Raw genomic sequence first — 72,089 nt, 5'->3', positions numbered from 1 at the left:
CTTGCAAAAACTTGCTACAATTCCTAATGCTAGTGCTATAAACTTGGCTTTTACAAAAGATATTACAAATGCTCTCATTAAAGCTAGAGAAGAGGAATTAAAACTTGAAGCTTCTATTCCTAGGAAGTTAGAAGATGGTTGGGAGCCCATCATTAAAATGAAGGTCAATGATTTTGATTGTAATGCTTTATGTGATCTTGGTGCAAGTATTTCTGTTATGCCTAAGAAACTCTATGATATGCTTGACTTGCCACCTTTGAAATATTGTTATTTGGATGTTAATCTTGATGATAATTCTATAAAAAAACCTTTGGGGAGAATTGACAACGTTCACATTACGGTTAGCAATAACATTGTTCCCGTTGATTTTGTTGTTTTGGATATTGAATGCAATGCATCTTGTCTTATTATTTTGGGAAGACCCTTTCTTCGAACCGTTGGTGCTATTATTGATATGAAAGAAGGAAATATTAAATATCAATTCCCTCTTAAGAAAGGTATGGAACACTTCCCTAGAAAGAGAATGAAGTTGCCTTTTGATTCTATTATTAGAACAAATTATGATGTTGATGCTTCTTCTCTTGATGTTATTTGATTTACACTTTCTGCGCCTAGCTGAAAGGCGTAAAGAAAAGCGCTTATGGAAGACAACCCATTATTTTATTTTCTGCAATTTTTGTTTTATATTTGAGTCAAGGTGCTTGTTACTACTGTAGCAATACCTTTGTATCTTTACTTTATTGCATTGTTGTGCCAAGTAAAGTCTTTGATAGAAGGTTGATACTAGATTTGGATTTTCTGCGCAGAAACAGATTTTTAGCTGTCACGAATTTCAGTTGTTCTCTCTGTAGGAGAATCTAAAATTCTGTAAACATTTATGAGTAATCCTCAGATATGTACGCAACTTTCATTCAATTTGAGCTTCTTCATCTGAGCATGTTAAGTGCCTCGAAAAAATTCGTCTTTACGGACTGTTCTGTTTTGACAGATTCTGCTTTTTATTTCACATTGCCTCCTTTACTGTGTTTGAGTGGATTTCTTTGCTCCATTAAATTTTAGTAGCCTTGGGTAATGTCCAGAAGTGTTGGGAATGATTGTGTCCTCGCTGAACATGTGAATTTTTGATTATGCACTAACCCTCTAATGAGATTGTTTTGAGTTTGGTGTGAAGGAAGTTTTCAAGGATCAAGAGAGGAGAATGATATAATATGATCAAGAAGAGTGAAAAGTCTAAGCTTAGGGATGCCCCCGTGGTTCATCCCTGCATATTTCAAGAAGACTAAAGCATCTAAGCTTGGGGATGCCCAAGGCATCCCCTTCTTCATCAACCACTTATCAGGTCACCTCTAGTGAAACTATATTTTTATTCCGTCACATCTTATGTACTTTATTTGGAGCGTCTGTGTGCTTTTTTTTTGTGTTTGAATAAATTCGGATCCTAGCATTCCTTGTGTGGGAGAAAGACACGCTCCGCTTTTTCATATTGAACACTGGTGTTCTTAGTTTTACTTTTAATGTTCATGGCGAAAGTTGAAAGCCGCTTCATTTATTGCTATTTGGTTGGAAATAGAAAATGCTTCATGTGGTAATTGGTATGTTGTCTTGAATAATTTGATACTTGGCAATTGTTTTGAGCTCTCAAGTAGATCACGTTTAAGCTCTTGCATCATGTGGTTTAAACCTATTAGTGGAGAACTACCGTAGAGCTTGTTGAAATTTGGTTTGCATGATTGGTCTCTCTAAAGTCTAGATATTTTCTGGTAAAAGTGTTTGAGCAACAAGGAAGACAGTGTAGAGTCTTATAATGCTTGCAATATGTTCTTATGTAAGTTTTGTTGTACCGGTTTATACTTGTGTTTGCTTCAAACAACCTTGCTAGCCAAAGCCTTGTACTGAGAGGGAATGCTTCTCGTGCATCCAAAACCTTGAGCCAAAACCTATGCCATTTGTGTCCACCATAACTACCTACTATGTGGTATTTTTCTGCCATTCCAAGTAAATTTCTTGCGTGCTACCTTTAAAAAATTCATTCCTTGTCTTTGCAATACATAGCTCATGGGAAAGTAGCCTAAAAAAATTATTGTTGTAAAGAATATGTCGCTTATGTATCTTAGTTCTTATAAGTTGCTTGTTGAGCGGTAACCATGTTATCTGGGGACGCCATCAACCTGTCACACCTTTGTTGAATATCATGTGAGTTGCTATGCATGTTCGTTTTGTCTGAAGTAAGGGAGATTTGCCATGAGTTAAATGGTTTGAGTATGCATATTGTTAGAGAAGAACATTGGGCCGCCAACCAAAGCCATGTATCATGGTGGAAGTTTCAGCTTGGACATTAATCCTCAAATCTCTTATGAGAATATTATATGTTGTTGAATGCTTTAAGCATAAAAGAGGAGTCCATTATCTGTTTTCTATGTTGTCCCGGTATGGATGTCCTCAAGTTGAGATCTATCAAAATTGAGAGATCAAATGCGATCTATCTCCTTGGACCTTTGTACAGGTGGCATAGAGGTACCCCTTTGTGACACTTGGTTGAAACATATGTAATGCAATGATAATCCATGGAAATCCGAGCTAATTAGGACAAGGAGCGGGAACTATTAGTATTCGATGCATGAGGCTTGCAACTTATAGGAGGCTTTATGCATAACACATATGAATTATTACTACCATTGACAAAATTGTTTCCATGTTTTCAAAATAAAAAGCTCTAGCACATGAGTAATCCATGCTTCCCTCTGCGAAGGGCCTTTCTTTTACTTTATGTTGAGTCAGTTTACCTACTTGTTTCTATCTTAGAGGCAAACACTTGTGTCAACTGTGTGCATTGATTCTTACATACTTGCTTATTTGCACTCATCATATTAGTTTGTGTTGACAATTATCCATGAGATATACATGTTGAAAGTTGAAAGCAACTTCTGAAACTTAAATCTTCCTTTGTGTTGCTTCAAAACCTTCTATTAAGAATCTATTGCTTTATGAGTTAACTCTTATGCAAGACTTGTTGATGCTCGTCTTGAAAGTACTATTCATGAAAAGTCTTTGCTATATGATTCAGTTGTTTAGTCATTATCTATTTGTTAACAAACTATAGACCATTGCTTTGAATCACTTCATTCATCTCATATGCTTTACAATAGTATTGATCAAGATTATGATAGTAGCATGTCACTTCAGAAATTATCCTTTTTATCGTTTACCTACTCGAGGGCGAGTAGGAACTAAGCTTGGGGATGCTTGATACGTCTCAAATGTATCTATAATTTCTTATGTTCCATGCTAGTTTTATGACAATACTCACATGTTTTATATACACTTTATATCATTTTTATGCATTTTCCAGCACTAACCTATTAACAAGATGCCGAAGCGCCAGTTCCTGTTTTTTGCTGTTTTTGGTTTTAGAAATCCTACACAGGAAATATTCTCGGAATTGGACGAAACAAAAGCCCATGGTCTTATTTTCCACGGAGTCTTCCAGAACACCGAAGAGGAGACGAAGAGGGGCCACGAGGCGGCCACACCATAGGGGGCGCGGCCCCACCCCTGGCCGCGCCGCCATATGGGGTGGGCCCCTCGGGCGTCCCCCCGACTCTGCCCCTTCGCCTATATAATCCTTCCGTCGCGAAAACCCTAGTACCGAGAGCCACGATACGAGAAAAGTTACTGAGACGCCGCCGCCGTCAACCCCATCTCGGGGGGTTCTGAAGATCGCCTCTGGCACCCTGCCGGAGAGGGGAATCATCACCAGAGGGCTCTACATCACCATGCCCGCCTCCGGACTGATGCGTGAGTAGTTCATCCTTGGACTATGGGTCCATAACAGTAGCTAGATGGTTGTCTTCTCTTGTGCTATCATGTTTAGATCTTGTGAGCTGCCTATCATGATCAAGATCATCTATTTGTAATGCTACATGTTGTGTTTGTTGGGATCCGATGAATATGGAATACTATGTCAAGTTGATTATCGATCTATCATATATGTGTTGTTTATGATCTTGCATGCTCTCCGTTTCTAGTAGAGGCTCTGGCCAAGTTGATACTTGTAACTCCAAGAGGGAGTATTTATGCTCGATAGTGGGTTCATGTCTCCATTGAATCTGGGGGAGTGACAGCGACCACTAAGGTTATGGATGTGCTGTTTCCACTAGGGATAAAACATCAATGCTTTGTCTAAGGATATTTGTATTGTTTACATTACGCACAGTACTTAATGCAATTGTCTGTTGTTTGCAACTTAATACTGGAAGGGGTGCGGATGCTAACCCGAAGGTGGACTTTTTAGGCATAGATGCATGCTGGATAGCGGTCTATGTTCTTTGTCGTAATGCCCTAAGTAAATCTCATAGTAGTCATCATGATATGTATGTGCATTGTTATGCCCTCTCTATTTGTCAATTGCCCAACTGTAATTTGTTCACCCAACATGTTATTTATCTTATTGGAGAGACACCACTAGCGAACTGTGGACCCCGGTCCATTCTTTTACATCTGAAATACAACCTACTGCAATCATTGTTCTCTGCTTTTCTTTGCAAGCAAACATCATTCACCACACCATATGTTTAATCCTTTGTTTACAGCAAGCCGGTGAGATTGACAACCTCACTGTTAAGTTGGGGCAAAGTATTTTGATTGTGTACGTTGTGCAGGTTCCACGTTGGCGCCGGAATCCCTGGTGTTGCGCCTCACTACACTCCTTCACCAACAACCTTCACGTGGCCTTCATCACCTACTGGTTCGATAACCATGGTTTCTTACTGAGGGAAAACTTGCTGCTGTACGCATCACACCTTCCTCTTGGGGTTCCCAACGGATGTGTGCTTCACGCGCCATGAACAACTTACAGGTAAGATCATAAAACAATGAATATCATCATGAATCAATAACATGTTCAGATCTGAAATCATGGCACTCGGGCCCTAAGTGACAAGCATTAAGCATAGCAAGTTGCAACAATATCATAAAAGTACCAACAACTGATACTAGGCACCATGCCCTAACAATCTTATGGCTATTACATGAACAATCTCATCCAATCCCTACCATCCCCTTCAGCCTACAGCGGGGATTTACTCACACATGGATGGGGGAAACATGGATGGTCGATGGAGAGGCGTCGGTGGCGATGATGGCGATGATCTCCTCCAATTCCCCGTCCCGGCAGGGTGCCAGAACGGAGTTTCTGATCCCGAAATAGGGTTTTTGATGGCGGCGGAGTTCTGGATGTCTTCTGGAAAATTGGTCGCGGACCCCCCATGCATTTTTAGGTCAAGGGCTTTAAGTAGTCCCGAGGGGAGCGCCGGGTGCTGGCCGAGGCGGCGTCCCCATGTGGCGGCGCAGTCATGGGCCCACCGCGCTGCCACGTGGTGTGCGCGCCTCGTGGCCCCCCTCCGTCTCGCCTTCTGGCTCCGTGGGTCTTCTTTAAAAATAGGCCCATTGCAATTATTTCCGGGGATTTTCCTGAAAGTTGATTTTCTGCACATAAATAAGACACCAGGGCAATTCTGCTGAAAACAACGTTAGTCGTGTTAGTTGTATCCAAAATACACAAATTAGAGGCAAAACAATAGCAAAAGTGTTCGGGAAAGTAGATACGTTTTGGACGTATCAACTCCCCCAAGCTTAGCTTATTGCTTGTCCTCGAGCAATTCAGTTAACAACTGAGTGCGATAAAAGAACTTTCACGAACACATTTTCTCATATGATGTAAATATTCTCACTATATGGACGAGTACTTAGGCAATTCATAATAAGAGAAATGCAAATAAAGTCATCTAATAGTTATGTCAATCATGAAAAAGATACCAACAAACTAATAATAAGCATCATGAAACATATCTATCAGCAGGATTGCAATGCTCATAAAAAGATATGATAAAGTGGTATCTCGCTTGCCCATATTTGTACAGCAAAACATAAATGCCCAGGCACCTCTGAAATTCATGGGACGACTAGAAGTAAAGATTATCAAAGATAAAAGCATCAAAGTTATACCACAGTTAACCATATTCTGGGACAAACATATTACACTAAGAATGACAATTATGCTCTCAAGAAGGTGCTCAAAGAAAGGATGGTGACTCAACATAAAAGTAAAAGATTGACCCTTCGCAGAGGGAAGCTGGGATTAACATGTGCTAGAGCTTTTCATTTTTTTAAACAGAAGTAAAATTGTTTTGGGAGGTGTTTGTTGTTGTCAACGAATGGTAGTGGGCCCTCTAACTACCTTGTCAACCAGACTTTCAAGAGCGGCTCCCATGAAGGATGTTATCTCTACCAGCAAGGTAGATCATCCCTCTTCTCTTTTGTTTACACATGTATTTTAGTTTCATTATGGATGACACTCCTCCCAACCTTTGCTTACACAAGCCATGGCTAACCGAATCCTCGGGTGCCTTCCAGCATTCACATACCATGGAGGAGTATCTATTTGCAAATTAAGTTGCTTACTGATAAATCATGGCAAAACATGTGAAGAGAATTACTAATGAAAGTTAATTAATTGGGGCTGGGCACCCCGTTGCCAGCTCTTTTTGCAAAATTATTGGATAAGCGGATGTATATGCCACTAGTCCATTGGTGAAAGTCTGACTGAGAAGATTGAAAGATAAAACACCACATACTTCCTCATGAGCTATAAAAAATCGACACAAATTGAGAAGTACTTTGAAGGTTTTAAAGGTAGCACATGAAAATTTACTTGGAATGGTTTGAAATGCCATGCATAGGTATTTATGGTGGACACTTTGGAATAACTTGGTTTTCAGGGATTTGGAAGCACGAGCAGCATTCCCGCTCAGTACAAGTGAAGGCTAGCAATATACTAGGAAGCGACAATCAAGAGAGCAATAACCGTCATAATCATGCTTGCGACAAAATAAAATTAACGGAGGCATAAGAGTGATACAAGAACTCTGAAGCAAAGTAAATCATCGAGGCTTAATTGACCTTTTGTTTTTCAGTCATATGCATGCGTGAGCATGTTCCAAGTCAATTCAAATGAATTATTCAGAGGCGGATACCACAATGTCATACCTATCTATGAATAAAACAATGCAAGCAAATATTTATGACATGCTACTCATTATTAATAAATTGGAGCTAAACATGAGAGATCATGAACTACTAGACTTTCATTAAATGACATATACCTCACATGAACCAACTAAGCATGCTCACATGGATGAGTATATGTACAAAAATGAAAACAAATAGAGTTCATACCAGCCTCTCACCACAGTCGAGTTGTCGTAGATCGTCATTATTGCCTTTCACTTGTGTGGCTTGAATAATTTGAAATGAAAACCAAGCTCCAACCACCGGAGACCGCTGAACTCCATAATAAACTTTACAAAACCGAAGAAGAACAACAAATATTTTTGGTGTTTTTGAATTGGAAAGAAGAACAAAAGAAAACAGGCAAACAAAGCAAAATATTTTTGGATATTTGAATAGCATCCCAAATTAAAAAATAAGCAAACTAATACTAAATACTAAATAAATAAATAGAGAGAAAAAACAGAAATATTTTTGGTCTTTTCGTATTTTGGAAAACGGAAATAAACAACAAACAACAAAAAGAAAGAAAGAAAATCGAAACATGGATATACAAAGTACCGACAAGATATGATATGTAGACGAGTGAGATGTCGGTGTACCTCCCCCAAGATTAGGCTTTTGGCCTAAGTGGAGATCAACCCCACGGTGCCCATGAGGTGGCGCCTCCGTAATATGATGAAGTAGGATCCTGTCCTTGGTACAAGCTGGAGGACGCACCAGGATACGTGACGTTGTACCCGTCAGAGGGCTCGGCGTCCTCGGAGTCGAGCTGCTGGTGAAAGCCAAGTATCCTCAGCTGCTCATCCACCTCCTCCATGGAGCGCGACCACGGCTGACAAGGAATTAACTTGTCAATGCCTACGGGTTGTATACTAGGGTTTTAGTCGGAAGTAGAGGGCAAGTAGATCTCGAAGGTTTCAGCCGAAAAGTGCTCGACGATATGAAAACTAAGGTTTGTGAGACAATGAATCGATGCTTTCTTTGTCCCTCGACTCCCCCTTATATAGGAGGCGGAGCCGAGGGATTCGTGATACACAAGTTACAGAGTCCGGGAGGGTTTCCAACTCATCCCGCAAGATTACAAGTATTATTTCCTAATACAACTCTAGCTTTCCTTAATAGTAACTTGGGCTTCCGATTCTTCTTATTCTTCGAGTCGTGGGCCTTCAGTAAACCCCGAGTACCATCTTTGGCAGGCCCATTGGGGATGCCTATGTCAGTAGCCCCCGAGATTTTGCTTGAATCATAGAATAAGGGAAAATCTCCTACTTTATATTTATTCAATAGCTCTGAACTTTACCACATATCTTTGGATACGAATTTATATATTGTACAGGGATAATGGTAGTTGGGGCTAGTTCATCTGACGGATCAGGTACTAGTTAACTGCTCTAGTGGCAATCCGCAAAAACCTACTTCAAGATCACGTCCCTGGACATGATCTCGGGATACTGGTGTAAACTTCGACAAGTTCCGCTTAAGGTCTTACCATTCTGCCGAGTCCCAATCATGTTTTATCGGGTACCTAACGCGTCCGTTAGGATTTTTCTTCGTATCTGTTGATACGGAAAAAAGTAGAACCCCGACGTCAGAGACGGCGCCACGCCACTCAGAATGGATCTGGGGTCTTACCTTCGCAAAGTTTTGTGGCATTCAGAGATTGTTCGCAACTTTGGCGCTCTGAGAATATATTGTCGAGTGCTTTTTCGGCTGTTGGAATAGCACATTTTATTGAGTCAACGGATGACTTATATTGCTCTACCGATGGGAGTATATGTAGAGTTATTTATATAATTCGAAATATGCTCACTTTTTCTTTTTTCTCTCTTTTTTATAATTTCATCGGGCACGCGAACAGCGTTCCCGATGGGAGTAGCCCCCGAGGATACAACCAAGGACTTGTGCTTGGGTGTAGGCTCAACGCCTTATGTTGCTATATTTTCCTTCCTTCTCGAAGTTTTCATATCTGTCGGGTGCGCGAATAGCGCTCCCGATGGGAGTAGCCCCCGAGGCTATGGGCAAATGCTTGTATTTGGTGATAGGCTCTCGCCATTTCTATTTTTTCATTCTCGAGTTTTTTTATTGTTCCAAAGTAGCCCCCGAGCATTTGATCAAAAACTTGTATTTGACCAAAGGCTCTCGAAATAATCAACAATCTTCTGCTGTCGCCATTCTTATGAAGCTGCTTTAGCCGAATTTTTCTCTTGCCAAGGTGACATCATTGCTGATGATAGCCACGACCGCTGTATCGGGAAAACGCGAGAACTGCTCTCTCTGCCGTGCGGGCCCAAACTGCTCATCAAGTTGACACGTCGTGCAAGTGGGGGACACACGTCCTCCACTTTTCCTGGCGCACGTACTGTAGCTCTTGTTCTTTCTCGTCTGAATGAAATTACTTTTTACCCCTTGTCCACATGTACACCATCTATCCCGCAATCTCTTCATCCAACGGTGCGTCGATTCACCGCACCTCTATTTAAGGTCATCGTCTTCCTCCGTCCTCACTTTCGCTCGCGCCGCACCTCTGCTTCTCCTCTGCAAAAATCCTCCACTGCTCCCATTGCCTCTTGCGCTCAACCACGCTCGCACCTTTCTCCTCCACTCTCATTGATGCCACCACGTGCACAACTGACCAGGCATAGCACTCCCGAGTCCAAGATGGCCGCCGAAGATCTGGAGTGGGAGAGATCCAAGATCTCCAACCAGGATATGAACCTGCTGAAGAAGCTGGGGTTCACCAAGAAGGAGAACGCGCTGCGCTTCCCCAAGGAGGAGAGCTATCCATCGCCTCCAATCGAGTACCGGGTCAGTTTCATTGACCACCTCATCCGCGGTCTTTCTCCCCCTATTCACGAGTTTCTTCGAGGTCTCCTTTTTGTCTATGGGCTTCAGCTGCATCAGCTGACGCCCAATTCCATCCTTCACATGTCGATTTTTATCACACTGTGCGAATGCTTCCTCGGAGTCCAACCTAATTGGGCTCTGTGGAAGCGCATGTTCTGCCTCCGCCATAATGGCTCCCACAACGTCGCCTACAACATTGGCAGCGTTGTTATCTGTGTTTGTTCTGACGTCGAATACTTCGACGTCAAATTCCCCGACTCCGTCCAAGGGTGGTGGAAAAGATGGCTCTATGTGCACGAAGAGAGCTCCGACTCGGTGGAAAACAATATCGCTCCTTTCGAAGGAGGAGCCAAAATCCTTCGCCGCCGTTCCTGGGATGCTGAAGCTACCGAAGACGAGAAATTGGCGACAGAGGCGCTGATGACTCACATCCACGAGCTCCAGAACACCCGCGGCAAGGAACTGTCGGGTATTCAGATCACAACCTATTTCCTTAGGATTAGAGTGCAGCCTCTCCAAGCTCGCAAAAATCCCCTTTGGATATACGCTGGTGAAGAAGACGGCGACAGGCTCTCCAAAGACCTTCCTGTGAAGGATTTGGAGAAACTGATCCGAAGAATCTCGTCGCTCAGCAAGAAGGATACTATTCCATCCTCTTGCCGCATTACGCCATATAGTGGCGCCAATCCCCTTCCCGAGGTAATTTTTCCACTTGTCTACTATATTGTCTTCTCGAATTTTTAGTATTTTGTCGACTACTATCTTGCTAGCGTCTTTGGCATAACTTTTTGTCGACATTCTTTGTTTTTCGCAGAACCACCCAGTTCTAGCTTCTCTTCCTCCTCTTCCTGAAGGTGGAGAAGTCGAAGAACGTACCGTTGTCGACGATGACAACCAGGGTACTTCTCGCCCTGAGAGTGAAGTCGCGGGTTCTCAAAAAATCTACGGCTTCCTCTGAAAAAGAAGCCGAGTCTGAGGCCACTGCCTCGACATGCTCCCTTCCTTCCGCTGTTTCTCCAGGGAACAAGAGGAAAAGGGATGAAGTCGCCGATTCCGGCTCCTCCAAAGCCGAAGAAGCTGGTCCTTCCGAAAGGAAGACAGCTTTCAACCCTTACAAGGATGCCCTTGTCAGCTCGTAAGTTCCCTATTGCTTTTTGTTGTTTTGCTCTCGATGTTTTTGTCTATCTTGATTCTTATATTGTCGCCATTTTATTGCAGTGGTGATGAGGAAGAAGAGCAACCTATTGACGCGACTGCTCGAACGAGTACGTCGCGTACTTTAGTTGTGTCTGAAGCTCAGCCTGATGGAGATGAAACTTCGCCTCCTCAGCAAAACATTGAGCATCCAACTCCACCTACAAGCCCCCGTGCCCCTTCGCCAAAGAGGGCAAGGGTCGAGCCATCCAAGGAGCCTGCCCTACAACTTGGTGGCTCCACGACTCCTCCTCTGGATGACGTAAGTTGCTCACTTCTCCTCTTTTGTGCAAAATATTTTTCGATGCTATCGACTCTTTTTTGTTTTTTGCTTCTTTTTTACTTTTTTGCTGTCGAGCTTTTTACCTTATTGATGCTTGCTTCTCTTTTTCCTTTGTCAGCCTTTGATGAAGGAATTCATCCGTCTCGGTACCCAATTTGTCAGGTACCGCGACTATGCTAAAAAAGCCGAAGGTAATATTCTGCTACTTCTTCTGGCAAATGACCTCTCCCTCCTTTCTTGTCATGATTTTGATTACTGTCGACTATTTTGTCAGAAAACCTTGTGGAAGCCAACAAGCGTGCTGATGCACTTGCTCGTAAACTGGAGCAAAGTGAAAAAGCTCGTAAAAAGGCTGAAACAGATGCTAAGAAGGCTAAAGCAGATGCCGCCGCTGTCGAAGATCTTCGACAAAGACTTCATGATGCGGAACTGCCTTGAGCGACAACATATCCAAACAGGCTGTTCATGAAGCTGAAATCCTTAGTCGCTTGCGATCGCAAAGTCGATGTTTTGTCAGTAAGCCTTCAAACCCTTGCTACTTCTTCTGGTTGTCAAATTTATACTTGCACAATTTTTGATGATCTTTCTTTTGCTGCTTTGTAGGGAAAACACATCAAGATTTTGACTTGGAGTGTCCTGAAGGCGATCAGCTGCTTGACGAGCTTTCCCTTCTTGAATTTCATGGAGAAGAAGCACGCGAAGGTCTTGCTGAAGCCAGAGCAGGTCTGCCGCGTCTTTTTCCTTATTTCTTCCCGAAGACAGAAGAGCCCAAGATTTTCACAAATCTCGCCAAGTACTTCAACTCCCAAGAAGATCTTGGGCTTAAACTTCGCCAAGAAGGCCTGAAGATTGGTGTCGAGGGCACCATTGCTCTAGTTGCTAATAGCCAACAGGATGTCGACTGGGCTAAGGTTGGCGAGATAAAGGAGATTGAAACGAAGAAGTGGCAGTCCTTGATTAAGGCTGCCAAGCCTAGTTCCAGGCCGATCCTTGCTTTCCTCGGTTGCAAGCCAACTCCTGCTCCAAGCTCATCCAAGCCGGAGGTCAAGTAGACCACCTTGTCTTTCTTATTTTTTCTTTTTCCTTTTGATGCTGTTGCCAAAGTAGCTTTGGTGACACTTACCCCACTAGTTCGTTAGGGTATCCTTCATGTAATGCCTTGTAAATATTCTGAGAATCAATGGAAATCTATTTTGCTTGATGATTGATGTCGAAACTTTTATTTTCAGTTGATATTTGATAACTACACTTCAGCTCCTCGTCCCTCCGATGTTTTTCCTGCTTCCTCCCACTCGAAGAGAATGCCTGTCGATAATGAATTTGGTGGAGATTCTTCGAGTAAGGGTTCAGCGCAGGACTTGGAGGAACTTCGTCAACAGCTTCAGTATGCGAAGAAGCAAACACTTATAATGATGGAACAGTCTCGCAAATCATCCAAAAAGGAGAAGGTTGCATTGCAGCAGGCTCAAGAAGCCATAGCTGCCAAGGAAGCCGCCATTTCTGAAGCTGCAAAGGCTACCACCCGAGAGAATTTTATGCTCGAGTTGATGAATGAAGCCAGTTTGGATATGTCAGGTATGCTCTTGCAAACCAAAACTTCGTCTGTTTTCTTGCTATTTCTTCCCTTGAAATTCTTGTGCTGTCGCCAAATAGGTTCCTTTCTGGACACTGCTGCCGAAGACCAAAGGGTAGACACAAGGACAAATCTCCTGGTGAATCTTTCACTTGACCATGGTTCTCTGTTCTGGGCCACTCCAGAACGCACCCAAAAAATTGTCAGATTTCAGGACCGCGCTTGTCAAGTTCGTGAGTTCCTTGATTTCTGTACCAGAACCTTGTCCTTGGTTTATAGTACAATGTTTCCTCGGAACGAGATACCGGACACTCTTCCTGCTCTGATGGAAAAATTTCGGGACGCCCCTCGTATCCATAATTTTGTGCGAGCTCAACTGTCTGCTGGAGCAAGATTCGCCAGGATTATGATACAGATCTGCTACCGAAAATTAGATCTGACGAAGATTGTCGCCAAGTGTCTGGCCAAGCAGTCAAAGCGGAAGAGGAACATCGACAAAATCAACGATGTTGTAACTCCTGTAGCCGAAGAAATGATGGACGAACTTCTTCGGATGGACTCTAAGTTCTTTGTAAGAGGGAGCTATGCTGAACATACGACGACTGCTGCAAATAACAAAGGTTTATCCATAGATAATATACTAGGTATGAACTGAGTTGAACTATATTGCGGGAAGTCATATATATTTTTTGTGTCGAATTCTTCTTGATGATGAAGTTGTCTATATTGTAAAGTGTAATCTATCTTGTAAAGCCCCCGAGCCTTTGGCCAGAGCTCAAGTTTATTTTTTCGTCTCGATGAATTTTCTATTTTGCGAGAGTATATATATATATTTTGTTGGCATGGGTTATGAGCCCCCGAGCCTGTCGACGAAGAAAGATGTATATCACCAATATCTTTTACTATATTGCAGCACCGCGAGCCTGCCTCATTAAAAACCTTTCAGCCCCACTCGGTGCAATGAAAGGAAAAGAGTGCGTCTGAAAACTCGCGGGCGTTTCAGTACATTGTATTTTTACAAGGAGGACTATATTTCGACACTAAGCATAAAAACGCCTTAGCTGCGCCACGTTCCAGGGTTTTTTCTCGGGAACTCCTGTCTTCTTGTCCTTTATCCTGTACGCTCCTCCTTCGATTACTTCCATGACGATGTAAGGGCCAAGCCATGGTGACTCGAGTTTTTCAGTGCTGTTTTGGTTGAGTCGTAGAACTAGGTCTCCAACCTGAAAGGATCTTGGTCGCAAACGTCGACTATGGTAATTTTTCAGATCTTGCTGGTACTTGGTGACCCTTGATAGTACTTCATCTCGAGCTTTGTCAAGTGCATCGACATCGTCCTCTAATGCTCTTCTGGAAGTTTCCTCATCGTATTCTGTGACTTTTGGAGAATCATGCTCTATTTCTATCGGCAGTACTGCCTCAGCTCCGTGAACCAGAAAAAACGGAGTCTCTTGTGTCGCTGTATTTGGCGTTGTTCGAATACTCCATAATACACTTGGCAACTCTTCTGGCCACGTACGTCGATCTTTTTCCAGTGGTCCTAACAAGCGCTTCTTGATACCGTTGCAGATGATACCATTGGCTTTCTCGACTTGACCATTGGTTTGCGGGTGCCCAACTGACGCGAAGTGCAATTTGATGCCTACTTCTGCGCAGTATGCCTTGAATTCCTTGGATGTAAAGTTACTGCCATTGTCCGTGACGATGCTATGAGGTACTCCAAACCGAAAGACAATGCTTTTTACGAACTTTATTGCTGATGCCACGTCTGGTGAATTTATCGGTTTTGCTTCTATCCACTTGGTGAATTTGTCGACAGCAACAAGCATATACTCGTATCCTCCTGGCGAGGCCTTGTGTAACTTTCCCACCATATCGAGGCCCCATTGAGCAAAGGGCCAAGACAATGGTATTGGCATCAACTCTGCTGCCGGAGAATGAGGCTTCGCAGCGAATCTCTGGCACGCGTTGCAAGTTCGTACTATCTCCTTCGCATCCTCGATTGCTGTCAACCAATAAAATCCAGCCCTGAAAACCTTGACCGCAATAGCTCGACTGCTTGCGTGATGACCACATATTCCCTCGTGTACGTCCTTCAGGATTATTCTTCCTTCTTCGGGTGTGACACACCTTTGTAACACTCCCGAAATACTTCGCTTGTACAGCTCCCCTTTGACAACCGTAAAAGCTTTGGATCGTCTAATAACTCACCTTGCTTCAACTGGGTCGTTGGGTATTTCTTTCCTTAAGATGTATGATATGTACGCTTGCATCCATGGGACCTGCACCATCATCACTAGCTCCTGTTCCTCTTCTTCTTCTGGTGCTTCTTTAGGAGTTGACATAGGCATCCCCAATGGGCCTACCGAAGATAGTACCCGGGGTTTACTAAAGGCCCACTACCCGAAGGATAAGGAGAATTCGGAAGCCCAATTTGCTAGTTAAGGAAAGCTAGAGTTGTATTAGGATAGAACACTTGTAATATTATGAGAGGAGTTGGAAACCTTCCCGAACTCTGTAACTTGTACATCACGAATCCCTCGGCTCCACCTCCTATATAAGGGGGAGTCGAGGGACAAAGAAAGCATTGATTCATTATCTCACAAACCCTAGTTTTCATATCGTCGAGTACTTTTCGGCTGAAACCTTCGAGATCTACTTGCCCTCTACTTCTAACTAAACCCTAGTCTACAACCCGTAGGCATTGACAAGTTAATCCCTTGTCAATTGGCGCCGTCCGTGGGGATTAGAGGCGTCAAGGGTCTGATCTCAATGGCACGTTCAAGATCGTCGACTTCATCAACAACAAGCAACGCGATGGATCGAGGTAAACAGATCGCAACTGGTCCTGTCGATTTTGTTCCTCACCCGCCCTCCCGTTTGGATGCATATGCGTATCTAGAGGAGCCTATGGAGATGACATTCGGAAGGTTCCACTTTCGCGTCGAGAAGGAGGGAGCATATCGTCTCGAAATTCCGATCTCGTCGGGATTATCGGCGGTCGATTCCGATCTTTCGAACTCAACATCGACAACCGAGTCAGGCGAAGAGGAGACTTCATCGCCACGCTTCATCAGCACCAGGGCAAGCGAAAAGCTCACCAAGATCTTCAGCGTCATGTCCTTCGAGTCATCTGCGGACTCAGATATAATCGATGACTCGAATAGCTTCGACAGCTCCAACTTCATCGACAGATCCACTACCATTGGTGAGGTCTTCACCAATCTATATGATGGTGTCACCAAACCCAACATGGTTCAGTATCCAAAATATCATCAGATCTATGCAATCGGAGATCCGAGTAGCCCACAAGAGGAGACGTCAGAGAATTTCGACGAAGCAGGAAATCCGTATGTCGATCCTGCAGATCTCACGAGAGGTCTAGGAATAAAATATATCGGACCAGGAACACGAGAGATGGTACGATTTCCGCAAGAAGTATGGGATCGAGTCGCGAGAGCCATCAATGGTACAGAGCCAATGACTGTAGCGGCGACACCTGAGGAGCTACAAGCATACCAATATAGGCTTGCACGTACCAGGCGGGAGCTCAAGAAACAGAAAATCGCGTTGGATAGAAGGCAGGAAGCAGCCTCCGCATCAAGCAGGCGAAGGGCGGAGTTAAGTCGACATTCAGGAACTTCGGGAGATAGCCACAGAGAAGCTCGGAACAAAGAAAGCATCGATTCATTATCTCACAAACCCTAGTTTTCATATCATCGAGTACTTTTCGGCTGAAACCTTCGAGATCTACTTGCCCTCTACTTCTAACTAAACCCTAGTCTACAACCCGTAGGCATTGACAAGTTAATCCCTTGTCAGGAGTTGCCAAGGTTTTCTTATCCTTCTGCTTCTTCTGTGCCTTCTTCGGCTTTGTAGACCTCTCGGTTATCTCTTCCCAGAACACACCTGGTGGAATCGCGAGGCACTGCGACCCGATGTTTGCAAGAACATCAGCCTCATCATTGCTCAGCCTGCTGATGTGATTTACCTCGCATCCATCAAATAATTTCTCGAGCTCATTGTACACTTCCTTGTATGCCACCATGCTATTATTGACTGCATCACATTGGTTCATGACTTGTTGAGCCACCAATTGTGAATCGCCAAAGATTTTTAGTCGAGTTGCACCACAAGCCTTCGCCATCTTCATCCCGTGTATAAGAGCTTCATATTCTGCTTCATTGTTAGATGCGTTCGGGAACGTCATCCGTAAAACATATTTTAATTTGTCGCCTTCAGGTGATATGAGTATCACGCCTGCTCCAGCTCCTTCTACCCTCTTGGACCCGTCAAAGTTCATCGTCCAAGTTCTCGATAAATCCGGGGGTCCTGTGTTTTGCAACTCCATCCATTCTGCGATGAAATCTGGCCGAATTTGCGACTTTATTGCTTTTCTTTTTTCATACGTGATGTCCCGAGGGGAAAGTTCTATTCCCCAACGGGAGACACGACCTGTAGCTTCTGGATTGTTTAGTATATTGGATAGAGGCGTCTCGTTGACCACTATTATCGGGTGTGCCGAAAAATAGTGCCGCAATTTTCTTGCGGTTGTGAACACTCCATATGCTAGCTTCTGGTACTGCGGGTACCACTGTTTTGAAGGCGATAAAACTTCACTGATGAAATATACCGGCCTCTGCACTCCATGGAGTTTTCATTCTTCTCTTTCGACAACTAGCGCCGTGCTGACAACCTGGGGTGTAGGCGCAATGTATAACAGGAGGGGTTCCTTCTCTTTCGGCGCCACCAAGATTGGTGGTGTCGAAATTGTGCGTTTAAGATCCTCGAAGGCTCTATCTGCCTCTTCGTTCCACTAGAACTTCTCTCCTTGTTTGATTAAAGCGTAGAATGGTAACGCCTTTTCTCCCAGCCTGGCGACGAATCTGCTTAACGCTGCGACTCGCCCAGTTAACTGCTGTATTTCTTTCAACTTTGTTGGCTTCCTCATTGTTACGATAGCTTGGATTTTTTCGGGATTAGTTTCAATCCCTCTTGTTGAGACTAGGAACCCGAGAAGTTCTCCTGCAGGGACGCCGAAAGAACACTTCGTCGGATTCAGCTTGAGACAAAACTTGTCGAGGTTGTCGAAAGTTTCCTTCAGGTCCTCGATTAGTGTTGCCCCTTTTTTGACGTTATGACAACATCATCAATGTATACTTGTACGTTTTTCCCAATCTGTGTTGCTAAGCACTTCTGCATCATCCGCTGATATGTTGCTCCCGCGTTTTACAGACCAAAGGGCATTGTTTTGTAACAAAACAAGCCGTAAGGTGTGATGAACGCCGTTTTGACCTCGTCTTCTTCTTTCAATCTGATCTGGTTATAACCAGAATATGCGTCCAGGAAGGAAAGACGTTCACATCCTGCCGTGGAGTCGATAATTTGATCGATCCTTGGGAGGGGAAAGTGATCCTTTGGACAGTGTTTATTGAGACACGTAAAGTCGACACACATGCGAAGGACTTTAGTGTTTTTCTTCGGAACCAACACTGGGTTTGCTACCCACGTGGCCTCTGTATGCAGCTCCTTAATGAAACCAGCTTCTCTTAGTCGATCAATCTCTGACAGCATAGCTTTGCGGTTTGGCTCCGAAAAACGCCGCAAAGGTTGTTTGATTGGTCTCGCTATTGGATCCAAGTTTAGGTGGTGCTCGGCAAGTTCCCTGGGTACTCCTGGCATGTCAGCTGGACACCATGCGAAGATTTTCCAGTGCTCACGGAGGAACTCGACGAGCGCGCTTTCCTATGCAAGGTCCATGTCTGTCGCGATAGACGTCATCTTCTTCGGATCTGTCGGGTGAATCTGCACCTCCTTGGAATCTTTCGCAGTGTTAAAGGTTGGTTCTTTGTTAGGCCTCCCTACATCTGGCAGCACATCATAATCAGTCGTGAGCCTTGACGCCATGTATTCTGCTTGCATCCCGAAAGTTTCTGACAGTCGATGAAAATCCTTGTCACATTTATCGGCTAACGCGAAGCTTCCTTTGACTGTGATTGGTCCCTTATGTCCAGGTAACCTTGATGACCCACAAGTATAGGGGGTGTATCGTAGTATCTTCGATAAGTAAGAATGTCGATCCCAACGAGGAGCAGAAGGTGTTGACAAGCAGTTTCGATGAAGGATTCACTGTAAATGCTCACAGACAAGTATTCAGGGGGTTTTGATGTAGCAGATGAATAAAGTACGAGTAAGTAAAGTGCGAGAGTAACAATTGCAGCGAGTGGCCTAATCCTTTTTAGCACAAAGGACAAGCCGGGTTGTTTACTTATAATGACCAAACGTTCTCGAGGACACACGGGATTTTAGTCTAGTGCTTTCGCTACATACGGCTAATTAATCTTCATTGTTTTGATAAGTGTTGTGTGGGTGAACCTGTGCTAATGTACCGCCCTTCCTAGGACTAATACATACTTGTGATTATACCCCTTGCAAGCATCCGCAACTACAAGAAAGTAATTAAGATAAATCTAACCACAACCTTAAACTCTGAGATCCCGCTATCCCTCCTGCATCGATATACCAACGGGGGTTTAGGTTTCTGTCACTCCGGCAACCCCGCAATCGGCAAACGAGTACAAGATGCATTCCCCTAGGCCCATAAAGGTGAAGTGTCGTGTAGTCGACGTTCACACGACACCACTAGAAGAATAACACCACAACTTAAATATCATAACATTGAATATTACTCAACCATACTTCACTACTAACATTTAGACTTCACCCATGTCCTCAAGAACTAAACGAACTACTCACGAGACATCATATGGAACATGATCAGAGGTGATATGATGATGAATAACAATCTGAACATAAACCTTGGTTCAACGGTTTCACTCAATAGCATCAATAACTAGTAGAAATCAACACCGGGAGAGTTTCCCCTATCAAACAATCAAGATCAAACCCAAATTGTTACAGCGGTGACGATGTGCAGCGGTGGAGACGGCGGTGATGATGATGAAGATGATGATGATGGTGATGGAGATGATGTCCAACTTGATGGCGGTGACGATGGCGTCGATTTCCCCCTCCGGGAGGGAATTTCCCCGGTGGATCTCAGCCTGCCGGAGAGCTCTTTTCTCTCTGGTGTTCTCCGCCCCGCAGAGGCGGCTGTAACTCTTCGCGAGGTACCCTCTGGAGCTTAGGTTTTTGGGACGAAGGCATACGCGAAGAAAAGGAGGCGAGAGGGGGCTGTGGGCCCCCTCCTCACAGGGCGGCATGGCCAGGCCTTGGGCCGCGCCGGCCTATGGGGTGGGCCCACCTCGGGTCCCCTCGGCTCCCCCTTCTGGCTCACTTCATCCTCTGGAAAAATAAGGTTTTTCGTATAATTTCCGTCAACTGTTGATCTTCCGAAATATTGCATTCTGACGGCGCTTTTTCCAGCAGAATCCTGGCTCCGGTGCTCGATCCTCCAATAATCATGAAACATGCAAAATAGATGAAATAACATAAGTATTATCCCCAAATATGAAATATATCAATGAATAACAGCAAATTATGATATAAAATAGTGATGCAAATTGGACGTATCAACTCCCCCCCAAGCTTAGACTTCGCTTGTCCCCAAGCGAAACTGAACTCGGTAAACAGGACCACATGTTTATGGAGTGAAGAGTCGATAAATAAAATACAGACAAGAAGCATCATATTCATTCACACAAGATATTCTAGTAAACAACTTCCTCATATAATTCAACTTGAAACAAGTATAAGGTAATCACAAATAAAGGTGCATAAGAAATCATAGTTGGTGATGGCAAACTTCGTTCTTGGTCAGAGAACAATTAACAGGTTATACTTATCTTATTGAGCAACGCTCTCATGTTAAAGTTTATATGGCACAACTTGCATACTCAATCATAATAATCTCCTCATGATCATTGATAACTTGCAAAGCTATATTCATTTAGATAAAACTTGTACTAAACAAGGAAGAATAAAAGACATGATGAAGCAAATCACAATATAATGGTTTGATCACAACTACTCAAATGCTTGCTTAAGATGGAGGGAAATAGGTTTACTGACTCAACATAAAGTAAAAGACAGGCCCTTCGCAGAGGGAAGCAGGGATTAAATCATGTGCTAGAGCTTTTTCAGTTTTGAAATCATATAAAGAGAATAAAAGTAACATTTTGAGAGGTGTTTGTTGTTGTCAACGACTGGTAGCAGGTACTCTAACCCCCTTGCCAGACAAACCTTCAAAGAGCGGCTCCCATTTTATTTTTGTGTGGCACTCCTTCCAACCTTTCTTTCACAAACCATGGCTAACCGAATCCTCGGGTGCCTGCCAACAATCTCATACCATGAAGGAGTGCCTTTTTATTTTAGTTTTATTATGATGACACTCCCCCAACCTTTGCTTACACAAGCCATGGCTAACCGAATCCTTCGGGTGCCATCCAACAATCACATACCATGGAGGAGTGTCTATTTAGGTTAATTAATTTGGGACTGGGAATCCCATTGCCAGCTCTTTTTGCAAAGTTATTGGATAAGTGGATGAAGCCACTAGTCCATTGGTGAAAGTTGCCCAACAAGATTGAAAGATAAAACACCACATACTTCCTCATGAGCTATAAAACATTGACACAAATAAGAGATAGTGAATTTTGAATTGTTTAAAGGTAGCAGACGAAGTATTTACTTGGAATGGTAGGAAATACCATGTAATAGGTAGTTATGGTGGACACAAATGACATAGGTTTGGGTTAAGGTTTGGATGCATGAGAAGTATTCCCTCTCAATACAGGTCTTTGGCTAGCAAGGTTAATTAGCAAGCATAAGAGTCGAGAGAAACGAACAAATATACATGTGATAGAAACAACCATGCATCTTCCTTGCAAGCACAAAAAGTTTTAACTTCAGAATAATAAACTATGAGCTAACAAGAAAGAAAGATAATGAAACATCTACATGTATTTCTCTTTTCTACTTAAACTTCAAAGTGTTGTTGCTATTGACCAATGCTAAGTTTGCCAAAACCAAATAGATTTATTCAATGCTCCCAAAGTGATACCAATACTAAAATCAAGATCAATCATATAATAGAGATTGCAAACTAAAATAAGATGTGCAATATGTAAATGATAAGACTTCTCATTAATATTCCATAACGATAACTCACACCAAGGGATACATAGACAACCAACTAAAGGGGAGATACTTCCACACTGCAACCTATCTTATATGATAACTTCCCTACTCATGATATGACACTACTTGACAGTAAAAAGTAAAAGGTAGTGATGATGTGATACCGCGGCACTCCCCCAAGCTTGGAACAAACCAAGGGGATGCCAATACCGATGATGAATTTCTCCTTCGGCGGTGGTGGTGATGAATTCCTCCCACGCTTCTTACAGATCTCCTTCAGCTTCAGTTTCTCGGCTTGGCAATTCTGCACTAAGACTCAAAGAGATTCATTGTTATCTGAAGTTGGCGATGACGACCTTGTGATGGGGATCGAGTAATATTCCAGCATTCTACGGAGTCGGTAATTCTCCTCCTGGAGTATCTCCACTTCTCTCCTCAGAGCCCGGTATTGATCACAAAACTCATCGGTAGTCCGTAGAGCTTCTTCCAACACGGGGAAAGAATCGAGGCTAAGTGTAGGTGGTAAGGGTCCCTGCAAGTTATGAGAAAAAGAACGTCGAGTGTCAACAGATCCCACCAAGATATGCTTACTCCCAACGGCTTGCTGCTCTTGTTTTGATGACACCCTTTTCACTTCTTCCTCCGAAAGCCCCTTGCCCTTGTTGTTGGAGGCCATGGTGCTCCTAGATTGAAAACAAATCCTGGCAGAAACAGCTCGAAACAAAACACGTCGAGAAAATGATATACGGACCTCCAGGGGTCCGGGGGATTATATAGCAGGAATTTTTATGTCAAAAGGAAAGTACCAGGTCGAACCAGAGTCGGAAAGAGGCGATGGGGCGGCCAGCTCATAGGGCGGCGCGGGCCAAGGCCTGGCCGCACCGGCCTATGGGGGCACGCCCTCGTGCGTCTCCTCCACTCCGTTTCGATCTCGTAATTTTTCATATTTTCCAAAAACAGCAAAAACATTGTTCGGAAAGTAAATTGCGAACTTTTCATTACCAGTACTGTTACCTATTCAAAGTCAAGTTCTGGCAGACTATCAATTCGACCTTTGATGAAGGCCTCCGGTGTTTCCACTCGAATAACATCAACATCTACATTGTAAGAATCACCTGAGATATAATGCTTGAGTCTTTGTCCATTCACCACTTGTGTGGCATTGCCTTGGAGAGAGCTAATTTTAATTGCTTCTGAACGATACACCTCCTCAACAACATATGGTCCTTCCCATTTCGAGAGTAATTTCCCTGCAAAGAATCTGAGATGAGACCGATACAATAGGACTTTATCCCCAATATTAAATTCTCTTTTGATAATCCTTCTATCATGCCATTTTTTAACTTTCTCTTTAAAGAGTTTAGCATTTTCATAAGCTTCACTTCTCCATTCATCTAGAGAACTCAATTGCAGCAACCTCTTTTTACCGGCAAGTTTAGGATCTTTATTTAATTCTCTAACTGCCCAATAAGCTTTGTGCTCTAGTTCTAAAGGTAAATGACAAGCTTTCCCATAAACCATTTTATAAGGTGACATTCCCATGGGATTTTTATAAGCAGTTCTATAAGCCCATAGTGCATCCTTCAATTTACTAGCCCAATTATTTCTAGTTTTATTAACAGTCTTTTCCAAGATAGATTTAATCTCTCTGTTTGATAATTCTACTTGCCCACTAGTTTGAGGATGATAGGCGGAAGCAATTCTATGATTAATACCATATTTAGCAAGAGTTTTTCTAAAACCACCATGAATAAAATGAGAACCTCCATCAGTCATAATATATCTAGGAACTCCAAATCTAGGAAAAATAATATCTAAAAGCATTCTTAAAGAGGTCTCACCATCAACACTTTTTGTAGGTATGGCTTCCACCCATTTAGTAACATAATCAACAGCAACAAGTATATGAGTGTTACCTTCTGAAGAGGGAAAAGGTCCCATGAAGTCAAATCCCCAACAATCGAACGGTTCAATAACAAGAGTATAATTCATAGGCATTTCATTGTGTCTAGAGATATTACCGACCCTTTGATATTCATCACAAGATAAAATAAACTTCCTTGCATCTTTGAAGAGAGTTGTCCAATAAAAACCTGATTGTAGAACCTTTTGCGCGGTTCTATCTCCGGCGTGATGTCCTCCATAAGCACTACCATGACATTTACTCAATATCTCTTGTTGTTCATATTCGGGAACACATCTTCGCAGGATACCATCCACTCCTTCTTTATATAAGTGTGGGTCATCCCAGAGATAATGCCTCAAGTCATAAAAGAATTTCCTCCTTTGCTGAGCTGAAAAGGTTGGAGGCAAGTACTTGGAAACAATAAAGTTAGCATAATCAGCATACCAAGGACTGTCTCGCGAGCTCACCTTTATTACAGCCAATTGTTCATTTGGAAAACTATCATTAACAGGAACAGGATCATAAGCAATATTTTCCAATCTAGACAAATTATCAGCAACAGGATTATCAACACCTTTCCTATCTACAATATGTAAATCAAATTCTTGCAACAGAAGTACCCATCTAATAAGCCTTGGCTTAGCATCTTTCTTTTGCATAAGGTATCTAATTGCAGCATGATCAGTATGAATTGTAACTTTTGAAACAACAATATAAGATCTAAACTTATCACAAGCAAAGACTACAGCTAACAATTCCTTTTCAGTAGTAGCATAATTTCTTTGAGCAGCATCAAGGGTTTTACTAGCATAATGAATAACATTCAATTTTTTATTTACTCGCTGTCCAAGAACAGCGCCTACAGCAAAATCACTAGCATCACACATAATTTCAAATGGTAAGTTCCAATCAGGAGGTTCAACTATAGGAGCAGTTGTTAAGGCTTTCTTTAGAGTTTCAAAAGCTTCCTTACAATCATCATCAAAAACAAAAGGTACATCTTTTTGAAGAAGATTAGTAAGAGGCTTTGAAATCTTGGAGAAGTCTTTAATAAACCTCCTATAAAACCCAGCATGACCAAGAACACTACGAATACCTTTAACATCCCTAGGATAGGGCATCTTCTCAATTGCTTCAACTTTAGCTCTATCAACTTCAATACCTCTCTCGGAAATTTTATGTCCCAATACAATTCCTTCATTAACCATAAAGTGGCATTTCTCCCAATTGAGAACAAGGTTAGTTTCTTCACATCTCTGCAAAACTTTATCAAGGTTCCGCAAGCAATTATCAAAAGAATTCCCATAGACAGAAAAATCATCCATGAATACCTCTACAATACTCTCGCAAAAGCCATGAAAAATAGCAGACATGCATCTTTGAAAAGTAGCAGGGGCATTACATAAACCAAAAGGCATACGTCTATAAGCATAAGTTCCATAGGGACAAGTAAAAGTGGTTTTTTCTTGATCCTTAGTTTTAACAGCAATTTGTGAAAACCCAGAATAACCATCAAGAAAGCAAAAGTGAGTATTCTTAGATAACCTTTCTAACATTTGATCAATAAAAGGCAAAGGGTAATGATCTTTTTTAGTAACCTTATTAACTTTTCGATAATCAATGCACATTCTATACCCTACAACTACTCTTTGAGGTATGAGCTCATCATTATCATTAGGCACAACAGTCATTCCTCCTTTCTTAGGAACACAATGCACAGGTGTCAACACCCGGATTTTTAAGTCCAGGTGCCTGTTATGCCATACATCACAATCCCAGGAATATTGTTGTTGCGAGACATAACAGTTGAATATCATAAGTCATCATCCATTACATACCATAGTCGTCTTACAAATAGAGATCACATGATCCAATATTACACAAATAGTTGATCTATTGATCAACTAACACAAAGTTCATAGTTTCATAGCGGAAGCGTAAATAGAAGGGACTCTCTAGTCCACAGGCCAACGTCTGACGTCAGAAGATTCCCTAGTTGTCGTAGGCGTCCTGCTGGTCGTCATCTTGATAGTTCTGCTCCTCTTCATAGTCTGGCCATTTGAATAGCCAGGGACACAGCCGTGAGTACTTTAAAGTACTCGCAAACTAATACTAATGTAAGTGCTAACAATTCTAGTAAGGGGTGCTAAGCTCTAGTTTATTTTGCATAAAGCCAATTTTAGTTCACAAACATTTTAGTAAACAACTCTTCATGTGCTAACTAACTCAAGTGGGAACATTAGTGTCATTCCCACAACTCTGTTGTGATTTGAAGTCAAAGTCACCTTTCCAATTCAAATTCACAAGTCACCATTCACCATTCATAGTTTTTAGAAAAGTTCTGATGACGGAACAGTATGGCCTTTCCAACTGTCCATGACCGCGGACGCGGCTATTTGAATAGGTTTAACTCTGCAGAGGTTGTACACTTGTGCCACAACAATTGCAATAGCTCGTCAGGGGTAACTGGCCCCGATTTATCGTACGCAGTACGCGAACTACCAATCCTAACCTTTCATTTACATATTCTAGTATAGGCACCTCTCCCCATGAGCTTGGCCTCCCAGTGAAGACACACCGTCAGCCTGGGAACTGCACAGGGCTTGGGCCGGACATTCACCTCATTTCACGTCATTTCATATCACTTCACCAGTACGGAGGCAACCTCGACATAACCCCTATGACGCTTGTTCAGAGGGAACCCATACTAAAACACATAAATTTCCAGCTAAGCCTTACCCAGATTCAGGTATTGTGGGGGTACTTGTAAAATTGGAATGGTATCGCATCCGAACCCAACCATCAGTTTTGGTAAAATTCACCAAGTCATTCACAGATCATATTCACCTTCAAAATCTTTCAATAGAATGACTCATCATTCCAAGGTTTTCAAAGTCATTTCTGTTCACAAGTTCCCAACTAGAGTAGTCACTTTTAATTTAGCACTAGCATCTAGGTATGAGGGGTGCTAAGTATTTTGCTTTGCTTCTAGGCTAACTTTAATACTCTTGTACTACTCCAATACTAACCAAGTGAATCATGAATCAAAAAGTACTTTGATAAAACACAAGTAAATAAAGCTTGTAAGGTAAAACTGGGAAATAGGAGCATAAGCATAAAGTAAATGGGGTAATGCCTTGCTCATAGTGAGCTTTGCACTTTGCAAGAGAATTATCTTGAATTGGTGTTAGCTTGCAACATTATAACTTGCAATAGTCTAGCTTGCATTGGTAATAGCTTGCCTTGGTTGGTGATGTGATCAAAGTTTTCTTGCTCTTCCTCTTGGTAGAAGACCTCTTCCTCTTGATAGTCTCCGGTACTAGCGTCTAAAATACAATACGGGATACACAATCATCATACCAAACTTACATACTAAGCACACACAAGATTTACACAACTTAAACTAGCATCACACACTACTATTAAGTGGGTGGATGTGTTCCTTTCTTATTTTAAGAAAAATAATTTCCTCTCATACTAACTTAGGTGTTACTTTCAATTACTTAGAGAAATAATTTCCTCTCATTATCTTCTTAAGATTTAATTTCTCTTATGAATAACCTATGACCTAGGTTGACCAAAGTCAACCTCTTCATACTTATCATCTGAGAAAATGATTTAAATGAGGTTCCATACCCCATACAATTTAATACTAACATGGTAGTGATTTAATGTCACCAAATAACTCAATATGATATTATATAGACCATGGTCACTACCTCATGTTGAATTACTTGAGAACCAGATTTAAATGAGAGGAATACCTCTCATATGATTTAACACATAGTTGTAACTAAGTTAACAACTACTATTAAGGTGATTTACTATCATCCACCATTCATTTGAGACATAAATGACCAGAGTCTCTACCTCATTTTGAATTGTTCATGATAAGATTTAAGTGAGAGAAAAACTCCCCTATGATTTATTAATAGTTTTGGACAATATCTTTGACTAGAAATAGCCATAAAGTCCTTCAATTAATCTAGGCCATGATCATTCAAAGTAAGCATAGTATATTTTTGCATAAACAATTAGTACAAGTGTAATGTGGTTTATAGGAGTTGGAATTAACTTAAAATCATTTGTGGTTGATTTTTAATAATTATTCTAAAGCAGAAAAGTCCCTGTCTTGTTATTTTCATCACATTAATTCTATGCAAGCAACCAAGGTGGGACCAGTGGGGTAGGATAGATAATTCCATAAGATTTCCAGAAATATAAAATTTGTTGAATTTGGTGCAGTAGATTTGATTCTATTAAATTTTGAAAAAGCATCTGTGAGCTATTTGAATTAAAACTAAATTTGAGATTTGAATCCAAACGGGCCGGCAGGAAAACTAACATGCCGAAACGGTGAAGAGAGAGGTGGGCCGGCCCAGTAACGTTTCAACGCGCCATGGGCCAGCTGATAGATGGGGCCCGCGCGTCAGTTTGTTTAAAACACCGAAACGGTACCTGTTAATGTTGGCCGTCGGATTAGAGAAGGATCGGACGACTGTGGGTCGTCGTTGTCGACGGGGGAGGGGAGCTTGCTGCGCCGGCGAGGTAGGGGGTCGGCGGCGCGACGAAGGTTCCCGCGGGGCTCTGCGGTGTGCGAGGCGACGTTGTCGATGGTGCTGAAGCTCCTAGTAGCAGTGGCGAGGCGCGGGGAAGCGTGGATCAACGGCGTCGAGGTACTGTCTCCGGTGGAGGTGATCTTGCGATTGGAGCTTCTCCGGCGATGTAGTGTGAAATTGAGGGGTGGAGAAGGGTCAGAGAGAGGAGGGGAGCAACTTTGCTGTGGAGGAGGAGGCGGGGAAGTGGCTCTATTTATAGGGGAGCGGGGTGCTGTGGGTGCCCGTGGAGGTCGTCGACGGCGATGGCGTTCCAGGGCGTCCCAGGGCAATGTGATGCACGCGGCAGGGTCCTGGTCTCTAGGCGGTTCTGGGGAGCATGTTGGCGAAGCCAGGCGACGTCTAATCATGTCGGGCGTGTGCGAGGCAGTGGCGGAAAGGGCGGCGATGCGGTCGCCGGCGACAGCGCGCGCGCGGCCAGGGATGCTGGTCTGGCGGGCGTTGGTCGTCCAGGGGAGCTTGCTGGCGAAGGGAGATGGCGAGAGGGGCCCCGGGTCGACGGCACAAATGTCCGCTCTACGGCGTCCAGGATGTGCCGATGCGCACCCTGGCGCGTTCTGGACGTCGTGGGCGCGTCCCGTTCCCGGCGGTGGCTGGTCGATCTCCGGCCATGGCTGAGGTAGGCTTGCTCAGTAGGGTGTGAGGGAGCAGGGGGACACGGTGGTAGGTGCTAGGGTTGAGAGAGAGGGAGAGAGGTAGGTGCACATGCAAGGTGGCCGGCATGGCTTCGCTATGGCCAAGTTGGGCTAGCTCCTAGGGTTTCTGTTTGGTGTATTGGTGCTGGAGGGATCCAGGGGACATGTTAGAGTGAGATGGGGGTGTAGGGTTGGGGGTAGAGTCACTATTTGACATAGTGTCAAATAGTACCATAAATAGGAAATTGCAAATTTGTCCAAATTTAAATGAGTTCAAATGTTTGACCAAATTGAAATGTGTGTGCTTAGTTAAGTTACCAATGACCAGAGAAGATGAGGTGTGGTGGTGGAAATTCTAAATTCAAAGTATTGCAAAATTTGCTAAGTGTGAGATTGTTGAGTATGATAAAATGTTCCAACTTTGGATGAGCATAGTTTTTGATCCAAGATGAATTTGACATGGTGACCTTTACCAAAGTTGTTCTCCTTAATGTGCTCTTGGATGACATGCAAAGAATTGGGACAGTTTAGTTTGAAAAACTTGAAATAGAGAGGCTCAAAGTAGTGACCAGAATATAATTGGCAGTTTTGACCATTATCACATGTGAGCACAATTTGAGTTTGAAAATCATTTGATTTGTGTTTCTTTGATTCCAAAAGGTGTAACAAGTGTTTAGTAACATTATCCAACTAATGGTGAAGACCAAAATGGTCTAGGGTCAAAATTTATAAAAATGGCATAAGCCATATGTGAGGGTTTTGGTGAATTTATAACTTTTATTCTTTTATTTTTATTTGCTTCATTTTGACAAAAGTGAGGTTTATTTGGTGTTAGATTGGGTTAGGTGAAAGGTTCAACCATTTTGAGGCAATGGAGGTGGCTAGGTCAAGATTTGATAATTTGGCTATAACACATGAGAGGGGACATGTCAATTTTTCTTATTCTTGTAATGTGCTCCCCTTGCTTCACTTTGGCAAGGTTGAGGGTCAATTTAAGGTTAGATTAGGTTTAGAGATGGTTTCACACCATTTGGTAAAAGTAGAGGTGCATAGGACAAGAATTGGTGAAAATGGCTATGTGTCACATATGCCTCTATGCATAAGTGGCACTTGATTTTTAATTTGACTAGGCTTGACCCAATTGATGTTGTTGAGTGTTGAAATGGTATATAGGAGTGATCCAACCATTCACTACAAGTCTTAGGGTCAAGATCCTCAATTTCACAAATTTGATATTTTGCTCTCATATGCCTCTATGGCATTATTACTTTCTTTTTAAAATCTTTTGTTTCACTTTGGATTGGGTTTGTAAGTGCTTTGTTGAGTGTGTTGAGGTATTTCAATTCATCTACTCAAGGTAGACAAGGCAAAGCTCATCATTTTCAACAAGTATCCATAGGCTTGCATATGCCTTTTTCTTAAATAAGATTCTTTTTCTTTTTATTTTATTTTTCAAAGATTGATGACAAGAGGGATGAGGTTTAGGGTTTAGTAAGTTTTGTAAGGGTTTACCACCATTTTAGCAAAGTAAGAAAAGTAGAGTTCAAAACCTCCATATTAGGGCTATAGGCCCACATATGTATTTTTCTTCTATTTTGGTTTCTCAAAATAGATCCAAAGGATTTTTGAGGAGGTTAGGGTTTAGGGTTTTTCTTATTTGATTTCTTTCTCTTTTAATTTTATTTGGTTTGTGATCTTCACTTGATCACTTTAGGGTTTTAGGGTTTATCACATAAGCATAATAACACTCGTCATGGCAAAAACACCAGTAATAGGTAGGAGCACTAAGCATAGCACCCTATATAGGAAAAGTTTTTGTTGGTTCTCATTTTTGGAAAAAGGAAATTTATTTTCTCTTTGTTTTTGAAATTTGGGGTGTTACAAACCCTTCCCCCTTAAACAAATCTCGTCCCGAGATTTTAAGAAAAGTTAGGTTCCTAAGAGAGATTGGGCGATATGATTTAGCAGGGAAACATACTTGGCATGTTCTGAGGTGCTTCTTGAACTTCGGTGGCCATCATGTTGTAGTAGCGGCCGTTGTTGTTCGGGTTCTTTCTGGCGGCAAAGCGGCGTTGGTTCTGAGCAGGTGCAGCGGTGTTGCCGGCAATCTTGGCGAGTCTCTTGGGGCACTCATTTGAGTAATGCCCAACCACCCCACACTCATAACAAGTGATGGTGGCCTTGTCCTTGTTGGCGACGGGGATGGCGTTGTTTCCAGTCCTAGGGCCAGTGTTGTTGTTGTTGTTGTTGTTGTTGTTGTTGTTGTTGTTGTTGTTGTTGTTGTTGTTGTTGTTGTTGTTGTTGTTGTTGTTGTTGTTGTTGTTGTTGTTGTTGTTGTTGTTGTTGTTGTTGTTGTTGTTGTTGTTGTTGTTGTTGTTGTTGTTGTTGTTGTTGTTGTTGTTGTTGTTGTTGTTGTTGTTGTTGTTGTTGTTGTTGTGGTTCCCGTTGTTGTTGTTGCCTCCGGGCTTCGGGGGTCCTCCTTGGTTGTGGGTGTAGTTTGGGCGGTAATTCTGAGCAGGGGCTTGTTGTATTTTGGAGTATATCCTCCCGATGAGTTGTTGCGGTACTTCTGGGTATTGCTGGACCCATGCTGGTTCATCATCCGGCGTTTGCGGTTCTCGTTGGCTTGATGAAGCTTCCCTTCCATCTGGATGGCGGAGTCCACCAGAGCTTCTAGGTCAGCAAAGGGAATGTTGACCAGTACGGTCTGCATTTCGTCATGGAGTCCGTTCAGAAATCTTTCTTTCCTCTTCTCATTGGTATCGGTCTCGTCCGGGGCGTACCTTGACAGAGTAAGAAATCTGTCGCGGTATTCTACCACGGACATCATGCCTTGCTTGAGTTCGCGGAACTCGTCTCTCATCATCTTGATTAGTCCTTGGGGCACATGGTACTTGCTAAACTTGAGCTTGAAATCCTCCCAAGTCATGAACTGACCTCCGTTCATGGCACGGGTGCTTGTCCACCAAGCGCGGGCTGGTCCGGCAAGATAGTGGGTTGCAAACAAGACCTTCTCATTGGCTTCCACTCCAGCTACTTCCAAGTTATTCTCCATCGTCTGGAGCCAGTCATCAGCATCGAGGGGCTCTTCGGTCTTGTTGAAGATAGGTGGGTTGGTGTTCTGAAAGTTCTTCAGTTTTGACCCAGGGTGGTCGTGGTTCCCATGGCCGTTGTTGTTCTGAGCGAGCTGTTGCAGTGTAGCAATGTTGGCTTGGCGTTCAGCTCTCTCGGCTTCTCGGTCGGCCGTCATCATCTCTTGCATCTGCAGCATGGCGTCTTGGGTGGCGTTGCGGGTTGGTGGGGCCATCTGAACATCGGAGTGGATGATAAGATAAGAGGGAAATTTCTACGGTTTGTTTTGAATTAGAGTTCACGAAGTTCAAAACTTAAACATTTGAGTAGTGTTGAGGGGGTAAAAACCAACAACACTTTTTCATTCATACCAAACATCACACATTACAAATCTAACACACCGTTGGTTTGAAGAACCATTCATTCGCTCTATGATACAAGGGGATCCTGATACAACTCACACCTACTTAAGTGCTGGGGTGATACTACTCTTCCGGGTGGATTCTTCGTCTTCACGGGTGATGTGCTTGGCGAGAGGCGAGGGCGTTGTCCAAATCCCTGCGGGTTTTGTACAGCCTGAAGTCCTGATGTGCTACATAGGGGTTCATCTCCGTGTGTGGGGGCATGGTCATCGATCGTCCCATGGAGTCATGTCTTGGGTAGTAGATGAAGCGAGTGTTCTTGATCTGGTTCTCATTTTGTCCACACAGACGGGAAATTGCTTCTTGCATAGCTCTGACTAGTCCTTCCTTCCAAGTGTTTCCCGTTACAGAAATCCAGATGGTTTCCCATACCGGGGCTCCAAGCTTTTTTCGTAGATCAGTAGAAACTTCCCACCGAGGTGTTTCTCCTGAGTGGTTGTTGAGGGGTATTCCGAAGAACTCGGGATACGGGTGTCCTAGATATTCCACTAGTTGCTTCAAATCCTTTTCGAACCTTAGGTCGCCTCCGAGACCAAGCTGATAGAACTCCCATTTGTACTCCATCTGTGAGCAATGAGGATGAGTAAGTTAAAGAGGTGGTCAAGTGTGTAAAGTTTTATGTATTTCTCAAAAGAAAAAGTAGAGCATGAAATTCTCATTTTGAAAAGGATCTCAAGGATGAGAGTGAGAATAAGTTTTTCACAAAAATTCACTTCATTTGTTTTGAAACTAAGTTTTGCAGACATCCATTCTAACTAGGGTCTCCTAAGGTCAAACAATGGCTCTGATACCAACTTGTCAACACCCGGATTTTTAAGTCCAGGTGCCTGTTATGCCATACATCGCAATCCCAGGAATATTGTTGTTGCGAGACATAACAGTTGAATATCATAAGTCATCATCCATTACACACCATAGTCGTCTTACAAATAGAGATCACATGATCCAATATTACACAAATAGTTGATCTATTGATCAACGAACACAAAGTTCATAGTTTCATAGCGGAAGCGTAAATAGAAGGGACTCTCTAGTCCATAGGCCAACGTCTGACGTCAGAAGATTCCCTAGTTGTCGTAGGCGTCCTGCTGGTCGTCATCTTGATAGTTCTGCTCCTCTTCATAGTCTGGCCATTTGAATAGCCAGGGACACAGCCGTGAGTACTTTAAAGTACTCGCAAACTAATACTAATGTAAGTGCTAACAATTCTAGTAAGGGGTGCTAAGCTCTAGTTTATTTTGCATAAAGCCAATTTTAGTTCACAAACATTTTAGTAAACAACTCTTCATGTGCTAACTAACTCAAGTGGGAACATTAGTGTCATTCCCACAACTCTGTTGTGATTCGAAGTCAAAGTCACCTTTCCAATTCAAATTCACAAGTCACCATTCACCATTCATAGTTTTTAGAAAAGTTCTGATGACGGAACAGTATGGCCTTTCCAACTGTCCATGACCGCGGACGTGGCTATTCGAATAGGTTTAACTCTGCAGAGGTTGTACACTTGTGCCACAACAATTGCAATAGCTCGTCAGGGGTAACTGGCCCTGATTTATCGTACGCAGTACGCGAACTACCAATCCTAACCTTTCATTTACATATTCTAGTATAGGCACCTCTCCCCATGAGCTTGGCCTCCCAGTGAAGACACACCGTCAGCCTGGGAACTGCACAGGGCTTGGGCCGGACATTCACCTCATTTCACGTCATTTCATATCACTTCACCAGTACGGAGGCAACCTCGACATAACCCCTATGACGCTTGTTCAGAGGGAACCCATACTAAAACACATAAATTTCCAGCTAAGCCTTACCCAGATTCAGGTATTGTGGGGGTACTTGTAAAATTGGAATGGTATCGCATCCGAACCCAACCATCAGTTTTGGTAAAATTCACCAAGTCATTCACAGATCATATTCACCTTCAAAATCTTTCAATAGAATGACTCATCATTCCAAGGTTTTCAAAGTCATTTCTGTTCACAAGTTCCCAACTAGAGTAGTCACTTTTAATTTAGCACTAGCATCTAGGTATGAGGGGTGCTAAGTATTTTGCTTTGCTTCTAGGCTAACTTTAATACTCTTGTACTACTCCAATACTAACCAAGTGAATCATGAATCAAAAAGTACTTTGATAAAACACAAGTAAATAAAGCTTGTAAGGTAAAACTGGGAAATAGGAGCATAAGCATAAAGTAAATGGGGTAATGCCTTGCTCATAGTGAGCTTTGCACTTTGCAAGAGAATTATCTTGCATTGGTGTTAGCTTGCAACATTATAACTTGCAATAGTCTAGCTTGCATTGGTAATAGCTTGCCTTGGTTGGTGATGTGATCAAAGTTTTCTTGCTCTTCCTCTTGGTAGAAGACCTCTTCCTCTTGATAGTCTCCGGTACTAGCGTCTAAAATACAATACGGGATACACAATCATCATACCAAACTTACATACTAAGCACACACAAGATTTACACAACTTAAACTAGCATCACACACTACTATTAAGTGGGTGGATGTGTTCCTTTCTTATTTTAAGAAAAATAATTTCCTCTCATACTAACTTAGGTGTTACTTTCAATTACTTAGAGAAATAATTTCCTCTCATTATCTTCTTAAGATTTAATTTCTCTTATGAATAACCTATGACCTAGGTTGAACAAAGTCAACCTCTTCATACTTATCATCTGAGAAAATGATTTAAATGAGGTTCCATACCCCATACAATTTAATACTAACATGATAGTGATTTAATGTCACCAAATAACTCAATATGAGATTATATAGACCATGGTCACTACCTCATGTTGAATTACTTGAGAACCAGATTTAAATGAGAGGAATACCTCTCATATGATTAAACACATAGTTGTAACTAAGTTAACAACTACTATTAAGGTGATTTACTATCATCCACCATTCATTTGAGACATATATGACCATAGTCTCTACCTCATTTGAATTGTTCATGACAAGATTTAAGTGAGAGAAAAACTCCCCTATGATTTATTAATAGTTTTGGACAATATCTTTGACTAGAAATAGCCATAAAGTCCTTCAATTAATCTAGGCCATGATCATTCAAAGTAAGCATAGTATATTTTTGCATAAACAATTAGTACAAGTGTAATGTGATTTATAGGAGTTGGAATTAACTTAAAATCATTTGTGGTTGATTTTTAATAATTATTATAAAGCAGAAAAGTCCCTGTCTTGTTATTTTCATCACATTAATTCTATGCAAGCAACCAAGGTGGGACCAGTGGGGTTGGATATATAATTTCATAAGCTTTCCGGAAATATAAAATTTGTTGAATTTGGTGCAGTAGATTTGATTCTATTAAATTTTGAAAAAGCATATGTGAGCTATTTGAATTAAAACTAAATTTGAGATTTGAATCCAAACGGGCCGGCGGGAAAACTAACAGGCCGAAATGGTGAAGAGAGAGGTGGGCCGGCCCAGTAACGTTTCAACGCGCCATGGGCCAGCTGACAGATGGGGCCCGCGCGTCAGTGTGTTTAAAACACCGAAACGGTACCTGTTAACGTTGGCCGTCGGATTAGAGAAGGATCGGACGACTGTGGGTCGTCGTTGTCGATGGGGGAGGGGAGCTTGCTGCGCCGGTGAGGTACGGGGTCGGCGGCGCGACGGAGGTTCCCGCGGGGCTCTGCGGTGTGCGAGGCGACGTTGTCGATGGTGCTGAAGCTCCTGGTAGCAGTGGCGAGGCGCGGGGAAGCGTGGATCAACGGCGTCGAGGTACTGGCTCCGGCGGAGGTGATCTTGCGACTGGAGCTTCTCCGGCGATGTAGTGTGAAATTGAGGGGTGGAGAAGGGTCAGAGAGAGGAGGGGAGCAACTTTGCTGTGGAGGAGGAGGCGGGGAAGTGGCTCTATTTATAGGGGAGCGGGGTGCTATGGGTGCCCGTGGAGGTCGTCGACAGCGATGGCGTTCCAGGGCGTCCCAGGGCAATGTGATGCGCGCGGCAGGGTCCTGGTCTCCAGGCGGTTCTGGGGAGCATGTTGGCGAAGCCAGGCGACATCTAATCATGTCGGGCTTGTGCGAGGCAGTGGCGGAAAGGGCGGCGATGCGGTCGCCGGCGACAGCGCGCGCGCGGCCAGGGATGCTGGTCTGGCGGGCATTGGTCGTCCAGGGGAGCTTGCTGGCGAAGGGAGATGGCGAGAGGGGCCCCGGGTCGACGGCGCACGTGTCCGCTCTACGGCGTCCAGGATGTGCCGATGCGCACCCTGGCGCGTTCTGGACGTCGTGGGCGCGTCCCGTTCCCGGCGGTGGCGGGTCGATCTCCGGCCATGGCTGAGGTAGGCTTGCTCAGTAGGGTGTGAGGGAGCAGGGGGACACAGTGGTAGGTGCTAGGGTTGAGAGAGAGGGAGAGAGGTAGGTGCACATGCAAGGTGGCCGGCATGGCTTCGCCATGGCCAAGTTGGGCTAGCTCCTAGGGTTTCTGTTTGGTGTATTGGTGCTGGAGGGATCCAGGGGACATGTTAGAGTGAGATGGGGGTGTAGGGTTGGGGGTAGAGTCACTATTTGACATAGTGTCAAATAGTACAATAAATAGGGAATTGCAAATTTGTCCAAATTTAAATGAGTTCAAATGGTTGACCAAATTGAAATGTGTGTGCTTAGTTAAGTTACCAGTGACCAGAGAAGATGAGGTGTGGTGGTGGAAATTCTAAATTCAAAGTATTGCAAAATTTGCTAAGTGTGAGATTGTTGAGTATGATAAAATGTTCCAACTTTGGATGAGCATAGTTTTTGATCCAAGATGAATTTGACATGGTGACCTTTACCAAAGTTGTTCTCCTTCATGTGCTCTTGGATGAAATGCAAAGAATTGGGACAGTTTAGTTTGAAAAACTTGAAACAGAGAGGCTCAAAGTAGTGACCAGAATATAATTGGCAGTTTTGACCATTATCACATGTGAGCACAATTTGAGTTTGAAAATCATTTGATTTGTGTTTCTTTGATTCCAAAAGGTGTAACAAGTGTTTAGTAACATTATCCAACTAATGGTGAAGACCAAAATGGTCTAGGGTCAAAATTTATAAAAATGGCATAAGCCATATGTGAGGGTTTTGGTGAATTTATAACTTTTATTCTTTTATTTTTATTTGCTTCATTTTGACAAGAGTGAGGTTTATTTGGTGTTAGATTGGGTTAGGTGAAAGGTTCAACCATTTTGAGGCAATGGAGGTGGCTAGGTCAAGATTTGATAATTTGGCTATAACACATGAGAGGGGACATGTCAATTTTTCTTATTCTTGTAATGTGCTCCCCTTGCTTCACTTTGGCAAGGTTGAGGGTCAATTTAAGGTTAGATTAGGTTTAGAGATGGTTTCACACCATTTGGTAAAAGTAGAGGTGCATAGGACAAGAATTGGTGAAAATGGCTATGTGTCACATATGCCTCTATGCATATGTGGCACTTGATTTTTAATTTGACTAGGCTTGACCCAATTGATGTTGTTGAGTGTTGAAATGGTATATAGGAGTGATCCAACCATTCACTACAAGTCTTAGGGTCAAGATCCTCAATTTCACAAATTTGATATTTTGCTCTCATATGCCTCTATGGCATTATTACTTTCTTTTTAAAATCTTTTGTTTCACTTTGGATTGGGTTTTTAAGTGCTTTGTTGAGTGTGTTGAGGTATTTCAATTCATCTACTCAAGGTAGACAAGGCAAAGCTCATCATTTTCAACAAGTATCCATAGGCTTGCATATGCCTTTTTCTTAAGGGATTTCTATTTTCGTGCCCCTGGTTCCTTAGTTGTGCTCAGTTTTCCCCAGCCTCTTAACTTTTCCTCAGTTTTCTCCTCCCTCTAGTTTGAAACCCCTCGGACGGGAGGGTTGCCATCAGGTCAGAGGCCTTACCGTTACCGTTCTGACGGGTGGGGCTGCACAAATCGAGGTGGGGCTGCACAGAGGGCAGTTCCTCTCTGACCGTCTCGTGCTGACGGGTAGCCATCCATTTGTCGCTGACGCGTGGGCCGTTTTATTTCCTGATTATATACACGGTGCTGCCAATGACAAATGGGGCCGCTCTATGGGGCTGCCGCAGCCAATGACCAGTGGGGTCGTCTATTTTTCAAGAAAATACATATATAACCGCTCTGTGTGGCTGCCGCAGCCAATGACCAGTGGGGTCGTCTATTTTTCAGGAAAAGACATATATTACCGCTCTGTGGGGCTGCCGCAGCCAATGACCAGTGGGGTCTTCTATTTATTTAGAGAAAATTATATATTCCCGCTCTATGGGGCCTCCGCAGCCAATGACCGCTGGGGTCGTCTATTTATTTAGAGAATATCATATAGAGCCGCTCTGCGGGGCCGCCTCAGCCAATGGCAGGTGACTATTTTCGCAGCTTAATCTAAAGTGAATCTTATGCTAAACATGGTGCTTCCCGACGGTGACCTAGCAGTGGCGGCGAGCATAGCCGTTCTGACCATGCCGATATCGGCATCGTTTGGAGGCTGTGGTGCTCGAATCATGGTGGAAATTGCGATATAATTTTTTAAATGCATAATATATAGCTAGATCTCTAAATCGATGCATATGAAGCTACATATATATTCTTGGTCATAATTCCCTTATCTAAAGGGGATGGATGCATGGCTTCACGTCGTCGTCGCTTTCATCGTCAGTATCTTCGTCGTCCGAGTAGTAGTACATGTAATATTAATAGAGTCCATTTATTGCCTAATTCTTTCATGGAAAAATTTAGGTGGAATTTTCATGCAAGATGTCTATGGCTATCATAGTGTCTGGTATTATGCACTGGCAGATCAGATGCAAGTGCAACCTGCAGGGTGGTAATTTTTGTTTTATTTGCAAAATAGCAAATTTTCACCATATGTGTTGGCACCATGGTTATTAGTTATTAGCTCCGCCACTGATATTATGCAATAGTAACATAGTCTGGAAACGAAACGGAGGGCGAAATACATGTAGCCCCCATAATTAATCACATGCATCATATATGTGGGAACGCGGACGTACCTTCTTGACCAAAGGATCTTCATAGACGACGATGAAGGACTCCTCTATGATCAATGGCAGTGTTGACGGTGGTGGTGGCAATGATGATAATCCACGTGGAAGCCATGGCAATGGATCAAGTTTATGTGAACGAAGAAGAGAGAGGCAGAACCTATTGACACAAGGGATGGCCGTTGTGGGTGTTTATAAGGGAGAGATGACCGTTGTAGGGGTTTACACAATAAATTAAGGAGGAGGTGACCGTTGTGGCCTTGTGGGGGTTTACACAATAAATTAAGGCTAGTCATAGTGCATAGTATCATATTGTTGTATCATGCATATGGTATTTGCCTATGATACTATCACTATAGAGGGTGGTATTATAGGGTAATATCATAATCTTCTAAATTTATTGTTTTGTAGAATCTCAGTACAAAATGTGTGTACAAGATCTATTTAGATACTAGCACTATGGCCAGCCTAAGGAGGACATGATCGTTGTGGGGGTAGTCATTGATACGTCTCCGACGTATCGATAATTTCTTATGTTCCATGCCACATTATTGATGTTATCTACATGTTTTATGCACACTTTATGTCATATTCGTGCATTTTCTGGAACTAACCTATTAACAAGATGCCGAAGTGCCAGTTGCTGTTTTCTGCTGTTTTTGGTTTCAGAAATCCTAGTAAGGAAATATTCTCGGAATTGGACGAAATCGAGCCCAGGGGCCTATTTTTCCACGAAGCTTCCAGAAGTCCGAAGATGAAACGAAGAGGGGCCACGGGGTGGCCAAACCCTAGGGCGGCGCGGCCCCACCCCTGGCCGCGCCGGCCTATGGTCTGGGCACCTCGCGCCGCCTCTTGACCTACCCTTCCGCCTACTTAAAGCCTCCGTGACGAAACCCCCAGTACCGAGAGCCACGATACGGAAAACCTTCCAGAGACGCCGCCAACGCCGATCCCATCTCGGGGGATCCAGGAGATCGCCTCCGGCACCCTGCCGGAGAGGGGAATCATCTCCCGCAGGACTCTACGCCGCCATGGTCGCCTCCGATGTGATGTGTGAGTATTCTACCCCTGGACTATGGGTCCATAGCAGTAGCTAGATGGTTGTCTTCTCCCCATTGTGCTATCATTGTCGGATCTTGTGAGCTGCCTAACATGATCAAGATCATCTATCTGTAATTCTATATGTTGCGTTTGTTGGGATCCGATGAATAGAGAATACTTGTTATGTTGATTATCAAAGTTATATCTACGTGTTGTTTATGATCTTGCATGCTTTCCGTTACTAGTAGATGCTCTGGCCAAGTATATGCTTGTAACTCCAAGAGGGAGTACTTATGCTCGATAGTGGGTTCATGCACATTGACACCGGGACAAGTGAGAAAGTTCTAAGGTTGTGTTGTGCTGTTGCCACTAGGGATAAAACATTGATGCTATGTCTAAGGATGTAGTTGTTGATTACATTACGCACCATACTTAATGCAATTGTCTCGTTGCTTTGCAACTTAATCTTTGGAGGGTTCGGATGATAACTCAAGGTGGACTTTTTAGGCATAGATGCAGTTGGATGGCGGTCTATGTACTTTGTCGTAATGCCCAATTAAATCTCACTATACTCATCATGATATGTATGTGCATGGTCATGCTCTCTTTATTTGTCAATTGCCCAACTGTAATTTGTTCACCCAACATGCTGTTTGTCGTATGGGAGAGACACCTCTAGTGAACTGTGGACCCCGGTCCAATTCTCTTTACTGAAATACAATCTACTGCAATACTTGTTCTACTGTTTTCTGCAAACAATCATCTTCCACACAATACGGTTAATCCTTTGTTACAGCAAGCCGGTGAGATTGACAACCTCACTGTTTCGTTGGGGCAAAGTACTTTGGTTGTGTTGTGCAGGTTCCACGTTGGCGCCGGAATCCCTGGTGTTGCGCCGCACTACATCTCGCCGCCATCAACCTTCAACGTGCTTCTTGACTCCTACTGGTCCGATTAAACCTTGGTTTCTTACTGAGGGAAACTTGCCGCTGTGCGCATCACACCTTCCTCTTGGGGTTCCCAACGGACGTGCCAACCACACGCATCAGTCATCTAGGTTTTGTGTTTAGTCAAACTTCCCTTTAAACTTTGACCACATATATAGGAAAAAGTAGTAGCATTTATGACACTAATTTAGTATCCCGAGATCCCTTCAAATGGTAATTCATGATAGTTTATCATTTTGCCGTAATGGCTACAAGAAATGGGTGATTGTTCATCATTTTACCGTGAAAAGTAATGCCTAAAAGAAATGGTAATTCATGATAGTTTATCATTTTACCGTAATGGCTACAAGAAATTGGTGATTGTTCATCATTTTTTGTGTGGAAAGTAATGGCTACAAGAAATGGGTGATGGTGTATCATTTTTTGCGTGGAAAGTAATGGCTACAATAAATTGGTGATGGTGTATCATTTTTTGCGTGAAAAGTAATGGCTACAACAAATGGGTGATGGTGTATCATTTTTTGCGTGAAAAGTACAAATCGGTGATGGTTTATCATTTTTTGCATGAAAAATAATACCTAAAAGAGTTTATAATTTATCTCGTGAAAAATAATGCAGAAAACCAAACTTTAGCGTACTGGGTAACCGCCCTTTAGCATACATAGAGGGTGGAAGCTAACCGCCGACAGAGAGAGAGAGAGAGAGGATGGTGGCCCCGACTAGAGAGAGATAGGGGTTATCCTGCCCGTTAAATCATACGATCAACGGTCGGCGGGCACGATCCGCGTGACATGGGCTAGACCAATTAGGGCAATGTTGGTCGTCTGTGAGAATTTGTGAAGGGAGAGGGCAAAACTGAGTAGTATCAAGAAACCAAGGGCAAGTGAGTAGTAAACAGACTAAGGAATTCAAATATGAGATTTAAAAAATGAAAAATGCGTGTTTTGTACAATGAAACCCATCTTGGCCTACCTCAAACTATTTGCAATACAAATATACATGAGTGTGAAAATTATGGCCTCATTCAGACAAAGTATGTTTTGGGGAAAGCTATTTTGGGTAGGGCTTATTGTGGAAAACCATGCACCTTCATAGCTACTAGGTGATTTGAGAAGTGGCAATTTGTGGTAAAACTTGATTTATCTACGATTTATCTATGATTTGAGAAGTGGCAACTTGTGGTAAAGACTCCATGAGTAAGTGCCACTCTTTTTCGTAATTTTTTGCACATTAAATAACTCATTTAACTGGTTAATCCCATTTGTTGACTCTCTGTTGACCAGCCACTTGAGGGTAAAACTGAGTATATTGCACTAGCCAGTATTAGCACCCAAGGGGAAAACTGAGCACACAAAAAATGCTAGTATATGACTCGAGGGTATACCTGAGTATATCTAAATTTCCAAGGTTAGACTCGAGGACGTGTTGCGGTGCAGAAGTGGAAGACGTGCCATTGTTGACGCGTGTCGCGGTGCAAACGTGCACTAGTGGACGCGGGTCGCATTTAGGACGCGTAAGCCCCTCTCTCCCTCCCTCTGCACACAGTACGTCTCATTCTCGCTCACGCACGAAACCACGCCTCTCACGTCCCATCAACTTCTCCAAATCGAAGGAAAAACCCCAACCGCCGTACGAGCCCTGCCGGCGATGGAGAAGAAGAATGCGCCGGCGGCCACCGCCCCCGAGCCCATCGCCTCCGAGCCCGTCGCATCTGAGCCCGTCACCACCGAGCCCGTCGCATCTGAGCCCGTCGCATCCGAGCCCGTCGCCGCCGAGCCCGTCGCCTCCGAGCCCATCGCCGCCGAGCCCGTCGCCTCCAAGCCCGTCGCCGCCGAGCCCGTCACCGCCGAGCCCGTCGCCTCCGAGGGCGGCGCATCCAAGCGCGGCGCCTCCGTGAGCTGGGCCTCTCTTGTGGGTGACGGACCACTTCACAAGATCGGCGAATGCTTACTGGCGAATGACGAGTACGTGGACGCCTACTCTGCTATGAGGCAAGTCTGTAGAAATTGGCGCTCAGGTTTACCTGAGCCCGACGTGCACCTGCACGAATGGATCATGGTAGACCACGCCCTTCCACGCACCGCTGAGTTCACCTTCCTCCAACTCGGCACATCCCCCTACGTCACCATATATCTATCGGAAGTTCGTGCAAGGTTCAAATTCCTCCAAATTCCTCCATATCTATAGGGTTAATATATTCTTATTTTCAATCTTAGTGTTGAATGTTATCTTCATCAATATATTTTAGATACTACTTCGTCGGCTTTTGCCGTGGTGTCATCGTGCTTGCCCAGAAGAACCCGCCGCACAAGATACGGCTTCTGAACCCACTCACAAAGGCATCGAACACTATGTTTGAGGCGCAGATGCCATCTGTTTTTGTGAATTCAGTCACTGTGATCAAATCCCCGACTATGGTCTTAGTTTGCTCACATTACCCGAACGAAATTAGTTGGGTCGATGAGAGCACTCCAACTAAGGATATATATGAAGATTGGGGAGATGGTAGTTTTTCGATGGAGAACCATAGTTTGCGTTGCATTACCCCGTTCAATGGTGAACTGTATGCAATAGCTGTGGATAATTTTGAGTCCGGAAGAATAGTGTGCACCAATGTACAGTTGCAGCGCGAGCACTGTCAAGATGGAGACACTAATTTCATTTCCACAACTTGGAAATGACAAGTTCTATCTTGTGAAGTCGGATGGTGATCTGCTGCTTGTGTTGTTGGACAACATGCTTTTGGAGGACCAACCATTGGTGTACCGTGTGGACACTCAGAGCCGCTCTCTCCATCCGGTCAGTAACATTGGCAGTCATGCCTTCTTCGTGCATTATATCCGGTGTATCTCCATCGACACCACAGTGCACCCGACACTTCTACCTGGCTGCATCTACTACACCGATTTGGGTTATATCAGAGAGTACATTCATGATACAAAAGCCTGGGATGAGTGGCCACGATATGTGAATAGAATGGGAAACTACGGTCTGAGAAATGAACACAGGCCATACCGTCTGGAGGATGTATTGGCCGCATACTGCAGACGGAAGGAGTTCAATGAATATTTCCTTGGGATAATGCACGGATGGGACGACGAAGAAATATATGAGCAATGAGGAATCTTCTAGCTGGCCATACATTGCGTGCGTCTTGTATTTTTTTTCATCTTAGTTTGTCGTGAACATTAACAATGTTATTGGCTGCTTTTGGCTGCTGTATGCAGTTTATGTATTATACGTTTTCTGATTATGCTGCTGTGAATTTATCATATACTAGCTTCTAGATTTGCTGCCATATTGGGCAAAAAACGAGGGTCAAAAGGCAGAAATAGAGAAGCTTCTCTAGATTTGATACTAATTTGGTGAAAAAGACAGAGAGAGAAAGAGGGGAAAAGGTGCTCTTAAAAGGGAAAATGCCAATTTGGGCCGAGAGAGACAAAACTGAGCTCCTGCTCACGTGCAACCAAACGCTATCTCGTCCTGTCCCACGCGGTCCCTTTCTACCAGCTCCAAGCGACGAGGGCCCACACGACGCGGCCCCACACGTCAGCACATCACGGAACGGTCAACTTAACGGGAATCCTGCCGTCTGAGCTGCTTCTGCGGGTTTCAAACAAGGACTTGGGGAAAAGTGAGGAAAAACTAATGGGCTGGGGAAAACTGAGCACAACTAAGGAACCGAGGGCACGAAAATAGAAATCCCTTTTCTTAAATAAGATTCTTTTTCTTTTTATTTTATTTTTCAAAGATTGATGACAAGAGGGATGAGGTTTAGGGTTTAGTAAGTTTTGCAAGGGTTTACCACCATTTTAGCAAAGTAAGAAAAGTAGAGTTCAAAACCTCCATATTAGGGCTATAGGTCCACATATGTATTTTTCTTCTATTTTGGTTTCTCAAAATAGATCCAAAGGATTTTTGAGGAGGTTAGGGTTTAGGGTTTTTCTTATTTGATTTCTTTCTCTTTTAATTTTATTTGGTTTGTGATCTTCACTTGATCACTTTAGGGTTTTAGGGTTTATCACATAAGCATAATAACACTCGTCATGGCAAAAACACCAGTAATAGGTAGGAGCACTAAGCATAGCACCCTATATAGGAAAAGTTTTTGTTGGTTCTCATTTTTGTAAAAAGGAAATTTATTTTCTCTTTGTTTTTGAAATTTGGGGTGTTACAACAGGACTAACCCATCTACTATCAGCAATAGGATATATAATACCAACTTCAAGAAGTCTTAATACCTCATTTCTTACCACATCCTTCATCTTAGGAATTAGACGACGCTGAGGTTCAACAACAGGCTTCGCATCATCTTCCATATTAATGGCGTGTTGGCAAATAGAGGGAGAAATCCCCTTCAAGTCATCAAGAGTGTAGCCAATAGCACCTCGGTGTTTCTTCAATATTTCCAATAACCTTTCTTCTTCAAACTCTGAAAGCTTAGAACTAATAATAACAGGATATATTTTCTTATCATCAATATGAGCATATTTAAGATTATCAGGCAATGGTTTTAAATCAAAGACAGGATCTTCCTTTGGTGGCGGTGTTGTACCCAGATCTTCCACCGGTAAATCATGCTTAAGAATAGGTTGACGAAGGAAAATTTCATCAAGCTCATCTCTTTCTTCCCTAAAAACTTCACTCTCACTATTCTCCAAATGTTGCTGCAAGGGATTATTAGGAGCAAGAACAATAGATGCACACTGTTCAACTTTAAAATCGTTATTAGGCAAATCAGCTTTATAAGGAGTTTTGGTAAATTTAGAGAAGTTAAACTCATAAGATTCACCAGCAAATTTAGTCAAAATTTTCTCTTTCTTGCAATCTATAATAGCTCCACAAGTATTTAGAAAAGGTCTACCAAAAATGATAGGACAATATTTACTAGCAGCAGAACCAAGTACCAAAAAGTCAGCAGGATATTTAATCTTACCGCATAGAACTTCCACATCTCGAACAATACCGATTGGAGAAATAGTTTCTCTATTAGCCAGCCGAATAACCACATCAATATCTTCAAGTTCACAAGAACCAATTTCGTGCATAATCTCCGTGTAAAGCTCATAAGGAATAGCACTAATACTTGCACCAATATCACATAAACCATAATAACAATGATCTCCAATTCTAACAGATAGCATAGGAACACTAGCTTGCTTAGACTTATTAGGATGTGAAACAATATTAGAAGCATCTTCACAGAAAATAATATGACCATCCTCCACATTTTCAGTCACAAGATCTTTAACTATTGCAACAGCAGGTTCAACTTTTATTTGTTCTTCAGGTTCTATAGGTTTTTTTTTCACTTTTATGAACTGCACTATTTATAACAGAGTACTCTTTCATTTTAGCAGGGAAAGGAGTTTTTTCAATATAAGCTTCAGGAATAACATGATCAACAGTTTCAACTACAACGCATTTATTAATAGATGAATCAATTTTATCTTTATACGGTTCATGATACTTATCAAAATTCTTCTTAGGCAATTCATAATGAGAGGCAAAAGCTTTATAAAGATTTGCAGCAACTTGAGAATCAAGACCATAAGTAGCACTCATATTACGAAATTTATCAGTATCCATAAAAGCTTCAATGCATTTATAATCATAATTTATACCTGATTCTCTATCTTTGTCGTTCTCCCATCCTTCAGTATTTTCCTGGATCCGATTGAGAAGGTCCCTTTTAAACTCTTCTTTGTTGCGCGTGAATGATCCAGAACAAGAAGTATCCAGCAAGGTCTTGTCTTCAAAAGAAAGTCTTGCATAGAAATTATCAATAATAACATTACCAGGAAGCTCATGAATGGGGCATTTGAGAATTAAAGACTTCAATCTCCCCCACGCTTGGGCAATACTCTCTCCATCATGAGGCCAAAAATTATATATGCGATTCCGATCCTTGTGAATTTCACTTGGAGGATAGAACTTAGAATAAAACCGGGGCACAATATCATTCCATTCAAGAGAATCCCCATTATCCAGTAATTTATACCAATGCGCCGGTTTACCAGATAGCGATATAGAGAATAGTTTCTTCCTCACTTCAACCATAGCAATACCTGCACACTTGAATAAACCGCATAATTCATGCAAGAACAGTAAATGATCTCCAGGGTGGACAGTTCCATCCCCTGTATAACGGTTATCCACTACACGTTCAATAATTTTCATAGGTATTTTGTATGGTATCTCTTCCTCACCTGGCGCCTCATCCGCTACCTTTGCAGTAGTAGCAGATTTTCCAAATAAAAACTCAAGAGAAGATCTCTCCATAATGAATTATGGCAGCAGGCAGAAATAAAATCAGCACAAACAGTAGAAATTTCCCTTACCAATTCCACTTACCAATAGCGCTTCACTCCCCGGCAACGGCGCCAGAAAATAGTCTTGATGACCCACAAGTATAGGGGGTGTATCGTAGTATCTTCGATAAGTAAGAATGTCGATCCCAACGAGGAGCAGAAGGTGTTGACAAGCAGTTTCGATGAAGGATTCAGTGTAAATGCTCACAGACAAGTATTCAGGGGGTTTTGATGTAGCAGATGAATAAAGTACGAGTAAGTAAAGTGCGAGAGTAACAATTGCAGCGAGTGGCCCAATCCTTTTTAGCACAAAGGACAAGCCGGGTTGTTTACTTATAATGACCAAACGTTCTCGAGGACACACGGGATTTTAGTCTAGTGCTTTCGCTACATACGGCTAATTAATCTTCATTGTTTTGATAAGTGTTGTGTGGGTGAACCTGTGCTAATGTACCGCCCTTCCTAGGACTAATACATACTTGTGATTATACCCCTTGCAAGCATCCGCAACTACAAGAAAGTAATTAAGATAAATCTAACCACAGCCTTAAACTCTGAGATCCCGCTATCCCTCCTGCATCGATATACCAACGGGGGTTTAGGTTTCTGTCACTCCGGCAACCCCGCAATCGGCAAACGAGTACAAGATGCATTCCCCTAGGCCCATAAAGGTGAAGTGTCGTGTAGTCGACGTTCACACGACACCACTAGAAGAATAACACCACAACTTAAATATCATAACATTGAATATTACTCAACCATACTTCACTACTAACATTTAGACTTCACCCATGTCCTCAAGAACTAAACGAACTACTCACGAGACATCATATGGAACATGATCAGAGGTGATATGATGATGAATAACAATCTGAACATAAACCTTGGTTCAACGGTTTCACTCAATAGCATCAATAACTAGTAGAAATCAACACCGGGAGAGTTTCCCCTATCAAACAATCAAGATAAAACCCAAATTGTTACAGCGGTGACGATGTGCAGCGGTGGAGACGGCGGTGATGATGATGAAGATGATGATGATGGTGATGGAGATGATGTCCAACTTGATGGCGGTGACGATGGCGTCGATTTCCCTCTCCGGGAGGGAATTTCCCCGGCGGATCTCAGCCTACCGGAGAGCTCTTTTCTCTCTGGTGTTCTCCGCCCTGACGTAGGCGGTCAGAACTCTTCGCGAGGTACCCTCTGGAGCTTAGGTTTTCGGGACGAAGGCATATGCGAAGAAAAGGAGGCAAGAGGGGGCTGTGGGCCCCCTCCTCACAGGGCGGCGCGGCCAGGCCTTGGGCCGCGCCGGCCTATGGGGTGGGCCCACCTCGGGTCCCCTCGGCTCCCCCTTCTGGCTCACTTCATCCTCTGGAAAAATAAGGTTTTTCGTATAATTTCCGTCAACTATTGATCTTCTGAAATATTGCATTCTGACGGCGCTTTTTCCAGCAGAATCCTGGCTCCGGTGCTCGATCCTCCAATAATCATGAAACATGCAAAATAGATGAAATAACATAAGTATTATCCCCAAATATGAAATATATCAATGAATAACAGCAAATTATGATATAAAATAGTGATGCAAATTGGACGTATCAAACCTCCATAACAAGTATGTGTAATGTGGTACCGCCATAAACCTGGCATATGCTGTTCGTCCCAACAAGGCGTGATACTGCGACGGGAAATCCACGACTTCAAACTCCAGCCTTTCTATTCTGTAATTTTCTCGGGTCCCAAATTGAACGTCGAGATTGATCTTCCCCAACGGATAACTCGGTTTCTCCGGCATGATGCCATGGAAACGTGTGTCGGTTGGTTTCAGATTTGCTAGAGATATGTTCATCTTCCTTAGTGTATATGCGTACATAAGGTTTAGACTGCTGCCTCCATCTATGAATACTCGAGATACGTCGAATCCTGCGATTACAGCTGGTAAGATAAGTGCTGACTGCCCTGGTCGAGGTACTTGCTGCGGATGATCTGCTATTGTGAAGCCAATGTCTTGCCCTGACCAATTTAGGTACTCAATCATTGGTGGAGGCATCTTCTCTGCCATGAACACTTGTCGCGAGATTACTTTCTGAGCTCTATTAGACGGCCTACCCTTCTGAATCATCGAGACCGCTCCGTTGGAATTGGGATCAACGTATGGAGGTGGTTGTGGTGCTGCCGCTATTCTGAGCTGGTGCCGATTTTCGTCCGTGATTGCGGGAGGAGGTGGCAAGTGGATCTCGCTCCTGGGCCCCTGAGGATTTCTATTTGTCGCCTGAGCATTGGCTTGCCCTGCAAACCTTAGCATTGCTTGAAAATTTCGACAGTCTTTATGCAGGTGTCCTGACTGTCTCTTCCCATTGCTGTCGAGATAGAAATGTATCTGACACGGCCCATTCATCATATCCTCGGGAGATACGAAAGGTCTCTGGAACCTTGGCCCACTATTTTGCCTGTTGTTTCGGGAGTCATCTCTATTGTTGCCTCGCTGCTCGTTGCTCCTTTGATAGTCATCTCTATTGCCTCCTCCAGCGCTTGCTCGAAATCCAGCCGAAATTTGACCAGGACCGTCGTAATTCGAGAATTGTCGAGAAAACCGACGTCTATTTTGAAAATTTCGACCACGGTCCTCCTCTGGTGACCTGTGTCGCTTGTTGTGAACGGCATCTTCTCCATCTGCCCACCTGTTTGCTATCTCCATCAACGCTGATACTGTCTTTGGGTTGGTTCTCCCCAAGTCCTCGACAAAACCTCCTCGTCGGATTCCTGCGACAAACGCATCTATCGCTCTCTCGTCAGATATGTTTTGCCGAGTTTTTAATGATATTCCACCTTTGGATATACTTTCTCATTGATTCATCCTGCTTTTGTCGACATGCTCTCAACTCTTCTAACGATGCAGGTTTTTTGTAGGTAGATCGAAATTTCTTGACAAACACGTCCTCGAAACTGTCCCAGCTGTCGATGGAACCCGGAGGAAGCTTCTTTATCCAAGACCTCGTGGCTCCACTTAAATGTACTTGGATGCTCTGCATGGCTGTTGCTCTGGTTCCTCCTATCAGCTTCACTATCTCGAGATAATCGACTAGCCAATCCTCTGGATCTTGCAGGCCATTGAACTTTTTGAAGTTATCGGGTAACTTAAACCCTGAAGGAACTCGAGTTTTCTGGACCCTCCTTGTGAAGCACGGCAGCCCACACATATCCTCGTCATCTATCTCCGGGGAGTGCCGATGTTCCCTTCTGCTTTGTTGTGCTCTATCCACCCGTGCTTGGGCTGCTGTATCTCTTGCTCCACTTGTTCTCTCGGGACCTGGTGCTGCTGCAGCAGGTCGCGGACTATTTTGCCTTGCTGATCCTTCGGGAGGCGAAGTTACGAACGCCGTTCCCATGGCTCCAACTCCTGCCATGGCCATATTATACAATGCTTCCCTTGGATCTCCGGGAGGTGGCTTGGATGCGAGGATGAAGGCTTGCGTCGCCATATACCTAGCTTCCGGTGTCTTAGGGATAATGTTCCCTCTCGTGTCTATCGACATAAAGGACATATCGAGGTTTTGAACCAAGTTCTCCCTATCAGCTTCAGGTATGTTTTGCAACCTAGACCTTGCTCTATTCCGAGCTTCTCTATGGCTATCTCCCGAAGTTCCTGAATGTCGACTTAACTCCTCCCTTTGCCTGCTTGATGCGAAAGCTGCCTCCCTTCTTCTGTTCAGAGCGGCTGTCTATTTTTCCAATTCCTTTCCAGCTCGAGCGAGCCTATATTGGTATGCTTGCAATTCTTCCGTCGTAGCGGTTGTGGCCATTGGTTCTGAACCATCCATATCTCTTGCGGCTCTATCCCATGCTTCTTGTGGAAGTTGAACCCTAACACATGGTGTAGGCCCGACATATTTATTGCCTAAACCTCGCCTTAGGTCAGAGGGATTGACATATGGATTTCCCAAATCGTCGAAAGCCTCCGATGTCTCCTCCTGATCGTGACTTGTTTCTCCAATGGCATAAATCTGACGATGTTTTGAATTCTGGACCTTGCTGGGTTTGGTGACACCATCATAGAGATTGGTGAGGACCTTGCCAACGGTAGTGGATCTGTCGATGAAGTTGAAGCTGTCGATGCTGCTCGAGTCATCGCTTATATCGGAGTCCGCAGATGACTCGAAGGACATGTCGCTGAAGATCTTGGCGAGCTTTTCGCTTGCCCTGGTGCTGATGAATCGTGGCGAAGAAGTCTCCTCGTCGCCTGACTCGATTGACGATGTTGGACTCGAAAAATCGGAATCGACCGCCGATAATCCCGATGAGATCGGAATTTCGAGACGATACGCTCCTTCTTTCTCGACGCGAAAGTGGAACCTTCTGAACGTCATCTCCATAGGCTCCTCCAGATACGCATATGCATCCAAACGGGAGGGCGGGCGAGGAACAAAATCGACTAGACCAGTTTCGATCTGTTTACCTCTATCCATCGCGTTGCTTGCTGTTGACGAAGTCGACGATCTTGAACGTGACATCGAGATCAGATCCTTGACGCCTCTAATCCCCACAGACGGCGCCAATTGACAAGGGATTAACTTGTCAATGCCTACGGGTTGTAGACTAGGGTTTTAGTCGGAAGTAGAGGGCAAGTAGATCTCGAAAGTTTCAGCTGAAAAGTGCTCGACGATATGAAAACTAAGGTTTGTGAGACAATGATTCGATGCTTTCTTTGTCCCTCGACTCCCCCTTATATAGGAGGCGGAGCCGAGGGATTCGTGATACACAAGTTACAGAGTCCGGGAGGGTTTCCAACTCATCCCGCAAGATTACAAGTATTATTTCCTAATACAACTCTAGCTTTCCTTAATAGTAACTTGGGCTTCCGATTCTTCTTATTCTTCGAGTCGTGGGCCTTCAGTAAACCCCGGGTACCATCTTTGGCAGGCCCATTGGGGATGCCTATGTCAACGGCCTCCTGCGAACACTGAACAAATCGGCCTACGGCAAAGGGATTTCCCTCTCATCCCCGTCAATAAACAACATTCTATAGACATTATTTTCTAGATTAGAGTTAGTTGTGACAAATTGGTGACCCTTCATAGCAACAATATCAAGCTTAATAGGAATTAATTTCTCATCACTGGGATCAACATAAAGACCTAGATATGCAACAATACGTGAAGCAACAATTTCTCCATAAATAGGTCCCTTATTAGATAAGCGACGAGCAATGAGAGCACCAAGATGATAAGGTGTACCTCCAGTAAGTGCAGGAACCAGAAAAGCAAGATGATAACTAGAAATGTTGCTAGTGTTCTCTCTACCAAGAATGCTAGTAGCAAGATAGTAAGTGAAATATCTAATGGCAGGGAGCTGAATGTTCCTTATCTTGCCACGCTGAATGGTACGGTCATCATCGTTGGTAACTTCTCGATAGAGTTCCATCAAAGCTTTGGGGCGGTTCTCGGTCTTCTTCGCTGTACCTATAGGAGTAATGTCCAATGCAGCACAAAAATCACCCAAATTCATATTAATAGGCATATTATAAATCTTAAATTTAACTGATGGTGTGAAAGGTGTGTTGCTGAATTTAAAGCTTTCAACAAAGATTTTAGTTAGCATATAAAATTGATCACTCTCGTCTTCCATATAGGTAGACAAGCCCACCCTATTAATGAGAAACAAGAAGTCATCAAGTAGCCCTGCATTACGCAAAAAGTCAGTGCACGGAAAAGATGAAGCATTAGGAATCCCATTGTCCTCTTCATCTTCAAAGCTAGGTGCAATGACATCCTCATCATAGGATCGCCTAACTCAAGTAGCTGCCCTTGAAGGCCTTGCCACTCTTGGCGTATCCCTCTCGAACACTTCTCCAAAGGTGTGGTTATGCATTTTCCTTTTCTAAATTTTTTCAACAATCATTATAAAAGTTGATTTTGAGACATATAAATGAGGGAGACTACTATAGGAACTTGATAGAGTACTAAACATGCATCAAAACTAAATTTTATAACTTAGAACAAGCATGCAAACTCACTTAACAAATCATCTACAGTAGCAAAATACTCAAGATATACTCAACTAAACAAAATTCTATTTGGATAATTGGAGGAGTCACATACCGGAGAACAAATGCCCCAAATCTCAGCAGCAAAGATGGGCTGAGCAAGGAGATCGAAAATCTCGAGCAAGAACAGCAAGAAACTCGGGTTTGAACAATGGTGTTGTCTTTTCCCGTGGAAGAGAGTGGAGTGGTAGGTGGATGAGTGAGTGGGGGGCCAGGTGGGGCCCACACCACAGGGCGGCGCGCCCCCCATGCTGGCCACGCCAGCACATGGGGTGCAGCCCTGGGGTGCCCCACTGGTCATTCCCAGGTTGCAATTTAAAAATAGGACCAGTGGTATAATTTTTGTAATTTTTTGAAAACTTCGAAAAATGCACATTTCTAGGTGTTAAAATAACTGTTTCAGGGCAGAAAAAGATTTTCAAAATTTTAAACAACTGAAGCATCTTGCAAAACAGGTAGTACTACAGAAAGTAAAACAAGTGTGGAGAAAGAAAGAAATGTTGTTTAGCTCTTCCATGCATTTAAAATGTACTTGTTAACAAGGTTGATCAAGTCTTGCCACCAAATAGATTTTACATGACATAGGAAGAAATAAACCTCAAATCAATCATGTTACCTTATATTTTATTGATATGGACCCAATCATAATATTTTGATATCCTTCTTTAGGCTCATATATAAGACAATCAATAACTCCCACTTTGATAGTTCTCAAATTAGAAATTGTATTAACTCCATATACTTTATCAATCTTCTTGGGAAAATAAACAGTATGCTCCTTTTCATCAACATTGAAAGTAACTTTTCCTTTATTGCAATCAATAACAGCCCCTGCAGTGTTAAGAAAATGTCTTCCAAGAATAATAGACATATTATCATCTTCATGCATTTCCAACACAACAAAATCAGTTAATATTAAGCAATTATTAGCAACTTGAACAGGAACATCCTCGCATATACCAACAGGAACAACAGTAGATTTATCGGCCATTTGCAAAGATATATCAGTTGGTATCAACTTATCTAAATAAAGTCTCTTGTAAAGAGAAAAAGGCATAACACTAACTCCTGCTCCCAAATCACATAGAGCAGTTCTATCATAATTATTCTTGATGGAACAAGGGATAGTTGGTATACCTGGGTCTCCCAGCTTCTTTGGAACCTTGCCATTGAAAGAGTAATTAGCAAGCATAGTGGAAATCTCCTCATTAGGAATTTTCCTTTTGTTAGAGACAATATCTTTCATATACTTTGAATAAGGAGGCAATTTAATAGCATCAGTCAAAGGGATTTGCAAGAACAAAGGTTTCATCCAATCGCAAAATTTATTATAGTGTTCTTCCTCCTTTGATTTTAGTTTCTTAACAGGAAAAGGCATTTGCTTTTGAACCCAAGGTTCTCTTTCATTACCATGTTTCTTAGCAATGAAATCTTATTTAGTGTACTTTTTATTTTTATCATGCTTTTCAGGTTCATCTTCAACCTCTTCTTTATCAGAAACATCATTCTTATCATTATCTTTATCATGTTCATTACCACTTTTAGTTTCAGCATCAGAAATAGAAATACTATTAGGATCATTAACAGGTTCAGAAGATTCTACAACAGTTTTATGTTTCTTCTTCTTTTTCTTAGAAGGAGCACTAGTTTCTTTAGTTCGTTGAGAATCTTGTTCAACTCTTTTGGGATGCCCCTCAGGATATAGACGATCCTGAGTAGAAACACCACCTCTAGTTGTTACTTCATAAGCATGTTTTTCTTTAGAAGTATTTTTTAACAAGTCATTTTGCACTTTAGTGAGTTGATCAATTTGAGTTTGAACTATATGAAAATGTTTAACAAGCATCTTAACATCATTGGAGGTTCTCTCCACAATATCATGCAATTTACTAATAGCTTGAGAATTTTCCATTAAATGATTCTCTACTCTCATATTAAAGTTATCTTGCTTAACAACATAATTATCAAATTCATCTAAACATTGATCAAGAGGTTTTGATTAAGGAATGTCTCCTTTATCAAAGCGTTGAAGAGAATGTACCGCAATGGTGGATGAAGGGGGAGTTATCTTACATAAATCTTCTATGGGAGGTAAATTCTTCACATCTTCAGATTTAGTACCTTTCTCTTTAAGAGATTTCTTGGCTTCCCTCATATCTTCATCATTTAATTCAATCATACCCCTCTTCTTCAATATTGGTGTTGGGGTTGGTTCAGGTGTAGTCCAATCATCATGATTTTGTCTTATTCTAGCCATTAATTCTTCAGCTTCGTCTGGAGTTCTTTTCCTGAAAACACAACCAACACAACTATCCAGGTATGCCCTACACTCAATGGTTAGTCCACTATAAAATTTATCAAGTAAGTCATGCTTTTCCAAATCATGTCCAGGCCGAGCTCTAAGAAGAGAGCAAAACCTTGCCCAAGCTTCAGGCAATTTCTCTCCATCTTCCTGGTCAAAACTATAAATTTTCTGCAAAGCAATATGTTGAGCACTAGCAGGAAAATATTTTCAAAAGAAAACATCAAGCAAACCACTTGGACTATCAATAGAATCAGGAGGCAAACTATTATACCAAGTTTTAGCATCATCCTTTAATGAGAAAGGAAAAATTTTAGCTACAAAATAAGTACGCTTCTTGATATCATCAGAAAACAAGCTACTCAAAGTAGAAAGCTCATTCATGTGCTCTACAACACTTTCTTTTTCAGTACCACAAAAAGGTGTTTTCTCAACAATAGATATATGAGATAAATCAAGAGCAAAATCATAATCCTTATCCTTAATGTTTATAGGAGATGTGGCAAATTTAGGATCAGGAGACAGTTTATATCTAACAGCATGTTGTGCAAGAAGCTTTTTAATGTTACTTGCACCAGTAGTAGCATTACATTTATCAATAAAATCATCATCAAGTTCCACATAATCTTCATCAGGATCGTCACTAGAGTGTTCAACAGACTCATGTGAATTAACAGGTGTAACAGTATTTTCATTAGGAATTTCAGTATTTTCAATTTGTCTAGACCTAGCAATTGTAGCATCTAGAAAAGGACCTAATGAACCATTATCATCAAGCACAGTAGAAGCATCATCAAAATTATCAAAGCAATTTTCAGATTCAGCAGAAGTACCAACACGTGAAGCTTGTGGTGGTGAAACAAGTTGACTTATCACAGATGGTGAATCAAGAGAAGCAGAGGTACTCAGAGTTGTACCTTTTCTTGTAGTGGATGGTAATATGGCGACTGATGTCTACTCACATTTCTTTTCCTGTAGACAGTGTTGGGCCTCTGATATGTCTCCAACGTATCGATAATTTCTTAGGTTCCATGCTTGTTTTATGACAATACCTACATGTTTTGTTCACACTTTATATCGTTTTGATGCATTTTCCGGAACTAACCTATTGACGAGATGCCGAAGTGCCAGTTCCTGTTTTCTGCTGTTTTTGGTTTCAGAAATCCTAGTAAGGAAATATTCTCGGAATTGGACGAAATCAACGCCCAGCATCTTATAATTCCACGAAGCTTCCAGAACACCCGAGAGGGACCAGAGGAGAGCCACAGGGGGCCCACACGTGTGCCCGGCGCGGCCAGAGGGGGGGCCGCGCCCCCCTATTGTGTGGCGGCCCCGTCAGCCTTCCGACTCCGCCTCTTCACCTATTTAAAGGTCCCTGACCTAAATCTTCGATACGAATAAGCCACGGTATGAGAAACCTTCCAGAGCCGCCGCCATCGCGAAGCCAAGATCTGGGGGACAGGAGTCTCTGTTCCGGCACGCCGCCGGGACGGGGAATTGCCCCCGGAAGGCATCTCCATCGATACCACCGCCATCTTCATCACCGATGCTATCTCCCATGAGGAGGGAGTAGTTCTCCATCGAGGCTAAGGGGCTGTACCGGTAGCTATGTGGTTAATCTCTCTTCCATGTACTTCAATACAATGATCTCATGAGCTGCCTCACATGATTGAGATTCATATGAGTTTTGTATCACTATTCATCTATGTGCTACTCTAGTAATGTTATTAAAGTACTCTATTCCTCCTCCATGATGTAATGTTGACAGTGTGTGCATCATGTAGTACTTGGCGTAGTTTATGATTGTGATCTCTTGTAGATTATGAAGTTAACTATTACTATGATGGTATTGATGTGATCTATTCCTCCTTTCATAGTGTGATGGTAACAGTGTGCATGCTATGTTAGTACTTGGTATAGTTGTGTTGATCTATCATGCACTCTAAGGTTATTTAAATATGAATGTCGAATGTTGTGGAGCTTGTTAACTCCGGCATTGAGGTGCTCTTGTAGCCCTATGATACGTCCATTTTGCATCACTATTTTATATCATAATTTGCTGTTATTCATTGATATATTTCATATTTGGAGGTGATACTTATGTTATTTCATCTATTTTGCATGTTTCATGATTATTGGAGGATCGCGCACCGGAGTCAGGATTCTGCTGGAAAAAGCGTCGTCAGAATGCAATATTTTGGAAGATCAACAATTGACGAAATTTATATGAAAAATCCTATTTTTCCAGAAGACGAAGGGAGCCAGAAGGAGGAGCCGAGGAGGGCCACCATGGGCCCACCTCATAGGCCGGCGCGGGCCCTGCCCTGGCCGCGCCGCCCTGTGAGGAGGGGGCCCACAGCCCCCTCTGGCCTCCTCTCCTTCGCGTACATCTTCATCCCGAAAACCTAAGCCCCAGGGGAATAGTCGCGAAGAGTCACAGTCGCCTCTGCGGGGCGGAGAACACCAGAGAGAAAAGAGCTCTCCGGCAGGCTAAGATCCGCCGGGGAAATTCCCTCCCGGAGGGGAAAATCGACGCCATCGTCACCGTCATCGAGCTGGACATCATCTCCACCACCATCATCATCATCTACATCATCATCACCGCCGTCTCCACCGCTGCACATCGTCACCGCTGTAACAATTCGGGTTGGATCTTGATTGTTTGATAGGGGAAACTCTCCCGGTGATATAGGCATCCCAAATGGGCCTGCCGAAGATAGTACCCGGGGTTTACTGAAGGCCCACTACCCGAAGAATAAGAAGATTCGGAAGCCCAAGATATTATTAAGGAAATCTAGAGTTGTAATAGGAAGCGTTATTTGTAATCTTGCGGGATGAGTTAGAAACCTTCCCGGACTCTGTAACTTGTACAACACGAATCCCTCGGCTCCGCCTCCTATATAAGGGGGAGTCGAGGAACAAAGAAAGCATCGAATCATTGTTTCTCAAACCCTAGTTTCATAATCGTCGAGTACTTTTCGGCTGAAACCTTCGAGATCTACTTGCCCTCTACTTCCAACTAAACCCTAGTCTACAACCCGTAGGCATTGACAAGTTAATACCTTGTCAATTGGCGCCGTCTGTGGGAACTAGAGGCGTCAAGGATCCGATCTCGATGGCACGTTCAAAATCGTCGACTTCATCAACCGCAAGCAACGCAATGGACCGAGGTAAACAGATCGCTACTGGTCCTGTTGATTTTGTTCCTCACCCGCCCTCCCGTTTGGATGCATATGCGTATCTGGAGGAGCCTATGGAGATGACGTTCGGAAGGTTTCACTTTCGCGTCGAGAAAGAGGGATCGTATCGTGTCGAAATTCTGATTTCGTCGGGATCGTCGGCGGTCGATTCCGATTTTTCAAGCTATACATCGTCAACCGAATCAGGAGAGGAAGAAACTTCGTCGTCACACTTCATCAGCACCAGGGCGAGCGAAAAACTTGCCAAGATCTTCAGCGACATGTCGTTTGAGTCATCTGTGGACTCCTATATAAGCGATGGCTCAAGCAGTGTCGACAGCTACGACTTCATCGACAAATCTACTACAGTGGGCAAGGTCTTCACCAATCTTCATGATGGTGTCACCAAACCCAACATAGATCTGAATACAAAGTATCATCAGATTTATGTCATCGGAGAGCCAAGTCATGATCAAGAAGAAACATCTGAGGCTTTCGACGATTTGGGAAATCCATGCGTTGATCCCTCTGATTTGCGACGAGGTCTAGGCAATAAATATATCGGGCCACAGCCACGAGACAGAGTTCGACTCCCGCAAGCAGCATGGGATAGAGCCGCGAGAGCTATGGATGGCTCAGAACCAATGGCTACCACAGCCACACCAGAAGAATTACAAGCATATCAATATAGGCTCGCACGAGCTGCAAGGGAATTGGAAAAACAGACAGCTGAGTTAAACAGAAGAAAGGAGGCAGCCTCTCTCCGATCCAAAGAAAGCGGCAGAGCTGAGTCGACAATCTAGAACTTCGGGCAATAGCCACAGGGAGGCTCGGAACAGAGCAAGATCAAGGTTACAAAACGTACCTGAAGGAGAAAGAGAGCACTTGGTGCAAAACCTCGACATGTCTTTTATGTCGATAGACACGAGAGGGAACATCATACCCAAGACACCAGAAGCTGGGTATATGGCGACACAAGCTTTCATCCTTGCATCCAAACCACCCCCAGGAGATCCAAGGGAGGCATTGTACAACATGGCAATGGCAGGAGTTGGAGCCATGGGGACGGCGTTTGTAACAACACCTCCCGAAGGAACAACAAGGAAAAATAGTCCACGACCTGCGGCAGCAGCAGCAGCAGCTCCCGAAGGACCAAGTGGAGCAAGGGACAGGGTAGCACAAGCAAGGGTCGATAGAGCGCGACAAAGCAGGAGGGAACATCGGCAGTCCCCAGAATTAAACGACGAGGATATGTGTGGCTTGCCGTGCTTCACGAGGAGAGTGCGAAAAACTCGAGTCCCTTCAGGATTCAAGTTACCTGATAACTTCAAGAAATTCGACGGCCTTCAAGATCCAGAGGATTGGCTAATTGATTATCTCGAGACGGTGAAGCTCACAGGAGGAACCAGAGCAACAGCTATGCAAAGCATCCAGGTGCATTTGAGTGGAGCCGCACGATCTTGGATAAAGAAACTTCCTCTAGGATCCATCGACAGCTGGGAAAGCTTCGAGGACGTGTTCGTCAAGAACTTCCGGTCCACATGCAAGAAACCCGCGTCATTAGAGGAGTTGAGAGCGTGCCGGCAAAAGCCAGACGAGCCAATGAGAAAATATATCCAAAGGTGGAACATCATCAAAAACTCGGCAGAAAATATATCTGACGAGAGAGCGATAGATGCGTTTGTCGCAGGAATTAGGCATGGAGATTTTGTCGAGGATTTGTTGAGGACCAATCCAAAGACCGTATCTGCTTTAATGGAAATAGCAAACAAATGGGCAGATGGAGAAGATGCTGTTCACAACAAACGGCATAGGTCGCCAGAGGAAGACCGCGGTCGAAACTACCAACCAAGGCGACGATTTCCTCGGCAGTACCCGAGCTATGATGCTCCAGGTCAAATTTCGGCAGGCTTCCGAGTGAACACCAGAGGAAACAATAGAGATGATTACCTGTTGTGGGTATACTTTATGGGTATATCGACGACATGGCCTGGATCCGGCAAGCCCGGGTGGCCCACCGACGGTGATGGTGGCATGTGGCCCATCGGGCGGCCCAGTTGCTGTTGATCGTGAAGGATGAAGTCCAGTCCAGGAACGAGGAGCCGGATCTTAACCGACCTACGAAGGAGGCCGGATCCGTGGAGGCCCATAAAGTATCCGGATCCAGCACGGCCTAGAAGGAAGGCGGATCCTTGACGTACACGGCAAGATATTGTACCGTAGTTAGGTAACTTGTATTCCGGCTAGGACTCTCCATGTAAACCCTAGATCCGTGCGCCTATATAAGCCGGATCCTGGGAGCCCTAGAGGCACAACTACAACTCATTGTAACAACGCGAAAGCGCCCAGATAATTCCAGACAAGCAGCAGTAGGCCCTGTCATCGTGCAGGTGTTCCGAAGCTGGGTAAATCGCGTACCACTGTCCCGAGTGCACTCCGCCCTATGGCCCCTACTTCTTCTCCCCCTCGTGAGGATCCCTCCTCCGGGGTACCGTCGATTAGGCAACGACATTACTAGAGAAGCAATGAGCAACGAGGCGACAATAGAGATGACTCTCGAAACAACAGGCAAAATAGTGGTCCAAGGTTCCAGAGGCCTTTCGTGTCTCCCGATGAGATGATGAACGGGCCGTGTCAGATGCACTTTTTCCTCGACAGCAACGGAAAAAGACAGTCAGGACATCTGCAGAAAGATTATCGTAATTTCCAGGCAATGTTAAGGTGGGCAGAGCATGCTAATGCTCGGGCAGCACAGAGAAATCCTCGAGAACCCAGGAGTGAGATTCACTTGCCACCCCCTCCCGCAATTACAGACGACAATCGACATCAGCTCAGAATAGCGGCAGCACCTCCACCGCCGCCCTACGTTGATCCTAACTCTAATGGAGCGGTCTCGATGATTCAGAAGGGAAGGCCATCCAATAGAGCTCAAAAAGTAATTTCGCGGCAAGTGTTCATGGCAGAAAAAATGCCTCCACCAACAGTTGAGTACCTTAATTGGTCAGGGCAAGATATTGGCTTCACCATAGCAGATCATCCACAGCAAGTTCCTCGACCAGGGCAGTCAGCACTTATCTTACCAGCAGTCATCGCAGGGTTCGACGTCTCTCGCGTGTTCATAGATGGCGGCAGCAGCTTAAACCTTATGTATGCAGATACACTAAGGAAGATGAATATATCCCTAGCAGACCTGAAACCAACGGACACGAGGTTCCATGGTATCACACCAGAGAAGCCAAGTTATCTGCTGGGGAAGATCAATCTCGACGTTCAGTTTGGGACTCGAGAAAATTACAGAATCGAGAAGTTGGAGTTTGAAGTCGTAGATTTTCCGTCACAGTACCACGCTCTGTTGGGACGACCAGCATATGCTAGATTTATGGCGGTACCACATTACACGTACCTGCTGTGGAGGATGCCTGGACCTAAGGGACCAATCACAGTCAAAGGAAGCTTTGCTTTAGCCGATAAATGTGACAAGGATTTTCATCGGATATCAGAAACTTTCGGGATGCAAGCTGAGTATTTGGCGTCAAGGAGTATGACTGACTATGACGTGCTGCCAGACGTTGGAAGGCCAAATAAAGAATCAACTTTCAATACTGAGAAAAATTCTAAGGAGGTGCAGATTCACCCGACAGACCCGAAAAAGACGACGTCCATCGCAAACGACATGGACCTCGCATAGGAAAGCGCGCTCGTCGAGTTCCTCCGTGAGAACTGGAAAATCTTCGCATGGTGTCCAGCTGACATGCCAGGAGTACCCAGGGAACTTGCCGAGCACCACCTAAACTTGGATCCACTAGCGAGACCAATCAAACAAACCTTGCGACGTTTTTCGGAACCAAACCGCAAGGCTATGCTGTCAGAAATTGATCGACTAAGAGAAGCTGGTTTTATCAAGGAGCTGCATACAGAGGCCACATGGGTAGCTAATCCAGTGTTGGTACCGAAGAAAAACACTAAGGTCCTTCGCATGTGCGTCGACTTTACGTGTCTCAATAAACATTGTCCGAAGGATCACTTTCCCCTCCCGAGGATCGACCAAATTATCGACTCCACGGCAGGATGTGAACGTCTTTCCTTCCTGGATGCATATTCTGGTTATAACCAGATCAGATTAAAAGAAGAAGATGAAGTAAAAACAGCGTTCATCACACCTTACGGCGTGTTTTGCTACAGAACAATGCCCTTTGGTCTGAAAAACGCGGGAGCAACATATCAGAGGATGATGCAGAAGTGTTTGGCAACACAGATTGGAAAAAACGTGCAAGTATACATAGACGATGTCGTCATAACGTCAAAAAAGGGGGCGACACTGATCGAGGATCTCAAGGAAACCTTTGACAACCTCGACAAATTCTGCCTCAAGCTGAACCCGACGAAGTGCTCCTTCGGCGTCCCAAAGAGAGAACTTCTTGGTTTTCTAGTTTCAGCAAGAGGGATTGAAGCAAATCCCGACAAAATACAAGCTATCGTAACAATGAGGAAGCCAACAAAGTTGAAAGAAATACAGCAACTAACTGGGCGAGTCGCAGCTTTGAGCAGATTCGTCGCCAGGCTGGGAGAAAAAGCGTTACCGTTTTACGCTCTGATAAAGCAAGGGGAGAAATTCCAGTGGAACGAAGAAGCTGATAGAGCTTTCGAGGATCTGAAACGCACAATCTCGACACCACCAATCTTGGTGGCGCCGAAGGAAAAGGAACCTCTCCTGCTGTACATTGCAGCCACACCCCAAGTGGTTAGCACGGTGCTAGTTGTCGAAAGAGAAGAAGAAGGAAAACTTCATGGAGTGCAAAGGCCGGTATATTTCATCAGTGAAGTTTTATCACCTTCCAAACAGCGGTACCCGCAGTACCAGAAACTAGCATATGGAGTAATTGCAACGGCAAGAAAGTTGCGCCACTATTTTTCGGCACACCCAATAATAGTAGTCAACGAAGCACCTCTTTCAAATATACTGAACAATCCAGAAGCTACAGGGCGTGTCTCCCTTTGGGGAATAGAACTTTCCCCTCGGGACATCACGTATGAAAAAAGAAAGGCAATCAAGTCGCAAGTTTTGCCAGATTTCATTGCAGAGTGGATGGAGCTGCAAAACACGGGACCCCTAGATTTGTCGAGAACTTGGACCATGAACTTTGATGGGTCCAAGAGAGTAGAAGGAGCTGGCACATGAGTGATACTTATATCACCTGAAGGCGACAAGTTAAAATACGTCCTCCGGATGATGTTCCCTAACGCATCCAACAATGAAGCAGAATATGAAGCCCTCATACACGGGATGAAGATGGCGAAAGCTTGCGGTGCAACTCGACTAAAAATCTTTGGCGACTCACAATTGGTGGCTCAGCAAGTTATGAACCAATGTGATGCAGTCAATGATAGCATGATAGCATACAAGGAGGTGTACAATGAGCTCGAGAAGCTGTTTGATGGATGCGAGGTAAATCACATCAGTAGATTGAGCAATGATGAAGCCGACGTTCTCGCAAACATCGGGTCGCAGTGCCTTCCAATCCCGCCAGGTGTATTTTGGGAAGAAATAGCGGAGAGATCCACAAAGCCGAAAAAGGTGCAGAAAAAAGCAAAGGAAGAAAAAACTTCGGCGCCCCTCAAAGAAACCATGGAGGACCAAGAGGACCAAGAGCTTGTGATGATGGTAGAAGTTCCTTGGATGCAACCATACATATCATATATCCTCAAGAAAGAAATACCCGACGATCCAGTTGAGGCAAGGCGAGTTATTCGACGATCCAAAGCTTTCACAGTGGTCAAAGGGGAGTTATACAAGCGAAGTATTTCAGGCGTCTTGCAAAGGTGCGTCACACCCGAAGAAGGAAGAATAATTCTGAAGGATGTACGCGAAGGAATATGTGGCCACCACGCAAGTAGTCGAGCTATTGCAGCCAAGGTTTTTCGGGCAGGATTCTATTGGTTGACAGCAATTGAGGATGCCAAGGAAATAGTACGAACCTGCGACGTGTGCCAAAGATTTGCCACAAAACCTCACTCTCCGGCGGCAGAACTGATGCCAATACCATTGTCGTGGCCCTTTGCCCAATGGGTACTTGATATGGTGGGCAAGTTGCACAAAGCTTCGCCAGGAGGATATGAGTACCTGCTGGTCACTGTCGACAAATTCACCAAGTGGGTAGAAGCGAAGCCAATAAATTCACCAGATGCAGCATCGGCAATAAAGTTTGTGAAAGGCCTCATTTTTCGGTTTGGAGTGCATCATAGCATTGTCACAGATAACGGTACAAACTTTACGTCCAAGGAATTCAAGGAGTACTGCGCAGAAGTAGGCATTAAATTGCACTTTGCGTCAGTTGGGCACCCGCAAACCAATGGCCAAGTCGAGAAAGCCAATGGTATCATCTGCAACGGCCTGAAAAAGCGCCTGCTTGGACCGCTTGAAAAAGCTCGACATACCTGGCCAGAGGAATTGCCAAGTGTTTTATGGAGCATCCGAACAACACCAAATACGGCGACACAAGAAACTCCGTTTTTTCTCATCCACGGAGCTGAAGCAGTATTACCAATTGAAATAGAGCATGATTCTCCAAGAGTAACAGAGTATGACGAAGAAACATCACGAAAAGCTCGGGAGGATGATATGGACGCACTCGATGAAGCTCGAGACGAAGTACTTTCACGAGTCACCAAATACCAGCAGGACCTCAAAAACTACCACAGTCGACGGTTAAGGCCAAGATCTTTCCAGGTCGGAGACTTGGTCTTACGGTTAAATCAAAAAAGTACTGAAAAGCTCGAATCACCATGGCTAGGCCCTTACGTCGTCACGGAAGTCATCGACGGAGGAGCATACAGGATCAAGGACAAGAAGACGGGGGCTCCCGAGAAAAACCCCTGGAACGTGGCGCAGCTCAGGCGGTTCTACGCCTAGAGTCAAAATATAGTCCTCCTTTGTAAAAATACAATGTACTGAAACGCCCGCGAGTTTTCAGACGCACTCTTTTCCTTTTCGGGGCACCGAGTGGGGCCGGAAAGGTTTTTAATGAGGCGGGCTCGCGGTGCTGCAATATAATAAAGATAGTGGAGATATACTTCTTATTCTTCGACACGCTCGGGGGCTCAACGCCTTCAAGTTACAAAATATATACAATATAGATAAACTAGACTTACCGAAATATTTCGCCTTGGTACAATAATACCTCGCCAAATATAAACATCGGAAGCTAACAATTATAAATATAGTATACTCGTCAAAATATTATTGCTTTGGTCTGAAAACCTCGCAAGAAAAATATAGAACTTCGACACCAAGACACTCGGGGGCTTGTAACCCATCGATGGAAAAATAAATATATCTTCTTACGACAAGAGGAAAAATTTTCGAGATAGCAAAACAATATAAACTCCAGCCAGAGGCTCGGGGGTTCCAACAATATAGGCCACGTTACAATATAAAAAAACTTCTTCGGAACAAAAAGAGATCAAAACAATACAGACATAATTTCTCGCAATATAGTACAGCTTAATCAAGGCCTAAGATACTATCTATGGATAAACCTCTGGTTGTTTTGTGTTCAGCATAGGTCCCCTTGACGAAGAATTCTGAATCCATCTGAAGAAGTTCGTCCATCATCAACTCGGCCACAGGAGTCACCATGTCATTGATTGTGTTAATATCATTTTTTCGCCGCGATTTCTTGGCCAAGCAATCAGCAACAATCTTCGTCAGATCCAACTTGGGATGGCAAATGTTTATCATAATCATGGCGAACCTTGCTCCAGCAGTCAATTGAGCTCGCACAAAATTATGAATGCGAGGGGCATCTCTAAATTTCTCCAGTAGTCCAGGAAGAGTTTTTGGAGTTTCATCTCGAGGAAATAAAGTCTTGTAAACCAGGGTCAAGGTTCTCGTGCAAAAATTGAGAAATTCGCGCACCTGGCAAGCGCGATCTTGGAACCTAACAATTTGCTGGGTCCGTTCAGGGGTGGCCCAGAACAGACAGCCATGGTTAAGAGAAAGATTGACGAGGAGATTTGTTCTGACATTCACTCTTTCATCTTCAGCGGCAGCATCAAGAACAGAGCCTATTAAGCGGCAAGGCAAGAAATTTAAGGGGAGGCACAGTAAAGTAAAAAAGAAGCAGTATGAGGTTGGAAAAATATACCTAGCATATCCGTGCTAGCTTCAGACATTAGCTCGAGCATGCTATTTTCTCGAGCAGTGGCCTTTTCAGCTTCCGACACAGCAGCATCTTTGGCAGCTATGGCTTCTTTGGCTTGTTGGAGAGCAATTTTCTCTCTTTCAGATGCTTTTCGAGATTGTTCCATCATTGCCAGAGTTTGCTTTTTCATGGATTGAAGTTGTTGTCGAAGTTCTTACAAGTCTTGCGACAAATGTTTGCTTGCAGAACCTTCGATGAGGTTATTATCGACTAGCGTTTTCTTCGAGAAGGAAGACACAGGCGAAGTATCGGCAGAACAAGGGTTGGCGGAGTAGTTATCAAATATTAACTGGAAAAGAAAGTTTCAGGATCAATGATAGTGCAAGATAGAATTTCATTGATCTTCAGGAAATTTACATGGATATTACAGAAGAAAGTTCTCCAAAAGGACTACCAAGATAATTGTCGCCAAAGCTAATATGGCGACAATAACAAAAGAAACAGAGAAAGCAAAAGAAGAGGCATTCAACTAGACCTCCGGCCTTGATGAGCTAGGAGTTGCAGATGGCTTGATCCCGAGATAGGCCAGGATTTTCTTCGTGTTGGGCTTGGCTGCCTTGATCAAAGATTGCCATTTTGTTTGCTCTATCTATTCGGTGTCGCCAACCTTCATCCAGTCAACAGTTTGTTGGCTATCAGCGACCAAGGCAACAGTGCTCTCGACAGCAATCTTCATGTTCTCCTGGCGCATCTTCAGTCCAAGATCCTCCGGTGGATTGAAGTCCTTGGCAAGGGCAAGGAAAGTCTTGGGCTCCTCTTTCTTCGGGAAGAAGTAGGGGAACAGCTTTGATAATCCTGCGTCAGCATGCTCCATGCCTTCGCGAACTTCGGTTCCATGAAACTCCAGATAAGAGAGTGCGTCAAGGAGAGGATCATTGTCGGGATTCTCAAGATCAAATTCTTGGTTTGTTCGACCTGCCACAGAAAATATATGTTGGTCAACAGCAAGTAAGAAAAAGCAAGTCTAAGAAAGATAGAAGGGATCGACAAAATTACCGAGGAAGCGCCGGTTCTGCGTGTTCAAGCGCTTGATGATCCCCTTTTCACGAGTAGCCTGTGCGGCCTTGTGCTCATTCAAAGCAGTTTCGGCATCATCAAGTCTCTTTTGCAGATCGTCGACACCAGCAGCTTTTGCATTGGCCTTCTCAGCCTCTGCTTTAGCTTGGCTAGCGTCAAGTTCAGCTTTCTTGCGAGCCGTTTCGCTTTGCTCTAGTTTTTGAGCAAGCGTGTCGACAAGCTTGTTGGCCTCTGCAAGTTTCTCTGCCAAAATAGTAAAGAATCATCAAAATGGCGACAAGATAGGAGCAAGAAGCTATAAACAAGGGGCAGCAAAAAAGTTATTACCTTCAGTCTTGCTGGCATACTCACGGTACCCAATGAATTGGGCACCGATGCGAACAAGCTCTTTGATCATAGGCTATCAAAGAAGAACAAAGAGAGAAAACGTCGGTATGGGAAAAATATGAAGGCATGAAAAAGCAAACAGAGGAAATATAGATAATGACAAGAAAACCAAAAACTTACATCATCCAAGAGAGAATTGGAGGAGCTACCCAATTGGAGGGTAGGCTCCAGGATTGTTTCAACCCTTGTCCTTTTTGGTGAAGGGACAAGAGGGCTTGAAGGAGGAGTGGTGGTGCCAACGTTTTGTTGAGGAGGCGAGGATTCTTCTCCCTCAACTGGTGTCTCCGAAACAATTAAAGTATGTGACGTGCTCGTTCGAGCAGCCACATCAAGAGTTGGTACTTCTTCCTCATCATCACTGCGATTAAAAATCGACAGCATAAAAAGCAAGATAAGACAAAAATCTTCGAGTACAGAAATAAAGGGAAATAAAAGTGACTTACGAGCTGATGAGGGATTCAAGATATGGATCATAAGTTGCCTTCTGACGCGAAGGACCAACTTCTTCGGCTTTGGAGGTGCCGGAATCTTCGGCATCATTCCTCTTCCTCTTGTTCCTTGGAGAAACAGCAGGAGGAGGAGATTGTGCCGACGCAGTGCCTTCGGAGGCAGCATCCTTTTCAGAAGATCCCGCAGATTTTAGAGAATCCACGGGTTCATTCACAAAAGAGGGGGCCTCTTGGTTGTCATCAGTGACAATGGCCCTTTCCTCGACTTCTCCACCTTCAGGAAGAGGAGGAAGCGAGACAAGATTTGGATGGTTCTGTAAAAAAAACAGGGGAAGATATCAGAAAAGGAGTCACAAAAAAGATAGCAAAGCAATAACAAATCAATCGACAAAGGTTACCTTGGGAAGTGGATTGGCGGCGCTGAATGGTTTTACACGGCAAGAAGAAGGGACAGGATCTTTTTTGCTGAGAGACGAGATTTTTCGGACAAGCTTTTCTAAGTCCTTGACCTCTAAATCCGCTGACAACCGATCTGCGTCCTTGTCGCCAGCATATTTCCAGAGAGGGTATTTGCGAGCACAAGGCGGCTGCACTCTAGTCCTAAGAAAATATGCCGTGATTTGGATACCTGACAACTCTTTGCCGCGAGTATTTTGCAACTCATGGATGCGAGTCATCAGGGCTTCTGTCGCTATTTTTTCTTCTTCGGTAGCCTCTGCGTCCCAGGAGCAGCGGCGAAGGATTTTCTCGGCACCATCGAAGGGAGGGATGTTGTCTTCAGCACATCCATGGTTTTCTTCCTGAATGTACAACCACTTCTTGCGCCACCCCTGGACTGAGTCAGGAAGTTTGACGTCGAAGTAATCGACGGTGGGGCGAACGGAAATAACAACGCCGCCTATATTATAGGCGATGTTGGGAGAGCCATTACGGCGACAAAAGAAAATGCGCTTCCATAGCGCCCAGTTAGGCTGGACGCCAAGGAAGGCCTCGCAGAGGGTGATGAAAATGGAGATATGAAGGATGGAATTGGGCGTGAGGTGGTGAAGTTGCAGACCGTAAATAAAGAGCAGTCCGCGGAGAAAAGGATGAATGGGGGCGGAAAGACCGCGGATGAGGTGGTCGACAAAACTTACCTGATACCCCATTGGTGGGGTTGGGTAGCTTTCCTCGCTAGGGAAGCTCAGCGCCTTGGGCTTCTTGCTGATTCCCAGCTTCTTCAGCAGATTGATGTCCTGGGTGGAAATCTTGGACCTTTCCCACTCCGCGGTTCCCAGATCCACGGCGGCCATTGATGATTCCGGCGTGCTGTGCCTGGTCAAACGACGCGGTGGCATCAACAATGGCGCAGGAATGCAGCTTCGAGAAGGTGAGCTTAGGGGATTGAGGAGCGCAGGAGGAGGTTTTGCAGAGGAGAGCAGAGGTGCGGCGTGAGCGGAAGTGCTCGAGGAGGAAGAAGGAGATCTTATATAGAGGTGCGGCGAAGCGGCGGACCGTTGGATGGAAAAAATGCGTGGCAGATGATAACCACGTGGAAGTAGGGGTAAAAAAGTATTTTAATATTGGAGAAGTTACGGTACGTGCGCCAGAAAAAGCGGAGGACGTGTGTCCCCCACTTGCACGACGTGTCAAGATAGTGGATCAATTGGGCCCGCAAGGCAGTGGGAGGAGACTTCTCGCGATTTTTAACTCGCAATCGTGGCTATTGTCAGCAATAACGTCACCTTGGCAGAAGAAAAAATTCGCCTTAACAGCTTCATAAAAGGCGACATGGAAAAGTAATGCTGAGTCTTTGATCAAATACAAGTTTTTGATCAAATGCTCGGGGGCTACTTTGAAAAAATGAAAAGATCAAGAAAGACAAAATAGAAATGGCGTGAGCCTATGATCAAATACAAATATTTGTTCATAGCCTCGGGGGCTACTCCCATCGGGAGCGCTGTTCGCGCACCCGAGAAATTATAAAACTTCGGGAGATAAAAGAAAATATAGCGGCATAAGGCATGGAACCTACAACCAAGTACAAGTCCTTGGCTATAGCCTCGGGGGCTACTCCCATCGGGAACGCTGCTCGCGTGCCCGATGAAATCATGAAAAAGAAAGAAAGAAAAAGAAAAAGAAAGATAGCCGACCAAAAGAGTATATTTCGAGTTATAAATAACTCTGCATATACTCCAATCGGGAGAGCATTATAAGTCATCTTTGACTCAATAAAATGTGCCATTCCAACAGCCGAATAAGCACTCGACAATATATTCTCAGAACGCCAAAGTTGCGATCAATTTCTGAATGCCGCAAATTTGCGAAGGTAAGACCCCAGATCCGTTCTGTGTGGCGTGGCGCCGTCTCTGACGTCGGTTTGCTACTTTTATCCGTATCAACAGATACGAAGAAAAATCCTAACGGACGCGTTAGGTACCCGATAAATTTTACTGGGACTCGATAGAATGGTAAGACCTTAAGCGGCACCTGTCGAAGTTTACACCAGTATCCCGAGAT

The sequence above is a fragment of the Lolium perenne genome, chromosome 2 (assembly GCF_019359855.2).
Source record: "Lolium perenne isolate Kyuss_39 chromosome 2, Kyuss_2.0, whole genome shotgun sequence".
NCBI lineage: Eukaryota > Viridiplantae > Streptophyta > Magnoliopsida > Poales > Poaceae > Lolium > Lolium perenne.
Note: the sequence above shows the minus strand (reverse complement) of the source record.